Genomic DNA, 72,089 nt, shown 5'->3' on the forward strand with positions numbered 1-72,089 from the left:
AGGGATCAGCACATGGATAAAGTGATGCTTGTTGAATCCCTTGGTTTCAACTTAATGTCTGTCTCAATGCTTTGTGACTTGAACATGATTGTGCTATCTGGAAAATATCGTTGCCTTGTTCTAATGGAATCTGACAAGTCTCTAGTCTTTGAAGGGTATCGGAAAGATGATCTGTATATGGTAGATTTCTCAACAGGACCACAGATGGCCGTATGTCTTCTAGCAAAAGCTTTAGAGTGTTGGCTTTGGCATCAAAGGCTAGGGCATGCTCGCATGAGGAACTTTGACACTCTCGCGAAGAAGAAGCATGTCGTGGGCATCGAAGGTGTCAAGTTCAAGAAGGATCATCTGTGTGGTGCCTGCGAAGCTGGAAAGATGACTAGGGCCAAGCATCCCTCGAAGACAATCATGACTACATCTCAACCCTTCGAGCTGCTACACATGGACTTATTTGGCCCTACTCACTACTCTACTCTCACTACCACTGCTTGCCTCTATGGCTTTGTCATTGTTGATGATTATTCAAGATATACTTGGGTGCATATAATCCTCTACAAGAATGAAGTGCAGGATGTCTTCAGATGCTTTGCCAATCATGCCATGACGAACTATGGCATCAAGATCAAGCATATCAGAAGTGACAACGGCATTGAGTTCAAGAATACCGGCCTCGACATTTATCTGGATACTATGGGCATCACTCATGAGTTCTCTGCTCCATACACACCTCAGCAGAATGGCATCGTGGAGCGCAAGAACATAACTCTTATTGAGATGGCTCGAATGATGCTCGATGAGTACAAGACTCCATGGAAGTTCTGGCCTGAAGCCATTGATACTGCATGCCACATCATCAACCGTGTTTATCTTCACAAGCTTTTGAAGAAAACATCCTATGAACTCCTAACTGGTAAGAAGCCAAATGTCAGTTACTTCAGAGTATTTGGTGCTAGGTGCTGGATCAAGAATCCACATCACACTTCAAAATTTGCACCGAAAGCACATGAAGGTTTTATGCTTGGTTACGGAAAGGATTCGCACTCCTACAGAGTCTTCAACCTCTTTCACTATAAAGTGGTTGAAACTATGGATGTGCAGTTCGATGAGACTAACGGCTCGCAAAGAGAGCACCTGCCAAATGTGCTAGATGAAGTACCTCCTAGTGAATCAATCAAGCAAATGGGAATTGGAGAGATCATACCTTCTGAGGCTCATACTGAAGAGGAACTTATCATTTCTGCACCTAATCAACCTGAAGACAATGCTCAGCCTGAAGACAATCTCCCAAATGATGACATTCATCAGCAAGAGCAAAATCTTCGTCATGTTCATCCTCGTGTTGCAGATGTACATATTGAGAAGATAATAGACAGCATCAATGCACCTGATCCAGTCACTCGTTCAAGAGCAACACAAAGAGCAACACAGCTAACAAACTTCTATGGGCATTTTGCATTTGTCTCAATCTCTGAACCCAAGAAAGTTGCTAAAGCCTTCATGGAACCTGAATGGATTCAAGCTATGCAAGAAGAGCTTCAATAGTTTGAGCTGAACAATGTGTGGGAATTGGTCAAGCGTCCTGATCCTCGTAAGCACAATATCATTGGCACCAAATGGATATATCGCAACAAGCAAGATGAGCATGGTCAAGTTGTCAGAAACAAGGCTCGTCTCGTTGCTCAAGGATACACTCAAGTGGAAGGGATTGACTTCGATGAAACATTTGCTCCAATGGCTAGGCTTGAAGCTATTCGCATACTACTAGCCTATGCAAATCATCATAACATCCTCCTGTATCAAATGGATTTGAAGAGTGCCTTTCTCAATGGAAAGATTGAAGAAGTATATGTTGCACAACCTCCTGGCTTTGAAGATCCAAAACATCCTGATATGGTATACAAGCTCAACAAGGCATTGTATGGCCTCAAACAAGCCCCTCGTGCTTGGTATGACACACTCAAAGACTTCCTGAAGAGCAAAGGCTTCAAACCTGGTTCACTAGATCCTACACTCTTCACGAAGACATATGATGGTGAACTGTTTGTATGCCAAATCTATGTGGATGACATTATCTTCGGCTGCACTGACAAGAAATACAGTGATGAGTTTGGTCACATGATGCAAGAGCAATATCAAATGTCCATGATGGGCGAGCTGAAGTTCTTCCTGGGTCTCCAAATCCGTCAGCAACGCAACGGAATCTTCATATCTCAAGAAAAATACCTCAAAGATTGCCTGAAGAAGTTTGGAATGCAAGACTACAAAGGATACACGACGCCAATGCCAACCAAAAGTCATCTGGGTCCCGACGCCAATGGTAAAGAGTTCGATCAAAAGGTATACCGCTCCATGATTGGTTCTTTACTTTATTTATGTGCATCTAGGCCAGATATAATGCTTAGTGTTTGCATGTGTGCCCGATTCCAAGCGGCACCAAAGGAATCGCATCACTTAGCCGTGAAGCGAATTCTTCGATATTTGGCTTACACCCCAACACTAGGATTATGGTATCCAAAGGGCTCAGAGTTTGATCTAGTTGGATTCTCAGATGCTGATTATGCTCGCGACAAGGTTGATCGCAAGTCCACATCAGGCACATGTCACTTTCTGGGACGATCTCTTGTCTGTTGGTCTTCAAAGAAGCAGAACTGTGTATCTCTCTCCACTGCTGAATCCGGATACATTGCTGCTGGATCTTGCTGTGCTCAGCTTCTCTGGATGAGGCAAACTCTCAAGGACTATGGTATCCACCTGAAGAATGTGTCACTCTACTGCAATAATGAAAGTGCCATCAAGATTACCAACAACCCAGTTCAGCACTCGAAGACAAAGCACATTGAAATCTGTCATCACTTTCTTAGAGATCATGTCATGAAGGAAGATATTGATGTCATTCACGTCAACACTGAAGAGCAATTGGCTGATATCTTCACAAAGCCCTTGAATGAGAAAAGGTTTTGTAGGTTGCGGTGTGAGCTAAATATCTTGGAACTCAAATGTCCTGTGATTGGACACACATCCTAACACTTATGCATATTGATGACTTAGATGTGCAACACATGAAGTAATGAATATCTTCAATCAATGAAGACATGCACTCTAAGTGTGAATACATTAATGCGGAATTTGACTTCGGAGCGCCACGACAATTGTGCGCCATGTCTGGTTCTAATACTTCCTATACGGTGGGTAACACCACCACCAAGCTTTTGTTTGAAGTGTTTCCCTTGGCGTTATGATTGCAAAGTCTTTGCATTTGATTTGTCTTCATCCTTGACTTGTGTTCATATATATCTTCATCTTGTTGATTTGGTATTATATTAGTTATATACATATTTGTGTTCTGTCCTCTACAACATTCACTTATAGCTATGATTTCTTGCTGAATTTTTTATCTAAGTGAATGTGATCGGTGTTGGGGAACATAGTAATTTCAAAAAATTTCCTACGCACACGCAAGATCATGGTGATGGCATAGCAACGAGAGGGGAGAGTGTATGTCCACGTACCCTCGTAGACCGTTAGCGGAAGCGTTATAACAACGCGGTTGATGTAGTCGTGCGTCTTCACGATCCGACCGATCCAAGTACCGAACGCACGGTACCTCCGAGTTCAGCACACGTTCAGCTCGATGACGATCCCCGGGCTCCGATCTAGCAAAGCTTCGGGGATGAGTTCCGTCAGCACGACGGCGTGGTGACGATGATGATGTTCTACCAGCGCAGGGCTTCGCCTAAACTCCGCGATGATATGACCGAGGTGGAATATGGTGGAGGGGGGCACCGCACACGGCTAAGGAACGATCCGTAGATCAACTTGTGTGTTATGGGGTGCCCCCCTGCCCCCGTATATAAAGGAGCAAGGGGGGAGGCCGGCCGGCCCAAGGGGGGCGTGCCAGGAGGAGGAGTCCTCCTCCTAGTAGGAGTAGGACTCCTCCTTTCCTACTCCTACTAGGAGGGGAAGGAAGGGGGAGAGGGGGGAAGGAAAGAGGGGGGCGCCGCCCCCCCCCCCACCCTCCTAGTCCAATTTGGACCAGAGGGAGAGGGGGGGCGCGGCCCACCCTGGCCGCCCCTCTCTCTTTCCACCAAGGCCCATGTGGCCCATTAACTCTCCCGGGGGGTTCCGGTAACCCCTCCGGCACTCCGGTTTTCTCCGAAATCATCCGGAACACTTTCGGTGTCTGAATATAGTCGTCCAATATATCAATCTTTATGTCTCGACCATTTCGAGACTCCTCGTCATGTCCGTGATCACATCCGGGACTCCGAACAAACTTCGGTACATCAAAACTTATAAACTCATAATAAAACTGTCATCGTAACGTTAAGCGTGCGGACCCTACGGGTTCGAGAACTATGTAGACATGACCTAGAACTATTCTCGGTCAATAACCAATAGCGGAACCTGGATGCCCTTATTGGTTCCTACATATTCTACGAAGATCTTTATCAGTCAAACCACATAACAACATACGTTGTTCCCTTTGTCATCGGTATGTTACTTGCCTGAGATTTGATCGTCGGTATCTAATACCTAGTTCAATCTCGTTACCGGCAAGTCTCTTTACTCGTTACGTAATGCATCATCCCGTAGCCAACTCATTGGTCACATTGCTTGCAAGGCTTATAGTGATGTGCATTACCGAGAGGGCCCAGAGATACCTCTCCGACAATCGGAGTGACAAAACCTAATCTCGAAATACGCCAACTCAACATGTACCTTCGGAGACACCTGTAGTACTCCTTTATAATCACCCAGTTACGTTGTGACGTTTGGTAGTACCCAAAGTGTTCCTCCGGTAAACGGGAGTTGCATAATTCTCATAGTTACAGGAACATGTATAAGTCATGAAGAAAGCAATAGCAATATACTAAATGATCAAGTGCTAGGCTAACGGAATGGGTCATGTCAATCATATCATTCTCCTAATGATTTGATCCCACTAATCAAATGACAACACATGTCTATGGTTAGGAAACATAACCATCTTTGATTAATGAGCTAGTCAAGTAGAGGCATACTAGTGACTATATGTTTTTCTATGTATTCACACATGTATCATGTTTCCGGTTAATACAATTCTAGCATGAATAATAAACATTTATCATGATATGAGGAAATAAATAATAACTTTATTATTGCCTCTAGGGCATATTTCCTTCAGTCTCCCACTTGCACTAGAGTCAATAATCTAGATTACGTAGTAATGATTCTAACACCCATGGAGTCTTGGTGCTGATCATGTTTTGCTCGTGAGAGAGGCTTAGTCAACGGGTCTACAACATTCAGATCCGTATGTATCTTGCAAATCTCTATGTATCCCACTTGGACTTGGTCCCGAATGGAATTGAAGCGTCTCTTGATGTGCTTGGTCCTCTTGTGAAATCTGGATTCATTTGCCAAGGCAATTGCACCAGTATGGTCACAGAAGATCTTCATTGGTCCCAATGCACTAGGTATGACACCTTGATCGGAAATGAACTCCTTCATCCAGACTCCTTCATTTGCTGCTTCAGAAGCAGCTATGTACTCCGCTTCACATGTAGATCCTGCCACGACGCTTTGTTTAGAACTGCACCAACTTACAGCTCCACCGTTTAATAAAAACACGTATCCGGTTTGCGATTTAGAATCGTCCGGATCAGTGTCAAAGCTTGCATCGACGTAACCATTTACGACAGCTCTTTGTCACCTCCATATACGAGAAACATATCCTTAGTCCTTTTCAGGTATTTCAGGATGTTCTTGACCGCTGTCCAGTGATCCACTCCTGGATTACTTTGGTACCTTTCTGCCAAGCTTATTGCTAAGCATACGTCAGGTCTGGTACACAGCATTGCATACATGATAGAGCCTATGGCTGAAGCATAGGGAACATCTTTCATTTTCTCTCTATCTTCTGCTGTGGTCGGGCATTGAGTTTGACTCAACTTCACACCTTGTAGCACGGGCAAGAACCCTTTCTTTGCCTGGTCCATTTTGAACTTTTTCAAAATTTTGTCAAGGTATGTGCTTTGTGAAAGTCCTATTAAGCGTCTTGATCTATCTCTATAGATCTTGATGCCCAATATGTAAGCAGCTTCACCGAGGTCTTTCATTGAAAAACTTTTATTCAAGTATCCCTTTATGCTATCCAGAAATTCTATATCATTTCCGATTAATAATATGTCATCTACATATAATATCAGAAATGCTACAGAGCTCCCACTCACTTTCTTGTAAATACAGGCTTCTCCAAAAGTCTGTATAAAACCATATGCTTTGATTACACTATCAAAACGTTTATTCCAACTCCGAGATGCTTGCACCAGTCCATAAATGGATCGCTGGAGCTTGCATACTTTGTTAGCACCTTTTGGATCAACAAAACCTTCTGGCTGCATCATATACAACTCTTCTTCCAGAAATCCATTCAAGAATGCAGTTTTGACATCCATTTGCCAAATTTCATAATCATGAAATGCAGCAATAGCTAACATGATTCGGACAGACTTAAGCATCGCTACGGGTGAGAAAGTCTCATCGTAGTCAACCCCTTGAACTTGTCGAAAACCTTTCGCAACAAGTCGAGCTTTATAGACAGTTACATTACCATTAGTGTCAGTCTTCTTCTTAAAGATCCATTTATTCTCAATGGCTTGCCGATCATCGGGCAAGTCAACCAAAGTCCATACTTTGTTTTCATACATGGATCCCATCTCAGATTTCATAGCCTCTAGCCATTTTGCTTAATCTGGGCTCATCATCGCTTCCTCATAGTTCGTAGGTTCATCATGGTCAAGTAACATGACTTCCAGAATAGGATTACCGTACCACTCTGGTGCGGATCTTACTCTGGTTAACCTACGAGGTTTAGTAGAAACTTGATCTGAAGTTTCATGATCAATATCATTAGCTTCCTCACTAATTGGTGTAGTCGTCACAGGAACCGGTTCTTGTGATGAACTATTTTCTAATAAGGGAGTAGATACAGTTATCTCATCAAGTTCTACTTTCCTCCCACTCACTTCTTTCGAGAGAAACTCCTTCTCTAGAAAGGATTCGATTTTAGCAACGAAAATCTTGCCCTCAGATCTGTGATAGAAGGTGTACCCAATAGTCTCTTTTGGGTATCCTATGAAGACACATTTCTCCGATTTGGGCTCGAGCTTATCTGGTTGAAGTTTCTTCACATAAGCATCGCAGCCCCAAATTTTAAGAAACGACAACTTTGGTTTCTTGCCAAACCACAGTTCATAAGGCGTCGTCTTAACGGATTTTGATGGTGCCCTATTTAACGTGAATGCGGCCGTCTCTAAAGCATAACCCAAAACGATAGCGGTAAATCAGTAAGAGACATCATAGATCGCACCATATCTAGTAAAGTACGATTACAACATTCGGACACACCATTTCGTTGTGGTGTTCCGGGTGGCGTGAGTTGCGAAACTATTCCGCATTGTTTCAAGTGTAGGCCAAACTCATAACTCAAATATTCTCCTCCACGATCAGATCGTAGAAATTTTATTTTCTGGTTACGATGATTTTCCACTTCACTCTGAAATTCTTTGAACTTTTCAAATGTTTCAGACTTGTGTTTCATCAAGTAGATATACCCATATCTGCTCAAATCATCTGTGAAGGTGAGAAAATAACGATACCCGCCGCGAGCCTCAACATTCATTGGACCACAAACATCAGTATGTATGATTTCCAACAAATCAGTTGCTCGCTTCATAGTTTCGGAGAACGGCGTTTTAGTCATCTTGCCTATGAGGCACGGTTCGCAAGTACCAAGTGATTCATAATCAAGTGATTCCAAAAGCCCATCAGTATGGAGTTTCTTCATGCGCTTTACACCGATATGACTTAAACGGCAGTGCCACAAATAAGTTGCACTATCGTTATCAACTCTGCATCTTTTGGTTTCAACAATATGAATATGTGTATCACTACTATCGAGATTCAATAAAAATAGACCACTCTTCAAGGGTGCATGACCATAAAAGATATTACTCATATAAATAGAACAACCATTATTCTCTGATTTAAATGAATAACCGTCTCACATCAAACAAGATCCAGATATAATGTTCATGCTCAACGCTGGCACCAAATAACAATTATTTAGGTCTAAAACTAATCCCGATGGTAGATGTAGAGGTAGCGTGCCGACTGCGATCACATCGACTTTGGAACCATTTCCCACGCGCATCGTCACCTCGTCCTTAGCCAATCTTCGCTTAATCCGTAGTCCCTGTTTCGAGTTGCAAATATTAGCAACAGAACCAGTATCAAATACCCAGGTGCTACTGCGAGCATTAGTAAGGTACACATCAATAACATGTATATCACATATACCTTTGTTCACTTTGCCATCCTTCTTATCCGCCAAATACTTGGGGCAGTTCTGCTTCCAGTGTCCAGTCTGCTTGCAGTAGAAGCACTCAGTTTCAGGCTTAGGTCCAGACTTGGGTTTCTTCTCTTGAGCAGCAACTTTCTTGCTGTTCTTTTTGAAGTTCCCCTTCTTCTTCCCTTTGCCCTTTTTCTTGAAACTGGTGGTCTTGTTAACCATCAACACTTGATGCTCCTTCTTGATTTCTACCTCCGCGGCTTTTAGCATTGCGAAGAGCTCGGGAATAGTCTTGTTCATCCCTTGCATATTATAGTTCATCACGAAGCTCTTGTAGCTTGGTGGCAGTGATTGGAGAATTCTGTCAATGACACTATCATCAGGAAGATTAACTCCCAGTTGAATCAAGTGATTATTATACCCAGACATTTTGAGTATGTGTTCACTGACAGAACTATTCTCCTCCATCTTGCAGCTGTAGAACTTATTGGAGACTTCATATCTCTCAATCCGGGCATTTGCTTGAAATATTAACTTCAACTCCTGGAACATCTCATATGCTCCATGACGTTCAAAACGTCGTTGAAGACCCGGTTCTAAGCCGTAAAGCATGGCACACTGAACTATCGAGTAGTCATCAGCTTTGCTCTGCCAGACATTCTTAACGTCGTCAGTTGCATCAGCAGCAGGCCTGGCACCCAGCGGTGCTTCCAGGACGTAACTTTTCTGTGCAGCAATGAGGATAATCCTCAGGTTACGGACCCAGTCCGTGTAATTGCTACCATCATCTTTCAACTTTGCTTTCTCAAGGAACGCATTAAAATTCAACGGAACAACAGCACGAGCCATCTATCTACAAACAAACATAGACAAGCAAAATACTATCAGGTACTAAGTTCATGATAAATTTAAGTTCAATTAATCATATTACTTAAGAACTCCCACTTAGACAGACATCTCTCTAGTCATCTAAGTGATCACGTGATCCAAATCAACTAAACCATGTCCGATCATCACGTGAGATGGAGTAGTTTCAATGGTGAACATCACTATGTTGATCATATCTACTATATGATTCACGCTCGACCTTTCGGTCTCCGTGTTCCGAGGCCATATCTGTATATGCTAGGCTCGTCAAGTATGACCTGAGTATTCCGCGTGTGCAACTGTTTTGCACCCGTTGTATTTGAACGTAGAGCCTATCACACCCGATCATCACGTGGTGTCTCAGCACGAAGAACTTTCGCAACGGTGCATACTCAGGGAGAACACTTCTTGATTATTAGTGAGAGATCATCTTAAAATGCTACCGTCAATCAAAGCAAGATAAGATGCATAAAGGATAAACATCACATGCAATCAATATAAGTGATATGATATGGCCATCATCATCTTGTGCTTGTGATCTCCATCTTCGAAGCACCGTCATGATCACCATCGTCACCGGCGCGACACCTTGATCTCCATCGTAGCATCGTTGTCGTTACGCCATCTATTGCTTCTACGACTATCGCTACCGCTTAGTGATAAAGTAAAGCAATTACAGGGCGTTTGCATTTCATACAATAAAGCGACAACCATATGGCTCCTGCCAGTTGCCGATAACTTCGGTTACAAAACATGATCATCTCATACAATAAAATATAGCATCACGTCTTGACCATATCACATCACAACATGCCCTGCAAAAACAAGTTAGACGTCCTCTACTTTGTTGTTGCAAATTTTACGTGGCTGCTACGGGCTGAGCAAGAACCGTTCTTACCTACGCATCAAAAACCACAACGATAGTTCGTCAAGTTGGTGCTGTTTTAACCTTCGCAAGGACCGGGCGTAGCCACACTCGATTCAGCTAAAGTGAGAGAGACAGACACCCGCCAGCCACCTTTAAGCACGAGTGCTCGTAATGGTGAAACCAGTCTCGCGTATACGCGTAATGTCGGTCCGGGCCGCTTCATCTCACAATACCGCCGAACCAAAGTATGACATGCTGGTAAGCAGTATGACTTGTATCGCCCACAACTCACTTGTGTTCTACTCGTGCATATAACATCAACGCATAAAACCTAGGCTCGGATGCCACTGTTGGGGAACGTAGTAATTTCAAAAAATTTCCTACGCACACGCAAGATCATGGTGATGGCATAGCAACGAGAGGGGAGAGTGTATGTCCACGTACCCTCGTAGACCGTTAGCGGAAGCGTTATAACAACGCGGTTGATGTAGTCGTACGTCTTCACGATCCGACCGATCCAAGTACCGAACGCACGGCTTCAGCACACGTTCAGCTCGATGACGATCCCCGGGCTCCGATCCAGCAAAGCTTTGGGGATGAGTTCCATCAGCACGACGGCGTGGTGACGATGATGATGTTCTACCGGCGCAGGGCTTCGCCTAAACTCCGCGACGATATGACCGAGGTGGAATATGGTGGAGGGGGCACTGCACACGGCTAAGGAACGATCCGTAGATCAACTTGTGTGTTATGGGGTGCCCCCCTACCCCCGTATATAAAGGAGCAAGGGGGGAGGCCGGCCGTCCCAAGAGGGGTGCGCCAGGAGGAGGAGTCCTCCTCCTAGTAGGAGTAGGACTCCTCCTTTCCTACTCCTACTAGGAGGGGAAGGAAGGGGGAGAGGGGGAAGGAAAGAGGGGGGCGCCGCCCCCCTCCTAGTCCAATTCGGACCAGAGGGAGAGGGGGCACGCGGCCCACCCTTGCCGCCCTTCTCTCTTTCCACCAAGGCCCATGTGGCCCATTAACTCTCCCGGGGGGTTCCGGTAACCCCTCCGGCACTCCGGTTTTCTCCGAAATCATCCGGAACACTTCCGGTGTCCGAATATAGTCGTCCAATATATCAATCTTTATGTCTCGACCATTTCGAGACTCCTCGTCATGTCCGTGATCACATCCGGGACCCTGAACAAACTTCGGTACATCAAAACTTGTAAACTCATAATAAAACTGTCATCGTAACATTAAGCGTCCGGACCCTACGGGTTCGAGAACTATGTAGACATGACCTAGAACTATTCTCGGTCAATAACCAATAGTGGAACCTAGATGCCCATATTGGTTCCTATATATTCTACGAAGATCTTTATCAGTCAAACCTCTTAACAACATACGTTGTTCCCTTTGTCATCGGTATGTTACTTGCCTGAGATTTGATCGTCGGTATCTAATACCTAGTTCAATCTCGTTACCGGCAAGTCTCTTTACTCGTTACGTAATGCATCATCCCGTAACCAACTCATTGGTCACATTGCTTGCAAGGCTTATAGTGATGTGCATTACCGAGAGGGCCCAGAGATACCTCTCCGACAATCGGAGTGACAAAACCTAATCTCGAAATACGCCAACTCAACATGTACCTTCGGAGACACCTGTAGTACTCCTTTATAATCACCCAGTTATGTTGTGACGTTTGGTAGTACCCAAAGTGTTCCTCCGGTAAACGGGAGTTGCATAATTCTCATAGTTACAGGAACATGTATAAGTCATGAAGAAAGCAATAGCAATATACTAAATGATCAAGTGCTAGGCTAACGGAATGGGTCATGTCAATCATATCATTCTCCTAATGATGTGATCCCACTAATCAAATGACAACACATGTCTATGGTTAGGAAACATAACCATCTTTGATTAATGAGCTAGTCAAGTAGAGGCATACTAGTGACTATATGTTTGTCTATGTATTCACACATGTATCATGTTTCCGGTTAATACAATTCTAGCATGAATAATAAACATTTATCATGATATGAGGAAATAAATAATAACTTTATTATTGCCTCTAGGGCATATTTCCTTACCCTAACCTATCTATGCTTCTACCTCAACTCTATCTGTCCAAATCATATGATTTCTATTGAAAAATGTCGATTGTCTTCACTGAGACCTTGTCAGCTGAAGTCTATCTGACAATCATTTATATCTGTTTTTAATGTTATATCCTTATTGCCTGAAAGCCAGAGAATTCGAAACGACCACCCCGACAATCCAGGCGTGCGTGGGAACATGGAACAACTTCCAATGTGTTGCATGCTTACCACGTGCCCTTCAGATGTGAACCGCCAGGGGCACATGCGTAATTGTCTTGTGTCGTCCCTTTCCTTATAAATACCCATCACATCGCGGTGAAAATCCTTCTTCCACCTCGCCACCTCTCACAAACCCTAGCGCCACCGCTAGCTCTCGACGACGCCGGTGACGAAGCGCTTAGCTGCCGCGACCTCACCGACGCCGTCCTCACGCCGGCCGCGGACCTCGTCTTCTCTGCCGCCGCTGTAGGTGTCTTCTGTCGCCAAGTTAGGGCATGGGAGATCGAACTGCTCGACCTCCAACTTCGCTCTGTCTAGCAGTTCTTTGTGTGGTAATTAAAACTTACTTTTTACCGTCTTTTTGATCTGATAGATTCATCCTTCTTTACCAAAAGTGGTTTCTATACTTCCAAAGTTGAATCTATCCCGTTCTGCATCTCTCATATTATGCCTAGTCTGTTCACTTATGCTTCTCTACAAGTTAGATTCCTCACTTGTACCTATTCTTGGATTCGTACAAATCTGGAACCAACTCACAACAAATAAGTGAATGTCTTCGCGTTATGAGGTCAATGTCTTCAAACTGATTTATCTTCAAAATCTTCTGAGAATGCATATGACCTCTTCCCCTTACCTCGCACCTCTAATGTTGTCACAGGTACATGTCCGTGGGAGAATCCCTTGGTTCTCATATTCTACATTCATTTGCAGAATTCTTACAGAGTTACATAAATTCTCCTGAAGCCAGTTCTTGTCTGACCAGCCGTCGGAAGCCTTTGCTAGTTCTAAAGCCATTCAGTTTAAGCTTCATGGCAACAGAGAAGTCAACTAGAAAGGGTGGCAGACAGCGCCGTGGAAATACATCCAAAGATTTGCCGCCAGATCTGCACGAACTGTACAAGACAGACCCAGAAGAAACCTATGGTGAATGCAAGAATTGAATCCAAGGGATTCGGAGATATTGGGCAGAGGAATGGTTCAAGTACAGATTTGTCACTGCTGAGTATGCCGAGAAGAATGTCATCAAGCGACCCTGGGGAGATATCCTATACAAAAATCTTCCACCCAGGTCCAAGTCTGAAGCCATTGATCAAGGATTCTATCCGTGCATGGTTCGTGGACCACAACCAGAGAATGCTGACCCATCCTCTCTGCTGTGGTGTCGCGAAGACAATCTGTTCAAGCGCAACTTCAAGTTTGCCAAAGACTCTGCTGTGAAGAACAAGAAGGCATTTGGACTTGACTCCAACCCCGGTCCATCTGCTCCTCGGGATGATGGCACCCGTGAAGCCAATGAAAATAGAATCGACCCCTTCTACAACCTTGAAGGCCTCATCACTCACATTGCCGTCCAAGGTGCAAATGTGGATCACTCGGCTGATAATGCTGATTCTGATGAAGCGCCAGCTCCCCCTAAGCCGCAGAAGTAGAAGAAAACTAAGGCTTCAAAACCTACTGCTGCATCAAAAGCTTCACGTGTGAAGCCATTGGCAACTGCTCCTCCGGCACCAAGTATCAATTATGTAGATCTCTCTCGCATCTCCAAGAAGAAAGAGAAGCCCAGAAGAAAAATGTCCAGAGTTCTGGTCAAGCACTGACACCGGCTGTCGTTCTGAGGAATGAAACTGAAGCCATAGATCTGTCAACAGATGATGAGTGCGGTGATGATGCCCTTGAGCAGCTGATTAAGAGCAAGCAAGAGGCAGATATCTTCAGTAATCTGCCCCTCTTCGATGTGAACATTCTGGATAACTTCATTGAGGAGTGGTTTGACCACCCCAATCTCAGCTTTGATGATCTTCAGCTCCCAATTGGCATCAGCGTTGCCTTCCAAGGCACCATTGCTCCTAAGATGGCTCTGGCTTAGAGGATTGTTGAACTGAAAAACAAAATTGACTATGAGAAAGACCAGTTCAAGATGCACGTGGCCAAGCTCAGTGTGGCTGATGTCCAAAACTTCAAGCTGATGTTGCATGACGTCAAGGAGGCATTTCGCAAGAAGTGCAAAGAAGCCAAAGGTTCACGCGAGCGAATGAAAAATCTAGCTGCCAAGTGTGTTCAAGCTTACAATGAAGATGAGAAGCGCAAGGCACTTGGGCGTCCTGGCATAGACCACAAGCTGGCAGCCAAGAAGAAGAAGCCTGCTGTGGCCCAAGCTGAAGCATCAAGGAGGGAAGAACCTCGCATTGTCTTCCCTGCCAGTATGACAGGCTCGAAGCCTAAGGTCCCCACAGTGGCTTCAGAACTGAAGAAAACCAGGGCAGCTGAAGCCGAAGCCAGAAAGCGCAAACTCAAGAACACCACTAACGATGCTCCACCAACCAAGAAGAGAAAGACTAAGAAGAAAGATCGGGTTGCTCCCATAGAGCCCCTCGTAGTCGAGCCCATCTCTTTTGCTCGCCCTGCATCCGAACACCAAGAGAGTCAGTTGATAGTTCACGAGCCTGCTACCATAGAGGCTCCTAGAGCAGAAGAAGTTCCAGCCGTTGACCCCATCACGACTGAAGACATTGGTCCCCAAGACAATGTAGATGATGATGAAGTCCTTCCTCAAATCGAGCGCCAAATGGTATCATCGCCTGTTCTCATGAACAGCGAACTCATCAATATTGGTCGTCCTTTGACGCCAATCTCTCAGGATGCCTCATGGGCTGATCGCCCCCAACCAGCTACTCCAAGTCAAGACTCACCTAGAACTCCCCCACCTCAAGTCACCAATCCCGTGCTTGATGATGATGATGACTATGTGGTCCATCCAACTCCCACTCCAACGGCGTCGCCTGCATTTCGCAGGCTTCGCAAAGGACCAAGGCCACAAGTTGCTTCATCGAGCGTTCCAGAAGGAGAAGTGCAACCCAACTTGGCAACACAGCAAGTGCTTCCTGAAGCCACTCCTACTGTGAATGTCTCTGCGTCTGAAGCCAAAGCTGCTGAAGACATACCGGCTGCATCAGCCAATGAAAATCAAGAACCCCGTCAAGAAGAAGAACGTGTTGCCACACCCCCTACCAACCAAGAAGATGTTCTCAAGGAGAATGTGTCTGTGCCCGACCCTCCAACTACCACCAATACCAGTACTGAAGCCAATGACATTGTCATGGCTGAAGCTAATGTGGTGCCTGTAGTAAACATCGTGCCTGAAGCCAATGATGCACCTGCACCAAATGTGCAGCCTGACGCCCTTACCAATGCCACTGCTCCTGTACAACCACCAAGGTCTCACACCATTGAGCAAGCATTTTATCAAGGCGAGCTTGTTACTGTCAGATGGCCAATTCTGGTTCCTCCGCCTGCTCCCGGACCTCAGTTTGATTATCATGTGGAGCACAGGCCACAGGTTCAGAAGCCAAAACCAAGGCTGCCAAGGTTTCCAAGTAATGCATCTGCACCAGGATCATTCAACGTCAATGGCTTCATTGCGCACAACACTTTCTTTGATAAAGCCAAGAACCCATATTCCAAGCCAACAATATCATCTGATCGGTTCTGGAGTTATCAGCAGCGCAGTTATTACTCCTGTGTCCTATACAATCAAGGGCGCATATTTCCTCATATGCGTCTAGACTGCGAAGCCATAGCTGGCCTGCCTTGCTTAGAAGAAGCCCTAGACTGTTTCAAAGATGCAGGCCTTCTCTAGTTTGTGACTGATAAAGAAAATTGGAATGAAGAACTTCTGTTGTAATTCTATGCAACTCTCCACATTCGCAACTACAACAGGGATCCAAAGACATGGGTCCTTGAGTGGATGACAGGCAATGTACACCATGAAGCCAAAGCTCTTGATCTCATTGAGCTTACTGGCCTGTCCACTCCAGGTGAACTATATGAATCTGGTTGTCAGCTTCACCGCAATGCATTGGAAAGTATCTTCCCGAAGCCTGAGCCCAATATGAGCCAAATGCTGAGTATGATGAAGCCACTGCCGCAGGATGCTGAATATCCCAAGGAATTCTGTGTTGAAGACCTAGAGTATCTGCCCCGCACCATCTATCACATTATCAGGCGAACTCTTTGGCCCATCAAAGGACATTCTTCCTCAGCTAAGCTTGAAGGGCTCAATGAAGACTTTGGTCTTCTATATTCTCAATGGCATCAGCTTCAACGTTCAGGATTTCTTCATTCGCCAATTTGCTGCATCTGGCTCAGATATATTTGGTCTAAAATTCTATGCTCCATGGGTAATGCGTCTGATCAAGGTTCACTCTGCTGTTGACTATCAGCCCTCTGCACGCAACTATCTCATATTCTTTCCAGAGGTTGATATGTCCGTCGAAGCCATTTACCCGGAGCCTGCCAAGGAGGCAATTTATCTTCACAATGTCGATCGTCAGAGTTTCTCTCAGCATGTTGAAGGAGTTCATGCTGCCACTCGTGTTTATCCTTTGGCTGGAAATACTCGTGTACCTCGTCGTGCCTGTACTGAAGCCACTGAAAGCACTATTGCTCCAAGGCATCTAAAGAGATCTCGTGTGCTCAATGACCGAGAGCTTCTCGTGGCCTTGCATCAGAAACACGATAAGCATCATTACTGGCTAAAGCGTCAGATGCAAAGCCTATTGGTGGATATTAATCGCATTCGAAATCTTGCCACCAAGAATGCGATTGTCACTCATGAAACCTGTCGGAGGTCTTGGAAGAGTCTGACATTGCTTAGTGTTGAAGCTGATCTTCAAGACGATGGCTTCACAGAGAGATTCAATTTCGACGCCACTCCTCCCATGAATGCTGTCTCGCATCGGACTCCGTCACTCGAAGATTCTGAGTACTCCTCCTCCGCGGCAACTGTTAATGCCAGAGTCCTTGATGACGCCGATGATGCTACTTCACCACCTCCAACTTCGACGCGTATCGACACTGCACCAAGTTCATCTGCACCACCAAACCTCAACAATGACCCTGCTGCCTAACCTACTCCTCATGGGAACGAGTAGAGACTATCTCTTCAAACCTTTTTGGTCCTTACTGACAAAAAGGGAGAACATATGTTGATAGTCTTCAAGCGGGTCCATATGGGTGGTTGCTATACTTTTGCCAAGTGTTTACAACTCTCGCTTTTGATACATTTGGTTCTTTGAGTTGTAACACTTAAACTTGATGGTCGTCTGCTACTTTTTCTGTTATCCTGTGATGCGATGATAATCCCGCATGAAGTCATTCTACAAACGTCCATTTTTCATTATGCATGTCATTACTCTTGTTATATCTGTTCATGCATGATGATTGTCTTCATAAGGTAAAGAGGATCTCCACAAGTACAACCTGACATGTGCATTTTCATTCCAACGCAAAACATTTATATGCACATCTTCAGGGGGAGCCTTTTTGCCACCTACGAAGACAATATCTTAATCCTTTACAATTTCACATACTTTTATCCCCGTTGAAAACTTCAACCAGTCTGTCATCAATCACCAAAAAGGGGGAGATTATAAGTGCATCTAGTGCCACCCCTAGTTGGTTTTGGAGTATTGGCGACAAACCTGGTTGACAGACTAATGTGTTTGTGAGAATTGCAGGATAACACAGGTAGTAGTCCCTCATTGATTTGGTTTACCTACCGGAGATGACCCCTAAAAATGTGTGAAGACATTGAAGACAATGGTGGTCTGTGAAGCTTTTCACGTTGAAGACTATGACATGAGAAGACATCGCATGAAGACTATGGAGCGCGAAGACTTAGTTGTTTTGTTGTTTCCTTTTCTTCTTTGTTGAGTCATAGGAACCACCGCACTGTTAAGTGGGGTCCAAGTGAACAAAGTCAGAGTGACTAAAGTGATGCTCAACCAAATCCTATGTCTTCGAGCGAAGACAATGAGAGCAAATCTTATCCAGAGTCGGATGAGTCAGCTTTACTTGTAGCTCAAGTCAAGCTGCCACGTGTGTTTGAAATCTGACCGTGTGAGACGTGTCAGTTCCTTAGTGACCGAGGGTCATTTCGGACAAATCGGGTCGGGTTGCCCTGTGGCTATAAATAGCCCACCCCCTACACCATAAATTGGTGGCTGCTCAGAGTTAGTGCATGGCTTTTGTCGTTTGAGAGCAACCCACCTCCGAAGCATTTGAGAGAGAATCCTTGCGAGGACAAAGCCCAAACCACCCAGAGCCCAAAGAGTGTTTGGCATCACTGAAGTCTTTCTGTCCGCGTGATCTGAAGACTTGTTACACTTGAGAATTGTGAATCCTCCAGCTGGTTAGGCGTCGCGTTCTGAGCATCCAAGAGTCATTGTGGATTGCCGTGAAAGAAGTCTTTGAAGGTTTGGAAGTCTACCTTGAAGAATTACCAGAGTGATTGGACGGGGACTAAGTGTCCTTAGCTCAAGGGGAATAAGGTGAAGACGCGGTCTTCTGAGTTGAATCTCAGCCTCCCTAACCAGACGTACAATTGTCACAGCAACTGGAACTGGTCGAACAAATCACTGTCTTCTCCAAGCTACTGGTTCTATCTCTCACTTCTTTTTACTTACAGTTGTTCTTCGTGAAGTCATTGTCTGTTTGCATTATCTGTTTGACTTCACTGCGTGACTACTTGTTCTGATTGGCTTCATACTATCTTCTATCCTGATCCTTACTACCTAGCTGCTAATAGTCTTCGTGCTTTCACTTCATTGATTACTTGACTATGGCTTGCCTAGTGTAGTCTACCTTCCGCTGCATACGAATAGCGTCATTTCTATTGTTTGTCTTTGAAACTCCCATGTTTTGAAGACTTTCATAAAAATCGCCTATTCACCCCCCCCCCCCTCTAGTCGATAAACAGCTCTTTCAGGACTGTCATGTGTGCTAAGGTAGCCAATGTGAATCTTTTTGCAGGGCGGGACAAAGTGTGGTGACACCTTTCCTCGTTGGGCAAATTCTCGATTAAATCTACGCATGCTAGGTTAACCAAGGGTAATGGTCTTCACATAGCTAGAGGCGTTTGGAAAGCTAAAATTTCTCTTAAGGTTATAATCTCTCTGTGGCAAATGTCTCGTAATCGTCTACCTACTTCGACTGATGTAGCTAAGCACAACGGTACCTCCGATGGCGACTGGTTTATTTATGGTTCCCCGGAGGATGCGAACAACACTTTCTTTTGCTGCGACCTTGCCATTTTTGCTTGGAGCGTAGTTAGGGAGGCTGCTAGGGTAGCCTGGAATCCTAAGTCTTGTGTCGATCTCATAGCTTTTTTTTCGAAAAGGAGGCATACCCCCGGCCTGTGCATCTCTTGATGCACACAACCATTTATTAAAATAATAGGTTTCAAAAAGGTTCCAACAAGTAGTCTATGTCGATCTCCTAGCTTGCCTCGCTTCTCTATAGGGTAGCACTATGAGAATTATGTGGACCAGTGTTGGGGCTCTTCTTTGGTCTCTTTGGTATATCCACAATAAAACAACCATCGAAGGTGTCTTCCCCTCGCATCCGACTGATTGTACCTTCAAATGCATAATTTTTCTGCAGCAATGCCATGCCGAACTGGAACGTTGAAAACTTGGAACTGGTGTTGCAAAGATATCGACACATTAATTGCGTCACGAGAGCTCCTGTGGATGCTACTTAGGGTAATACTCCATCCGTAACTTAATATAAGATGTTTTTTGACACTATGACAGTGACAAAAACGTTTTATATTAAGTTACTGAAGGAGTAGTTTATTTTGCTATCCGGTGAGCCTGCGTGCTCGGGCAAGCTGTGAGTGTTGACTTAAGTTAGTTTAGTTGTTGTGTGAACCTATATTACTCTGTCTGTCTGTGAGCTTTATGATATATTAATTTAATGCAGGACAACTCCGGCGTCTTCGTTCTAAAAAATAATAGAGATCGGAAGAAAATCCGACGAAGTTGATGCAATCATGCAAGTGGAACAGCCTGACACTTTCATCAAACGGAGCGATATGAGTGAGATCCTCAAGGCTCAGTTGACGAATATAATTATCACTGAATCCAAGTTTATCTACATATGTTTGTTACAGCATTAGTTGCACTCATTTTCTTTCGAGACCATGAAGGTGAGGTTCCAATCAATTATACACAAGATTGTCCCTTGTCCGGTGCTAAGCAGCTCTTAATCTCTTCATGCAAATTACGCCTCACATCCATTTCATCAATCAAACAATCCCCTATGAATGTATACCTCAGTACTCTTTCACTACAAAATGCACAATTTCTTGACGCCAGATCCCACCATCTTCAGTTGGATTAATGGAAGCACCTTCAGCCGGAGATGTAGCTGTACAACTGTAGCCATGCCATGCCATGCCGCCGGTCACCAGCACCTGTCGGCGTCCCTCCACTTGAGGTACTCGACGCCACCGAGGTAGTGCGCGTACGCGCCGGCGATGACGAATAGATGGAACAGCTGGTGGCTGTGCCCGACGAGGTCGAACCGCCCGGGGAACCACCGCTCCGGCATGCGCGCCGCGTAGACGGCGGCGCCGAGCCCGTAGAGCGCGCCCATGAGCGCCTCGTAGCACGCCGTCACGGCGGCCTCCCGCCGGCCGCCGTACAGCACGAGCTTGTGCGCGACGGGGATGAGCCCCGACACGCCCATGCATGAGAAGAGCCCGGCGCGGAGCAGGCGGAACTCGGGCGCCTGGAACACCGGCACCAGCGACGCCGTGACCGCCGCGGCGCCGAAGGCGGTGATGAAGCCCATGTAGAGCCGCTGCAGCCCCGGATGGCAGAGGAAGGAGTAGTAGACGACCGGGTAGAAGGAGGTGACGATCAGGGCGGCGATGCCGGCATAGTCCAGCCGGAGCGTCACGTACGCCATTCTCTCCGAGTGGCACAGCACCAGGTGGCAAGCGCTGCTCGTAAGTAGGCACACCATGGCTCCGCACAGGTACGCGAACATCGGCCACCGCGTGATCGGATCGGCGGAGGCAGCGTCGTCCGCGGCCCGTGGCGCCGCGCTGGCGTCCTGCGGTTCATACGGTATTTAGCAGGGGAAGAGGTAGTACAAACTGAAGCTTAATTTGTCGGATAGGATAGCACACTCGCTGGAGTTAATTACGAACTCTCTTTGGTGCTCTCGAATAAAACTCAATTTTAGGTGACTTATTAAGAGGCAGTTGTGTAATTAGTGAAAATATATTTAAATTTTCGATAAAAAATATTTAAGTTTGTGAATGATACCCATCAAATTCTATACTCTACTCCCTCCGTTTCTAAATATTTGTCTTTTTAGAGACTTCAAATGGACTACCGCATACGGATGTATATAGACATATTTTAGAGTGTGGATTCACTCATTTTGCTCCGTATGTAGTCACTTATCGATATCTGCTTACAATATTGATGAACAAGGGTTCAAATGGACAGGGAATTGTGAATCAAGACAGGCACAAACCAAGGGACATCTAGTTATGCAGAGTTAAATGCAAAGGTGGTCCTAATTCTTTTTTCAAAATGTCAAGTCAGTCCCAATTATATGAAAATGATATCTCGGCATAAAATCTTTTGTAAAAATTTCATAAGAGGCCCTTTTGACCACTAACCCACATTGACTGGCCTAAGGGGCGCTTTGACCACAACCACGTTGACATAGGGCCCACCAGTCGTAAATGCGGGATGTGGATCTTTTCAAAAACACCTCACGATCATATTCCCTCCTATTCGTCTACTTACCTGTTCAAGCGAATCGGAAGCTATAGGCGGCATTAGAGGCCCGTCAAGACGCGATGATCATAGTCCAGCAAGTAACTTGTGGTGGTGTCTGTGAGGATGATGGTGCGACACATCTGCTAGTTCATGTGTCAGGTTGAGACTACGAACATGACTTGGTTGCTTGCACGACACAACAGGGCGAGGATGGCGGCGGCCCACTTGAAAAATGTGAGTGGCAGAGGAGAGCTTAGCGCGGGAAGGTTAGCCAGCTAAGGTTGTACCGTGTCTGGAGGAGGTGTCGTGGAGCCCTATATTCACTGTATGGAGGTGTCGTGGAGCCCTATATTCACTGTATGGAGGTTGGTGGTGCTAGTCGTGGCGGTGCTACATGCCACGAGGAGAAGCGGGAGGAGGGCAAAGGGACCAGGAGCTAACCACAATCATGTCGTGGTGCTTGGGGACGACAACGGAGCATGGAATTGATGGCAATAGGGTCCACCTCTCACGCCGCCCCAGCCTCCCGCGTGGTCCCTGCGGCTCTCTGGCCTCGACATCGACAATACCAACTCTCTGGCCACAGGGATGTGCATTCACATCGAACTAGAACTCTTGACACTTGGGGGGGGGGGGGGGAGGGAATAGGACCACGCATTTAACTCTTATGCGAACCCATGTTGACACTTAGTTATATGGATCCCTACATGGATCCAGGAGATATGGAACTTCTGTCCTACATGCCATTGTCTTACACATCCACATGGTCTTGAAAATTTAACTTCATAGTAATTTATATTGTGTCGAATATTGATTCTAAAAAAATGTGTACAATATTGAATTCAAGCACCAGACCGTTTATCCAAAAATCAGAATCGATAGAGAGTGGCAGGCAATATATGTCAACACTCCACTTCACCTACAGATTTAGACTCCTTTAATCTTTAGATGTGAGAACGATGTAGAAAGTAAAAATATAATAGATTTCAGAAATCTCTTGGCTTTGATACCATATTAAATTATGTTTCAGCAAATTCATCCAAAAACTCAAACTAATGAAGAGAAAAGGGCAATATATTCCAACATAAAAGAACCCCAAAAGAACTACAACCAAATTGGAAGTAGGTGTAATCTTAACGGTTGTAAAATATGGTGTCTAAAATTACAAATTATCAACGTCTATGAAAGATTTTACTATGCACGAAAGCTCTCTTACGAGTGCCCATAGGCTCTTAGCACAGCTGCACGGCAGCGCACATGCACGAAGAGAAAATGCACGATTCTCAAAGCAAAGGTCAATCTTTTCCAGCAAAATTATATATTCAATTCTTGCTATATGTCAATGCATGTGGAACTGCAGCATACAGCTAACGTGATTCGATTGGTTGACCAAAATGAGCTAATCAAGGGTTGCACAACCAAATAAGTGGTTGTCCATCACATTCATGGAAAAGTAGAGTGGTTGCATTACCTCCACCCACGAAGGTGACAGAATCTTAAAGGATTTTCTTTGCGGGGTTAAAGGTTTCATTTTGACCATCAGTTTTATGAAAATATGTTCCCTTGCATGAAAATAAATATACTTTGTACAAGAATATTGTACAGATGATTATAGTAAAATCAATGTTATGATTTTCGCTAATATATATATACTCCATTTCCTTGTTCATGAGTAAACTTGTAAAAGTTTGACCAGCGCAGATCCTAAAAAGCGCTTACACTGTCCTGAATAAGAGGGAGATCTGTATATCTATATAGTATAAGATTCCGGACTTTTTCAATCTATATCAATTTTTTGATAAAAAAATAAAAAAGATTGTGAGACACATTGACAAAACCCAGCAGTTGAGACACACTGGCACTAGTCAAGCTGTTGGCAAGAACCTTAATAATAAAAGGTGCCTTTGGCTTTGGGAAACATTGTGGTTGGCACAACATGAATAGACCATGCACCAAAAGCAATCAACCTATCAAGGGTACCTCCTGTATCCTCCTACTACTCCTAGCACTCTGAAGAAAAAGTAAACCAACAAACATGTCCTGCATGCATCAAGCTCAGGAACCCTAGCTAGCACAGCACAGGAAAGCAAGGGGAAAGGACTCCCAAGCATAAATGCAATGCTGGTGCCCTGCCACACCACCGCCCCATTAAATTAAAACTGGCCAACCAGCTCCAAAACCAATAGTAGTAGTACTAGAATTTCTACCTACCAACCTACCTTCAATATGACAGGTCCAGTTAACCAGAGCACATGAACACATGACAATGGCACTTAACCATCAATTGAATAAACAAGCAGAGTTAGTAGTGCAATCAGTGATGATTAGTATAGTGGTACCTGGATCAAGGCAACATGGTGGTGAGAGAGCGAGGAGGATGTGTTGGGTGGACAGCTGTTCGGGATCTCCTCCTCATTTCCAGGCAAATCTGCGGCAGCTGGAGGCAGCAGGAGGCAGGCGGCTGCCTCGTGCTTCAGCGCCCCTGTCATGTTGGCCATCGCCATCAGATCTCCCCAGTAGCTCCTCGTCGATGGCGCGTCGTCAAATGTGTTCCCGTCGCCGCTGCAGCCGTCCCGTGGGATCACCATTGCCGTGAGGATCGTCAAGCACAGGAACAGCAGGAATCCTACCAAATGCCTGCGCGTGTGGAGCAACAGAGTCGAGATGATTCAGGGGAATCGCCTCGCCATTGATGAGCATATTGCAATCGGTTAAGGGACTTACGACCAGACGTTGAGGGTCTCGTTGTGGATGGAGAAGATGCTGAGGATGGTCTCCTTCATCGGCCACTCGCACCGGTAGTAGCCGTGGATGTACTCGTTGTCCTTGAGCCACTCCGGCAGCGCCTCGTAGCCGATCAGCTCGCAGTGGTGCTTCTTGTTCTTGTCGTCGTGGTCAGAGCCTTCGCAGGAAGTGGAAGAGGCCATTGGTCTCTCCTCCATGCTTGCGCTTGTTGGATGTACCAAACCAGGAAACCCTTTTAGCTACAGCCTTGACCTGTCCAGCTCCACGGGACAATGGAGGTCGCCAAATGCCGATGTTGGTTGCTTGTGCAATGGTGGAGAGGAAATAGGTTTCTGGGTGTGCGCGCGGAGTGGACAACTCTGCCTCTATATATGGTATTCTCTGGTCTCTCCTCTTGTGATTGGTGCCACGTTGCTCTGCGGAGCCAAACAAGAAGTGCAAGCAATTGGGATCGCAGAGCTAATGTACTAATTCTAATAATATTCCAAGTCGATCCCTCCACGTAGATGCGAAGATTCCTATGGCTCGTGTCATATTAGTTGTGGTCCTTGTGGATTCATCTGAGGTGATGACCAGTGCACTACCACAAATACGTTCATCGCGAACGGCTCAAGAGATTATTCGGGAAGGGTTTTTTAAATCGTCCATTGTAGAAGTGTATGCAGGGGCGGAGCTAGAAAATTTAGCCGATGGGTTCATTCATTGGCTTGCCGTGAGAACAAAAAATTTGTAGGGGGGTGGGGGGGATGCGCATAGCCAACTACAGGGATTTGATATCTGTTCATTAGTACGTAGTCCAATTTCACACCGTCTTACAAAGACTATAGCACTCAGAGGCAACATAAAGAATATAACTGTTACAATCATATCACCATTCGAATGTAATCGTTATATTTTAAAAACCAAAGAGAGCAATACGTACCAGGTGGATGAAATTAATTGCATTTTTCATGCATCTTTCTGAAAACATTAAATAAAGATACACGTTAGTTTGACAAGTTTAAAATAAGTACCATCAAGCAAAAAAAACATCGAACACATCATCATTCTAAGTGATAGTAAACATATATTTCTCCACACTGAAAATTAGACAATGACCCTAGTAGGTGGATAATCAAAATTAGGCCCTGGTGTAAGGTTCGCTGGTTAAATATCTTTGTCTAATCTAATCTTGCTTCTTATAGGATTTCTTATGTAGTTTGATATTCTCTTCCGATCAATTCAATCATAAGGCAGACCACCTAAATTGTTTTCTCTCTAATATATGGCTTAGGGATACTACTTGCAACAACGATATTTAATCTTTTGTCAACATCTAGCATTATTTTTGAACCTGGAAGTGGCAGCACCATTATCTGAACCTCGTGGCCTGATGATTGATTTCTTTTTAGAAAGTTATTTGATAACCTAGATCAATCAAAGTTCACGAAAAGCCAGTGAGAAATCTAGGGCAAAGATGATTAGAAACTCTACTTCTAGGCAGACTAGATTGAACATGCACAAGAGGGATACGGAGTAGATGTGGTGATGTGATCTCAATACCTTGAATTCGGACTGGGATCTGCCATTAACGGCTTGTGTCCGGCGGCCGAGCCCTGGGTGAACGACTGAACGGGGGAGACGAGACATTTTTTTTCGAGGATTAGGGAGACGAGACAGTTGTGGGGAGTCGCGAAGTTAGGAAGCAAATCAAGCGATCGAGTCAAATCGCTGTGTGCGGCGTGCGTTATGCGCGTACGAGACATGGAATCCATCGATCAAAAATCAATCCAATCCGGTCAATTTACTTGTGGGCCTTTGTTTGGGCTAATTACACTAGAATATTTTATACAGACTGAAAGGCTTCGTGCTTGTGCATGACATTCGATGGGTTCAGGCCTCACATTTTACTGGGTTCATACCAAAGGATTATGTACACACAGATACGTGGCAAGAAAAATTCGTTGGGTTCAGCTGAACCCAACAGCTGTACACTGGCTCCGCCCCTGAGTGTATGGTAATAAAATGGATCACAGAGCTATGAGGAGAACAGTCAATAATACAGTGGTAGCAGAACATGAAGTCACGCGTTGCTGCCCTCGTCCATTTTAACGAAAGAATAATTTAAATATCTGAGAATATCTGAACATGACAAAACTTTGAGAAAAAAACTTTGTGGGCATATTTGTTCAAACTTTATATATAGGTTGCAAAATGGACAAGGGTGACAATATCATGTACTGTATTAGCGTCGTTGTGCAAAAGAAAAAAAAGGTTTGTAGAAGCATTATATTTGCTATAAGATGTTTCGATATGTGTAGCATGTTTTATTTCTTTTAAGTTAGAAAGCAACGCCAGCTAAAAGGAAGCAGGAGTGATGATATTGCCCGCCTCTTGTTCAAACTCTGTAAATGCTAGTTATGGTCTGCGCTAGTGATTGTATAGCAGTCGTGATAAATTTAGATAATTCCTGCTGGCCACAGGTAACATTAATATTTCTTTAGACATGCAAATAAGGACAACCCATTTTTTTCTAAAAAAAGGACAACCTGAAACTAACTATAAAAGAAAATGCACTATTCATAACAGTAGTGCTGCATAATACTGAAAGATTGCTTAGTCAAAAAGTCGAAAACATGGAAATTAGCCAAGTGGCTGCTAGATATTAAAGTACATGTGTAACTTAGAGAGGAGTATAAACATGTAAATTAGCATAAGCAGACTGGTGGCAAAGGAGGCAAGTTTGTGGAGGATAAAACAGAGCTGCTGCATCCACCTCTTGAACTTGCTCTTTTCCAGACTTTTCCACGGGTGCATCCTCTCTCCCACTCCCTCTAAATCAAGAATATGAAGAAATTGCTAAATCACTTGAGCCGTGCGTTTATATCACCCATGAATCCTAAACTTTCTTGAGCACGATGCAATATAACATGTGTTAGCGACATTCAGTGATATATAATTATCAGTTATACTGAGTCATTGTTGCATCACCATCCCTAACACTTAACCACTGATTAGGCCAAACAACTTTGCACAATTCTAGCAAACATATATACAAATTCATCTATATTCAATTTGATGTGCACTCAATTTATAAAGTAACTGATGCAGCTAGTAGAACATACCTCAGCATCCCTATCATAACCTCCATTACTAACTAAAGTGCAGCTCGAGTTATAGGGGTGTTGGTTATTTTCGTATGTTTTCCATCAAGTTGCACACTGCTGTTTTGCCTCAACACTGCTATTCGTTCCCTGCAAGAAGAGGCAATGTCAGACTGTCCAAATATTGAACACATGTAAAGGGGAAAATTGTATCCTTACTGTAGGCATACTTCAGATCACCCAGCTCAGAGAAAAGCTCCTGCACCATTACACAACAAGTAACTCAAAAAAAATTATCAGAAGAAGGATGACCTGAAATAACTCAGAAAATAAACGATACGGCTTGATTAAAAAACTATTTCATTTAACCAAAAAAGAAGTCAAAATCTGGAAGCAGCAGGGGTCACAATAATAGTTTAAGCCGCATAATTTAACCAGTGACAAAATGGTCGGAAAAAGGATTTGAGTTATGAACAGAATGTACATAAGTGAGAAAAGATGGGGCCGGTGAGAACTTAGTGAGGACCCAATCATGTAACCAGTGAATTAGTATGAAGATATTACTGAGTTTGCAACGATTGAGAAAGAGGAAAACCAACCAAAAAAAAAACATCTTAAAAGCAAAAAGTTTGCACCTTACTGAATTGATACATTTTGCATAAGCAAAGAAAAGAAGGATCTACTGGTCTCCACATCCACATATTGGCCGCTGACGGACGACGCCGCCGGGCAAAGCCCATGCGGCCGACGGTGGCGGCGGGGTCCTGGTGGTCCGTGGCGGCGGCAAGCAGTGAGCAACAGTGACGGGAAATCCAGGGCGGCATGACATCAATCTTTGAGCAAAGATGGATGTACGTACTGCTTGCAGCGGCTGTTGCAGACTTGCAGTAGCGACAACAGGCAGCAGCAGTAGGGCATGAACTATGGTGGCGCTGGCATGGTGTGGTTTCAACCTCCACGTATGATTTTATTCTGCGAGACCACCTTATATGCAGCTACCTATCCAACGGAAGCAACATCTCCTCTCGGACCCGCATCTTGCCCACGGCCCTTGCTTTTCTCACCTGTACACAGTCTTGTCCTTCTCTTTCATCCTTTCGTCCCCCCTTTCTGCCTTTTTAACACTTTATTACAGCGAGGAAGCAGACTCTTCTGCAAGAGCTCGTCTCGCTCTGCAAGCAGCTGTCTTTTTACCATTCTCCTCCACATCGTCTGCTAGTCCGACGTGTACCCGCGGGGCACTGGTCCAAGCTGGAGCATTGGCCATGCCCGTACACAAGAAGTAGCAGCGGCCACAGCTGGGCGAGGACCACCGGACATGGGCGTCATTGCAATCTGGAAGGCAGTTCTCGTTGCAACGCGTGGTCAGGGGAACGCACCACTCGCCGGCAAGACCGAATCCCTTGCTGGAAGTCGGCGGGATGCACCGTTTGCCGGTAAGATGGAGCGGAAGGCCGCGTCGCAGCTCGCCCGATGGGATTCGATCTGGTGCACGCGTGCAGTAGTGTTTTTTTTTGATAGGTCACGTGTGCAGTAGTGTTGCCCGTGAGCGGCGCACCGGGACAGAGATATGTGCTGCGAACACACACTATTTTTTAGGGGTTATCTTAATATGTGCTGCGAACATGCGTGATTTTTTTCAGATTTTTTTACAATGTTTAAATTTAAATGGAGGCCGCAAGGCACACGGTGACATGCAAACGTGCATGTCACCTGATCTCTGTCCGGCGCACCGGTGGCTTCAGGCACGATGGCCGTTCGGGCCAAGCGTGGCCAAATTTGGTGTTTTAACCCTTTTGGCAAACTTCAGATCTGACTTTAGTTTGAAAGTTTTTCACGATTTGATTTTTTTTCTATCGTCATTGTCTCTGACGGTATGGTTTTACCTGCCTACCGTCAGGACTGCGCCGTGACGTCCGTCTAATGTGGAAAATACCCTACTGTCAAAAACCTTAACAATAGGATCTGGCTAAAGTTTGCCAAAAAGTTCAAAACACCAAATTTGGCCGGGCCCACACACGTCTATGGTGTTGGTGGTGTTTGCTCTTCCCTAATATGTGTTGTAGCTGTACCGGCGACATACTTGACAGAGTTAGTTCGCGTCAGAAGGACCCGCGGTCTGAGATTTGTCGGTGCCATGGCAACCATTTGTGTACCTGTGAGGCGGTCCTCCGCTCGGGCTCGCAAGTGGCGTGCTGTGAACGTACACTACTTGTGAGGGCGGCGAAGCAATAGGCAGTGTATGGTGGTATTGTCTGATATACATCTATCGCAGGCCGCCACTTGTGAGGATGATGCGGTGCTACGAGAGCGTCCCAAGGGATTTTGGCGATGCCGATGACCTTTCACATTTGTCAGTGACTTTATCGCGTTTGCAATGCTGCTGGAATAACGGAAAATGGAAGTGACAACACAAGATGACTTCGGTCCTCCAATGGTTGGACCAGGCGATGGCAACATTTGAGCGTCGTTTCCTTTGAAGGTGTTGCTTTTGGATGATATTTATAGTAGTCCTTGTGATGTCAAGCAGTGATTGGTGCCCATGGTCGTTGTTGTTTTTCCTTGTTCACTGTTTTGATCGCTTCGTTTTTTTCTTCATCCCAGGCATAGTTTTGGTCTTATATGACTTTGTTATCGCCAACATGATTGTGTGTGTGTGTTAGTGTCGATTTTGCACATCTTAGTTATGCAGAAGCCAGGTGTGTTCATAGTGCATGTATCCCCTTGATGCTACATTATGAATCAACAAAAACCGCTCTTTATCGAAAAAATGAAAGAAGTAGAGAGATATAATCATGAAAGATAAATCCCATGTTTTAATCAAAAGACCTATTTCTTACATCATTACATGATAATAAAAAAACTAGGCGCAATTTGTAGATCCTTCTTCCGGGCTTCCGAGGAAACTTGCTCGGGGGCCAAACGCCTTATCGCTTGGAAAAATGTTTACAAACCCAAAGCTGCTGGTGGTCTCGGTATTAAAAACTTGCTTCTTCAAAACAACTGCCATCTCATGAAATTTGCCTTCAAGCTTCTCCAAAAACCAGAACCAGACCTACCTTGGGTCAAATGGTTCTTCCAACACTACTCCCTTGATTTCGCGAATAAGCCTCACAACCCCTCCTACCTCTAGACAATCGTAAACCACCAACTTCACTCCCTTTGAAAACTCTCTTTCATTCTTACCAATAACGGCACTGCCGCCTTCTTCTGGCTAGATCTTGGCTTCTTTCCACACCACTCACAGGAAGTCCCATCTAAATCGTGTACACATTCGTATAGCCACGCTGCAAAAAGTACGACCACGTACGTACATACGGGCGGGGTCTCGAACGCGTACTCGCACAAACGTATGCCCATGGCTCGTGTACATGGAGAAGCAACGGACGGCGGCAATGGCCTCCCGTTTATTGGCAACCAACTGGTTGGGTCGGAACAGAGAAACATCGTCATGTTCATCGGGAGGCAACCGACTAGGTCGGAATGCATCCTGTTCAACGGGAGCCAACCGACTTGGGCGAACAGCCGAAACGGGTCCTGTTCATCGACCCCCACCCACCGGCTCAAGGTTTGGCGTACCATAAAACAGAGAAAACGGCCTTCAATTCGACTGCCTATGGTCGAAAGGGGGTCATATTCATCAGGAGGGGTGTGACGTACCGCTAAACGGAGGAAACGGACTTCTCGCCAACTGCCTATGGTCGAAACGGGATTGTCGGTGTCAAAACCGGCGGATCTCGGGTAGGGGGTCCCAAGCAGTGCGTCTTAGGATCAATGGTAACAGGAGACAAGGGACACGATGTTTTACCCAGGTTCGGGCCCTCTTGATGGAGGTAAAACCCTACGTCCTCCTTGATTGATATTGATGATGTGGGTATTACAAGAGTAGATCTACCACGAGATCAAGGAGGCTAAACCCTAGAAGCTAGCCTATGGTATGATTGTTGTTGTATATCCTTTTCGACTAGCCTGGCCTCGGTTTATATAATGCACCCGAGGCCTAGGATAACAAGAGTCCTAGCCGAATACGCCGGTGGGGGAGGAGTCCTTGTCTTGATCGCCAAGTCTTGTGGAATCTTCCTTGTATGCGGCAACTGTCCGGACTGGCCCATGAGTATACGGCCATGGGGATCCTCGGCCCAATCCAACTGATCGGGAGACAACGTGGTGAGTACCCCCTAGTCCAGGACACCGTCAGTAGCCCCCTGAACTGGTCTTCAAGTTGGGGACGCTCCTCGATTCTTCTGAACTGTTCTTCATCTTCGGTCGTCGGTCTTGAAAACTGGTTCAACAAATCTTCTCATCTTCGATCTTGAGGATCGCCGAAATGCATTCGACAAGTTTATACGTTGGGTATCCGAGGAGCCTCTTTAAGTTTCCGGCCTTTATCAATGCCTTGTTATTTTTATGCCACACCTCGGGTTTGAAGTTGTTCCCGGGCGGCAACGTCCTCTTGCGTCCGAGCTCCAACGCCAGACTGCATTCGAGGTATCTTTTGCAGCCGAGCACCAATGCCGGACTGCTTCCCAGCTCTAACGCCGGACTATGTATCCGAGCTCCAATGCCGGACTGTATCCGAGGTGTCGTAGATCACCTTGGTTCAAAGAAGTTTGAAGGAGTTTAGCCGAGCTTAATGCCGGAAATGCCCTCTATGGAGCCAGCCACTAGCGCCCGAGCTTTATCCCGGACTGCTTCCGAGGTGGTTAAGCACCTCGGTCATGGGCTGATTTTTGGTCAATGTTTTTTATTGATGCAATTTATTCTCTGACGAGATATATAGCCAGTAGCCCTCAAGGTGGGTATCGGTCTAAAACCCGAGATGCACATGAAGGATGACATAGGACCGCTGACCCCCGTAGCCGCTGAGACTCAGGTTGATTTGCAAAATCGGTCTGAGGATCAAGTCCTAGCTCGGCAGAATACTTCGGGACACAAAAAGCAGTGTGCTCAGTCCTCGAGACTCGGGTTGGGTGCGGCCGACCAACCTGAGGATCAAAATCTCCTCGGAAACTGTATTGCACTTAAAATTTTCTGCATAAAACAGGCAATGCAGTAGCCCCCGAGACACTGGTCGGGTGGCAACACCAGATCAGGGGATTGATGTGCCCCTTTTAATATTTGTAAATAATAAGCCCGAAGCCCAGTAGCCCCCGAGCCTTAATGCGGGCATGGGAGGCCGAATTAAGGATCGATATCCATAGTAAAATCACAAATTATGTGTAATGACTCTATGTATCCAAGTACTTTACGTCATTAATGCTCGGATCTGCATTGTACAAAACTTTGTTGACCGACCATCGGCTTCCACCTCCTCGGCCAATAGCCTAGGAGTGTTTGTCCTACTTTATAAAGCCTTTATGAGGGAAAAGATTTACAACAAACAAGGCAATCTGGCCATACAGTTTTATAAACAAAGGTACGCGGAGAGACATGTTATATTACTGTTTAACAGAAGAAATGCCTTCCAGAGAAAATAGTCCCGCTATCGGTTCCTTTCTTTGGGTTGTCATGCTAAGCATGATCATGAAACCTCTGCTCCAATGTAAGAGCAAAATATCGAGGATTTAGTTTGGGAGGCCAGTTAATAGCCCCCGATAGTGTTCGGCGACAGTCGAGGTCAAGCCGGAAACACTTGGCCAATGAATGGCCCGTCATTTAATATAGTCATCGGATCGCTGACCAGTTTACACCTATTGTGACAGTCAGTTTTCGGCTTTCTCCACTGAGGTGCTTGACCATGCGAGCTGGAAGCACAATCGCAGTGGTTCTCCCTTTACACACCTAGCCGAACAAAGCGGAACGTAGGAGGCAAGCGCGGGAGCTGGGCAACCCAACTATTGACCGAAGACACAATTCGAAACTGATGCATATATAGCAATATCCGAGAATGTTTTTGCCGAATCTCAAAAGGTGTCCGACGTTGCATTGCGAGACTTGTGCTGAAAACACATAAATAGTTTAAAAGTGCCATGGGCTCGAAAAGCCAAAAAACTTATTCAAAAGATTAATGTCCGAACTAGATCAAGTGTTCGGTGCCAATCCGAAAATTGGACTTTAGAAAAAAAAGGTGCTTCTGTCGTGCTTTAACATGACACATCCTATCTCAAAACTTCAAGCAGGTCAGCCTACGGCTTCAACCTCCTATCCCGAAGGCGGAGTACTTCTTACTAGGCCACTTTAGCAAACTAAACTCTAGCGGCTTTGAGAGAGAAATTAGGCTCCCCAGCTAGTGACCGCACACTTGTGTCGAAAAAAGGAGTGATAAATAATAATGAAAACTTTGCAACGGCTAGGAAGAGAAACACTTAGTATGAAATGGCTCAAATAAACATAAGAGCCCCCAAGTGACTTGGGTAAAAGTTGATAATGTAAGGTGACATGTAGAATGCCTTCTAGCCGGATTGTAGATCGTTTGTCGTAGCGGACCTTTTCGCTTCAATCTCTGGACCCAATAGTCCGGAGTGTGTCCGAATACCCTCACGGTTATAAAAACCGGGGCATGCGTGGAGACCAGGTGTAGGGGTCATTAGTGCTTTATCAGACAAGTGCCCAACTAGTTATGTTATATTACATGGTTAGTAAGAAACATCTTCCAGGGAGAATAGTTCCGTTAGGGGTTCATTTCCCTGGGAGGCATGCCCTAAACTGCATGTCCGGACTGCGAAAAGAGCAGAAAAACATCTGGGGGCAGGTAAATAAATAGGTAAGAAATCATCTTTTAGTTCACTGACCGAGTATTCCCTTAAGAACGCTAGCTTTCGGCTTCACCCAGTCTGAGGTACACATCCGGCTGACCCGGTAGTAACAATCGCAGAGGTGCTCCCTTTACCACCTAGCCGAACAATCAGGAACGTAGGGGTAAGCACAGGAGCCAGGCAACCCAGCTTGGCCAAAACTTAAGTCATATCGATGCATATAATGGTGAATAAAAGGTACATGCAGAAGTGTGACACATGTGTTGGGCATAAAGCCCGAATTAATAAGCTTCTGTTAAAGAAGCCCCCAGGTATAATGAGCGCGGGTAGTGCGTCAAGTGTGTGCGAACAAAGTTTCGACAAGGAAGATAAGCAACTTTTTCCCGAGAAAGTATAATGCTTGGTCGAACCGAACACAAGTTAGAAATTTTGAAACTTTGAGCATGAAGGCAACTTAGCTGGTTAATGTGTTCGGTATTAACGATGCGGTCCGAGCTTGATGTGGGACAAGGTTCCATCCCCCAAGCCAGTCCCGAGGTGGCGGAGCAAAGAGCTCGGCACTGTGAAGTGGTGACATAGCATGGTCAATGCAGGACGGCAGAGTGATGCCGAAGTCCCTGGCATGGGGTAATGAAGTGTTGACGAAGCCCCCCGTCCAGCCGAGGTGACGTCAAAGGATATAGTCCGGCTGGATCATGTTCCTATGCACAAAAAATAGTGCAAACCAGAGATAATAGTAAAAAAAATCGTTGCATAATAAATAATTTATGCAAAGTGAGTAATAAAAGAAATATGGCCTGGCGCCGAAGTCGATGTCGATGCAGGTCGTCGGCGTAATGCAATAAAGGCGTGGCAAAGCCTGGATTCATAGGTCGGTCCGAGTTCCGGATGCGGCGTTCGCCGGACTATGTACGGAAACTGACCGAACCATCATGCGACCGTCGATAATGCGGCCACTATTTGATAGACCTGTGTACATATGATGGACTAACCAGAGTAATAATTCCTTAGGAAAAATTAACCCAAACAAGCAAAAAGAAATACTAGGATTAATAGCACCTAGTTTATTTGTTGTAGCAATCCGAAGGAAGGTGATTCCCAAAATTGGGACTCGATTCGCGCACCCATTGCCTAGTCGGCTAGTGACGCCGAAGTGTCCGGAGTAGGTTGATGAAGAGATGGCGAAGCCCCCGGTCCAGCCGAGATGTCGAAGTAGGTCGGCGTGATGGACACCAGCTTGAAGAAGCAATAGTGCGGCCCTGCCGATGCAGGTCATGACGTGGTCGATGCCGGCTTGATGAAGCGACCGTGCGTCGATGCCGGTATGCCCGCTCCGTGTAATCCGTGGGGCGGCGATGTTGGTGATGATTTATCCTTCGCGATGCCAGACTCTCGTTTGTCTTGCCGAGATGATGATCCGAAGAAATTGAGCTTGGCTCAACAAAGCGATGACGTGTCTAACGCAGGTCCGCCGCCGTGGAGTGATGTTGTCGGGCTGGTTTGACACCGGCGCGACGGTGAAGTTCGTATTGCAAGAATACTTTCAATATTACTGAGATGTGTTTGAGAATAAAACACAACACCCCATAAGAAAACTTCCTTCAAAAAGGATGTCCGAGATCCCGTTCATAAAGAAGATGAATTCGGGTCGGATTCATTCTCGCGCAGAAAACAGATCCAAAAAGTGATGCACTAATGGAAAGTTTCCCGGAGTTTGGACGGTCGGATCGAGCTGAATTTTTGGCAGGTGGTAGATATGGGAATTCCGCAGCAAATCAACGGTTGGATCCTCCAAAGGACATCCGAGCTAGATGCTGGATACCACGCCCTAAACTCATCCGGATTCTCGTCCAGATTCAACAGGGCTCCGGTATATCGGAGATTGCCAGAGATTCCTCCATCGGAACTCGACGAAATTTTTGCAGGGTTGTTGTAGACTTAATTCCGCATAATTCCACCTAAGTAATCATTTAGGCGACACTCGAGGAGGCAGTGGCGGCAGATACAAGTTTGCTGTCCAGAAAAACAGCACGGTCGCGTGAGGGCAATGTTGACGTAGAGCCCCCGAGCTCCATGGATGACTCCTCCATGATCTTGATAGAGATCGGAGTTGGTGTTGATGAAGACCCTCATCCGAACATGACGATCGGAGGTAGGGCGCAGTCCTCGGTCAAGCCAAGGTGACCAGCCGAACTGGTGACGAAGAAGTCAACGTCGCAGTTGACCTGCAGTTGAGCCATTGATCCTTTCGCCGATCACACAGCGGAACTCTCAATGAAAGCACAAATGTCGGTGTCAAAACCAGCGGATCTCGGGTAGGGGGTCCCAAGCAGTGCGTCTTAGGATCAATGGTAACAGGAGACAAGGGACACGATGTTTTACCCAGGTTCGGGCCCTCTTGATGGAGGTAAAACCCTACGTCCTGCTTGATTGATATTGATGATGTGGGTATTACAAGAGTAGATCTACCACGAGATCAAGGAGGCTAAACCCTAGAAGCTAGCCTATGGTATGATTGTTGTTGTATATCCTTTTCGACTAGCCTGGCCTCGGTTTATACAATGCACCCGAGGCCTAGGATAACAAGAGTCCTAGCCGAATACGCCGGTGGGGGAGGAGTCCTTGTCTTGATCGCCAAGTCTTGTGGAATCTTCCTTGTATGCGGAAACTGTCCGGACTGGCCCATGAGTATACGACCATGGGGATCCTCGGCCCAATCCAACTGATCGGGAGACAACGTGGTGAGTACCCCCTAGTCCAGGACACCGTCAGGGATCCTGTTCATCGGGACGGGTGTGGCATACCGCGAAATAGGACTCCACGGGCTACTGTCCATCCACCATCGACTTCCTACAGCGTCCACCCGCTACTGTTCATCATCGCCAACTTCCTCCAGCCTCCACCGGCTACTGTGATCCAGCCTCCATGGGGTCCTATTCATCCACCCCTACCGGATGGGGTGTGGCGTACCGCGGCACAGCCTCCTCGGGGTCCTGTTCATCCAGCGCCAACCGCCTACTACCATGGGGTCCTATTCATCCCACCCCCACTGGCTTGGGTGAGGCTACGAGCGGGCGGCAGTAACGTGAACTGTTCACCCACAGCCAACCAAACGGCTAGGTTAACTCTGTTGGGGAACGTAGTAATTTCAAAAAAATTCCTACGCACATGCAAGATCATGGTGATGCATAGCAACGAGAGGGGAGAGTGTTGTCCACGTACCCTCGTAGACCGAAAGCGGAAGCATTAGAACAACGCGGTTGATGTAGTCATACGTCTTCACGGCCCAACCGATAAAGCACCGAAACTACGGCACCTCCGAGTTCTAGCACACGTTCAGCTCGATGACGTCCCTCGAACTCCGATCCAGCCGAGTGTCAAGGGAGAGTTCCGTCAGCACGACGGTGTGGTGAGGATCTTGATGTTCTATCGTTGCAGGGCTTCGCCTAAGCACCGCTACAATATTATCGAGGAGGACTATGGTGGAGGGGGGCACCGCACACGGCTAAGAGATCAAAAGATCAATTGTTGTGTCTCCAAGGGGTGCCCCCCTCCTCGTATATAAAGGAGTGGAGGAGGGGGAGGGCCGGCCCTCTCTCTATGGCGCGCCCCCAGGGGAGTCCTACTCCCACCGGGAGTAGGATTCCCCCTTTCCTAGTAGAACTAGGATCCCTTCCAAGTAGAAGGAGTAGGAGAGAAGGAAAGGGAAGGGAGAAGGAGAAGGAAGGAAGGCCCCCCCTAGTCCAATTCGGACTAGTCCATGGGGAGGGGTGCGGCCACCCTTTTGGGGCCTTTATCTCTTTTCCCGTATGGCCCATTAAGGTCCAATACGAATTCGCGTAACTCTCCGGTACTCCGAAAAATACCCGAATCACTCGAAACCTTTTTGATGTCCAAATTGTTGGGGAACGTAGTAATTTCAAAAAATTTCCTACGTACACGCAAGATCATGGTGATGGCATAGCAACGAGAGGGGAGAGTGTTGTCCACGTACCCTCATAGACCGTAAGCGGAAGCGTTATGACAACGCGGTTGATGTAGTCGTATGTCTTCACGATCCGACCGATCCAAGTACCAAACGTACGGCGCCTCCGACTTCAGCACACGTTCAGCTCGATGACGATCCCCGGACTCCGATCCAGCAAAGTGTCGGGGATGAGTTCCGTCAGCACGACGGCATGGTGACGATGATGATGATGCTCTACCGGCGCAGGGCTTCGCCTAAACTCCGCGACGATATGACCGAGGTGGAATATGGTGGAGGGGGGCACCGCACACGGCTAAGGAACGATCCGTAGATCAACTTGTGTGTCCTAGGGTGCCCCCCTGCCCCCGTATATAAAGGAGCCAAGGGGGAGGGGGCGGCCGGCCAAGGTGGGTTCGCCTAAACGTTACTCCCGGTGGGAGTAGGACTCCCTTCTTTCCTAGTTGGAGTACGAGAAGGGGGAAGGAGGAGGAAGAGGGGAAGGAAGGGGGGGGCGCCGCCCCCCTCTCCTTGTCCTATTCGGACTAGGGAGGGGAGGGGGCGCAACCCACCTCTTGCCTCCTCTCCTCTTCTCCCTTAGGGCTCATGAAGGCCCAATAACCCCCGGAAGGGTTTCGGTAACCCCCCGGTACTCTGGTAAAATGCCGATTTCACCCGGAACACTTTTGATGTCCAAACATAGGCTTCCAATAGATCAATCTTTATGTCTCGGCCATTTCGAGACTCCTCGTCATGTCCGTGATCACATCCGGGACTCCAAACAAACTTCGGTACATCAAAACTTATAAACTCATAATGAAACTGTCATCGTAACGTTAAGCGTGCGGACCCTACGGTTTCGAGAACTATGTAGACATGACCTAGAACTATTCTCGGTCAATAACCAATAGCGGAACCTGGATGCCCGTATTGGCTCCTACATATTCTACGAAGATCTTTATCGGTCAAACCGCATAACAACATACGTTGTTCCCTTTGTCATCGGTATGTTACTTGCCCGAGATTCGATCGTCGGTATCCAATACCTAGTTCAATCTCGTTACCGGCAAGTCTCTTTACTCGTTACGTAATGCATCATTCCGTAACTAACTCATTAGCTACATTGCTTGCAAGGCTTGTAGTGATGTGCGTTACCGAGAGGGCCCAGAGATACCTCTCCGACAATCGGAGTGACAAAACCTAATCTCGAAATACGCCAACCCAACATGTACCTTCGGAGATACCTGTAGTACTCCTTTTTAATCACCCAGTTACGTTGTGACATTTGGTAGCACCCAAAGTGTTCCTCCGGTAAACGGGAGTTGCATAATCTCATAGTTACAGGAACATGTATAAGTCATGAAGAAAGCAATAGCAATATACTAAATGATCAAGTGCTAGGCTAACGGAATGGGTCATGTCAATCACATCATTCTCCTAATGATGTGATCCCATTAATCAAATGACAGCACATGTCTATGGTTAGGAAATATAACCATCTTTGATTAATGAGCTAGTCAAGTAGAGGCATACTAGTGACGTTATGTTTGTCTATGTATTCACACATGTATCATGTTTCCGGTTAATACAATTCTAGCATGAATAATAAACATTTATCATGATATGAGGAAATAAATAATAACTTTATTACTGCCTCTAGGGCATATTTCCTTGAGTCTCCCACTTGCACTAGAGTCAATAATATAGATTACACAGTAATGATTCTAACACCCATGGAGTCTTGGTGCTGATCATGTTTTGCTCGTGAGAGAGGCTTAGTCAATGGGCCTGCAACATTCAGATCCGTATGTATCTTGCAAATCTCTATGTCTCCCACTTGGACTTGGTCCTGGATGGAATTGAAGCGTCTCTTGATGTGCTTGGTCCTCTTGTGAAATCTAGATTCCTTTGCCAAGGCAATTGCACCAGTATTGTCACAGAAGATCTTCATTGGTCCCGATGCACTAGGTATGACACCTAGATCGGAAATGAACTCCTTCATCCAGACTCCTTCATTTGCTGCTTCCGAAGCAGCTATGTACTTTGCTTCACATGTAGATCCCGCCACGACGCTTTGTTTAGAACTGCACCAACTTACAGCTCCACCATTTAATAATTACACGTATCCGGTTTGCGATTTAGAATCATCCGGATCTGTGTCAAAGCTTGCATCGACGTAACCATTTACGACTAGCTCTTTGTCACCTCCATATACGAGAAACATATCCTTAGTCCTTCTCTGGTATTTCAGGATGTTCTTGACCGCTGTCCAGTGATCCACTCCTGGATTACTTTGGTACCTTCCTGCCAAGCTTATTGCTAAGCACACGTCAGGTCTGGTACACAGCATTGCATACATGATAGAGCCTATGGCTGAAGCATAGGGAACATCTTTCATTTTCTCTCTATCTTCTGCTGTGGTCGGGCTTTGAGTCTGACTCAATTTCACACCTTGTAGCACGGGCAAGAACCCTTTCTTTGCCTGATCCATTTTGAACTTTTTCAAAATTTTATCAAGGTATGTGCTTTGTGGAAGTCCAATTAAGCGTCATGATTTATCTCTATAAATCTTGATACCCAATATATAAGCAGCTTCACCGAGGTCTTTCATAGGAAAACTTTTATTCAAGTATCCCTTTATGCTATCCAGAAATTCTATATCATTTCCAATTAATAATATGTCATCTACATATAATATCAGAAATGCTACAGAGCTCCCACTCACTTTCTTGTAAATACAGGCTTCTCCAAAAGTCTGTATAAAACCATATGCTTTGATCACACTATCAAAGCGTTTATTCCAACTCCGAGATGCTTGCACCAGTCCATAAATGGATCGCTGGAGCTTGCACACTTTGTTAGCACCTTTTGGATCAACAAAACCTTCTGGCTGCATCATATACAACTCTTCTTCTAGAAATCCATTCAAGAATGCAGTTTTGACATCCATTTGCCAAATTTCATAATCATAAAATGAAGCAATTGCTAACATGATTCGGACAGACTTAAGCATCGCTACGGGTGAGAAAGTCTCATCGTAGTCAACCCCTTGAACTTGTCGATAACCTTTCGCAACAAGTCGAGCTTTATAGACAGTTACACTACCATCAGCGTCAGTCTTCTTCTTAAAGATCCATTATTCTCAATGGCTTGCCGATCATCGGGCAAGTCAACCAAAGTCCATACTTTGTTCTCATACATGGATCCCATCTCAGATTTCATGGCCTCTAGCCATTTTGCAGAATCTGGGCTCATCATCGCTTCCTCATAGTTCGTAGGTTCGTCATGGTCAAGTAACATGACTTCCAGAATAGGATTACCATACCACTCTGGTGCGGATCGTACTCTGGTAGACCTATGAGGTTCAGTAGAAACTTGATCTGAAGTTTCATGATCAATATCATTATCTTCCTCACTAATTGGTGTAGTTGTCACAGGAACCGGTTCTTGTGATGAACTACTTTCCAATAAGGGAGCAGGTACAGTTACCTCATCAAGTTCTACTTTCCTCCCACTCACTTCTTTCGAGAGAAACTCCTTCTCTAGAAAGGATCCAAATTTAGCAACGAAAATCTTGCCCTCAGATCTGTGATAGAAGGTGTACCCAACAGTCTCTTTTGGGTATCCTATGAAGACACATTTCTCCGATTTGGGTTCGAGCTTATCTGGTTGAAGTTTCTTCACATAATCATCGCAGCCCCAAACTTTAAGAAACGACAACTTTGGTTTCTTGCCAAACCACAGTTCATGAGGCATTGTCTCAACGGATTTTGATGGCGTCTGGCCCGTCCTCTAGGCACCTTTGGAGGGCGGGGAGTGTGACAACGTACACGCTTCCCTTTACTCCATAGGGCCTTTTCCTCAGTTGCAGGGTTTGGTGGCCCGAAATTGACTTGGCTTCGCCAAAAGGCCTCATCTCCAAAGCCCGCCCTATTTAACATGAATGCAGTCGTCTCTAAAGCATAACCCCAAAACGATAGCGGTAAATCAGTAAGAGACATCATAGATCGCACCATATCTAGTAAAGTATGATTACGACGTTCGGACACACCATTTCGTTGTGGTGTTCCGGGTGGCGTGAGTTGCGAAACTATTCCGCATTGTTTCAAGTGTAGACCAAACTCTTAACTCAAATATTCTCCTCCATGATCAGATCGTAGACATTTTATTTTCTTGTTATGATGATTTTCCACTTCACTCTAAAATTCTTTGAACTTTTCAAATGTTTCAGACTTGTGTTTCATTAAGTAGATATACCCATATCTGCTCAAATCATCTGTGAAGGTGAGAAAATAACGATATCCGCCGCGAGCCTCAACATTCATTGGACCACAAACATCAGTATGTATGATTTCCAACAACTCAGTTGCTCGCTCCATAGTTCCGGAGAACGGCGTTTTAGTCATCTTGCCCATGAGGCACGGTTCGCAAGTACCAAGTGATTCATAATCAAGTGATTCCAAAAGCCCATCAGTATGGAGTTTCTTCATGCACTTTACACCAATATGACCTAAACGACAGTGCCACAAATAAGTTGCACTATCATTATCAACGCTGCATCTTTTGGTTTCAACACTATGAATATGTGTATCACTACTATCGAGATTCAATAAAAATAGACCACTCTTCAAGGGTGCATGACCATAAAAGATATTACTCATATAAATACAACAACCATTATTCTCTGACTTAAATGAATAACCGTCTTGCATCAAAAAAGATCCAGATATAATGTTCATGCTCAACGCTGGCACCAAATAACAATTATTTAGGTCTAAAACTAATCCCGATGGTAGATGTAGAGGTAGCGTGCCGACCGCGATCACATCGACTTTGGAACCATTTCCCACGTGCATCGTCACCTCGTCCTTAGCCAATCTTCGCTTAATCCGTAGTCCCTGTTTGGAGTTGCAAATATTAGCAACAGAACCAGTATCAAATACCCAGGTGCTACTGCGAGCATTAGTAAGGTACACATCAATAACATGTATATCACATATACCTTTGTTCACTTTGCCATCCTTCTTATCCGCCAAATACTTGGGGCAGTTCCGCTTCCAGTGTCCAGTCTGCTTGCAATAGAAGCACTCAGTTTCAAGCTTAGGTCCAGACTTGGGTTTCTTCTCTTGAGCAGCAACTTGTTTGCTGTTCTTCTTCCCTTTGCCCTTTTTCTTGAAACTGGTGGTCTTGTTAACCATCAACACTTGATGCTCCTTCTTGATTTCTACCTCCGCGGCTTTTAGCATTGCGAAGAGCTCGGGAATAGTCTTGTCCATCCCTTGCATATTATAGTTCATCATGAAGCTCTTGTAGCTTGGTGGCAGTGATTGAAGAATTCTGTCAATGACACTATCATCAGGAAGATTAAGTCCCAGTTGAATCAAGTGATTATTATACCCAGACATTTTGAGTATGTGTTCACTGACAGAACTATTCTCCTCCATCTTGCAGCTATAGAACTTATTGGAGACTTCATATCTCTCAATCCGGGCATTTGCTTGAAATATTAACTTCAACTCCTGGAACATCTCATATGCTCCATGACATTCAAAACGTCGTTGAAGACCCGGTTCTAAGCCGTAAAGCATGGCACACTGAGATTCGAGTAGTCCTCGGCTTTGCTCTGCCAGACGTTCTTAACGTCGTCAGTTGCATCAGCAGCAGGCCTAGCACCCAGCGGTGCTTCCAGGACATAATTATTTTGTGCAGCAATGAGGATAATCCTCAGGTTACGGACCCAGTCCGTGTAATTGCTGCCATCATCTTTCAACTTTGCTTTCTCAAGGAACACATTAAAATTCAAGGGAACAACAGCACGAGCCATCTATGTACAACAAACATAGACAAGCAAAATACTATCAAGTACTAAGTTCATGATAAATTTAAGTTCAATTAATCATATTACTTAAGAACTCCCACTTAGATAGACATCCCTCTAATCCTCTAAGTGATTACGTGATCCATATCAACAACACCATGTCCGATCGTCACGTGAGATGGAGTAGTTTCAACGGTGAACATCAATATGTTGATCATATCTACTATATGATTCACGCTCGACCTTTCGGTCTCCGTGTTCCGAGGCCATATCTGTTATATGCTAGGCTCGTCAAGTTTAACCTGAGTATTCCGCGTGTGCAACTGTTTTGCACCCGTTGTATTTGAACGTAGAGCCTATCACACCCGATCATCGCGTGGTGTCTCAGCACGAAGAACTTTCGCAACGGTGCATACTCAGGGAGAACACTTCTTGATAATTTTAGTGAGAGATCATCTTAAAATGCTACCGTCAATCAAAGCAAGATAAGATGCATAAAGGATAAACATCACATGCAATCAATATAAGTGATATGATATGGCCATCATCATATTGTGCTTGTGATCTCCATCTTCGAAGTACCGTCGTGATCACCATCGTCACCGGCGCGACACCTTGATCTCCATCGTAGCATCATTGTCGTTGCGCCATCTATTGCTTCTACTACTATCACTACCACTTAGTGATAAAGTAAAGCAATTATAGGGCGTTTGCATTTCATACAATAAAGCGACAACCATATGGCTCCTGCCAGTTGCCAATAACTTCGGTTACAAAACATGATCATCTCATACAATAAAATATAGCATCACGTCTTGACCATATCACATCACAACATGCCCTGCAAAAACAAGTTAGACGTCCTCTACTTTGTTGTTGCAAATTTTACGTGGCTGCTACGGGCTTAGCAAGAACCGTTCTTACCTACGCATCAAAACCACAACGATAGTTCGTCAAGTTAGTGCTGTTTTAACCTTCGCAAGGACCGGGCGTAGCCACACTCGATTCAGCTAAAGTGAGAGAGACAGACACCCGCCAGCCACCTTTAAGCACGAGTGCTCGTAACGGTGAAACTAGTCTCGTGTAAACGTACGCGTAATGTTGGTCCGGGCCGCTTCATCTCACAATACCGCCGAACTAAAGTATGACATGCTGGTAAGCAGTATGACTTGTATCGCCCACAACTCACTTGTGTTCTACTCATGCATATGACATCTACGCATAAAACCAGGCTCGGATGCCACTGTTGGGGAACGTAGTAATTTCAAAAAAATTCCTACGTACATGCAAGATCATGGTGATGACATAGCAACGAGAGGGAAGAGTGTTGTCCACGTACCCTCATAGACCGTAAGCGGAAGCGTTATGACAACGCGGTTGATGTAGTCGTACGTCTTCACAATCCGACCGATCCAAGTACCGAATGTACGGCGCCTCCGAGTTCAGCACATGTTCAGCTCGATGACGATCCCTGGACTCCGATCCACCAAAGTGTTGGGGATGAGTTCCGTCAGCACGACGACGTGGTGACGATGATGATGATGCTCTACCGGCGCAGGGCTTCGCCTAAAGTCCGCGAAGATATGACCGAGGTGGAATATGGTGGAGGGGGGCACCGCACACGGCTAAGGAACGACCCGTAGATCAACTTGTGTGTCCTAGGGTGCCCCCCTGCCCCCGTATATAAAGGAGCCAAGGGGGAGGGGGCGGCCGACCAAGGAGGGCGCGCCAAGGGGGAGTCCTACTCCCACCGGGAGTAGGACTGGTGGGAGTAGGACTCCCTTCTTTCCTAGTTGGAGTAGGAGAAGGGGGAAGGAGGAGGAAGAGGGGAAGGAAGGGGGGGTGCTGCCCCCTCTCCTTGTCCTATTCGGACTAGGGAGGGGAGGGGGCGCAACCCACCTCTTGCCTCCTCTCCTCTTCTCCCTTAGGGCCCATGAAGGCCCAATAACCCCCGGGAGGGTTCCGGTAACCCCCCGGTACTCCGGTAAAATGCCGATTTCAGCCGGAACACTTCCGATGTCCAAACATAGGCTTCCAATATATCAATCTTTATGTCTCAACCATTTCGAGACTCCTCATCATGTCCGTGATCACATCCGGGACTCCAAACAAACTTCGGTACATCAAAACTTATAAACTCATAATGAAACTGTCATCATAACGTTAAGCGTGCGGACCCTACGGGTTTGAGAACTATGTAGACATGACCTAGAACTATTCTCGGTCAATAACCAATAGCGGAACCTGGATGCCCATATTGGCTCCTACATATTCTACGAAGATCTTTATCGGTCAAACTGCATAACAACATACGTTGTTCCCTTTGTCATCGGTATGTTACTTGCCCGAGATTCGATCGTCGGTATCCAATACCTAGTTCAATCTCGTTACCGGCAAGTCTCTTTACTCGTTACGTAATGCATCATTCCATAACTAACTCATTAGCTACATTGCTTGCAAGGCTTGTAGTGATGTGCATTACCAAGAGGGCCCAGAGATACCTCTCCGACAATCGGAGTGACAAAACCTGATCTCGAAATACGCGAACCCAACATGTACCTTCGGAGACACCTGTAGTACTCCTTTATAATCACCCAGTTACATTGTGACGTTTGGTAGAACCCAAAGTGTTCCTCCGGTAAACGGGAGTTGCATAATCTCATAGTTACAGGAACATGTATAAGTCATAAAGAAAGCAATAGCAATATACTAAACGATCAAGTGCTAGGCTAACGGAATGGGTCATGTCAATCACATCATTCTCCTAATGATGTGATCCCATTAATCAAATGACAACACATGTCTATGGTTAGGAAACATAACCATCTTTGATTAATGAGCTAGTCAAGTAGAGGCATACTAGTGACGTTATGTTTGTCTATGTATCCACACATGTATCATGTTTCCGGTTAATACAATTCTAGCATGAATAATAAACATTTATCATGATATGAGGAAATAAATAATAACTTTATTATTGCCTCTAGGGCATATTTCCTTCACGAATATAGTCGTCCAATATATCGATCTTTACGTTTTGACCATTTCGAGACTCCTCGTCATGTCCCCGATCTCATCCGGGATTCCGAACTCCTTCGGTACATCAAAACTCATAAACTCGTAATATAACTGTCTTCGAAACCTTAAGCGTGCGGACCCTACGGGTTCAAGAACTATGTAGACATGACCGAGACACGTTTCCGGTCAATAACCAACAGCGGAACCTGGATGCTCATATTGGCTCCAACATATTCTACGAAGATCTTTATCAGTCAAACCGGATAAAAACATACGTTGTTCCTTTTGTCATCGATATGTTACTTGCCCGAGATTCGATCGTCGGTATATCAATACCTAGTTCAATCTCGTTACCGGCAAGTCTCTTTACTCGTTATGTAATGCATCATCCCGCCACTAACTCATTAGTCACATTGCTTGCAAGGCATATAGTGATGTACATTACCAAGAGGGCCCAGAAATACCTCTTCGACAATCGGAGTGACAAATCCTAATCTTGAAATACGCCAACTCAACATGTACCTTCAGAGACACCTATAGAGCTCCTTTATAATCACCCAGTTACCTTGTGAAGTTTGTAGCACACAAAGTGTTCCTCCGGTAAACGGGAGTTGCATAATCTCATAATCATAGGAACATGTATAAGTCATGAAGAAAGCAATAGCAGCATACTAAACGATCAAGTGCTAAGCTAACGGAATGGGTCAAGTCAATCACATCATTCTCCTAATGATGTGATCCCGTTAATCAAATGACAACTCATGTCTACGGTTAGGAAACTTAACCATCTTTGATTAACGAGCTAGTCAAGTAGAGGCATACTAGTGACATTATGTTTGTTTATGTATTCACACATGTATTATGTTTCCGGTTAATACAATTCTTGCATGAATAATAAACATTTATCATGAAATAAGGAAATAAATAATAACTTTATTATTGCCTCTAGGGCATATTTCCTTCAGTCTCCCACTTGCACTAGAGTCAATAATCTAGTTCACATCACCATGTGATTTAACACCAATATTCACATCTGTATGTGATTAATACCCTTAGTTCACATCGTCATGTGATCAATACCCAAAGGGTTACTAGAGTCAATAATCTAGTTCACATCGTTATGCGATTAACAACCAAAGAGTACTAAGGTATGATCATGTTTTGCTCGTGAGAGAATTTTAGTCAATGGGTCTGTCACATTCAGAACCGTATGTATTTTGCAAATATTCTATGTCTACAATGCTTTGCACTGAGTTACTCTAGCTAATTGCTCCCACTTTCAATATGTATCCAGATTGAGACTTAGAGTCATCTGGATCGGTGTAAAAGCTTGCACCGATGTAACTCTTTACAACAGGCTCTTTTATCACCTCCATAATCGAGAAATATTTCCTTAGTCCTCACTAAGGATATTCTTGACTACTGTCCAGTGATCTACTCCTAGATCAAAATTGTATTCCCTTACCAAACTCAGAGCAAGGTATACAATAGGTCTGGTACATAGCATACTTTATAGAACCTATGACTGAGGCATAGGGAATGGCTTTTCATTCTTTTCTATTTTCTGCCATGGTCGGGTTTTTGAGTCTTACTCAACTTCATACCTTGCAACACAGGCAAAAACTCTTTCTTTGACTGTTCCATTTTGAATTACTTCAAAATCTTATCAAGGTATGTACTCATTGAAAAAACTTATCAAGCATCTTGATCTATCTTATAGATCTTGATGCTCAATGTGTAAGCAGCTTTACCGAGGTCTTTCTTAGAAAAACTCTTATTCAAGTATCCTTTTATGCTATCCAGAATTTCTATATCATTTCCAATCAATAATATGTCATCTACATATAGTTTTAGAAATGGTCAGAGCTCCCACTCACTTTCTTGTAAATACAGGCTTCTCAAAAAATCTGTATAAAACCATATGCTTTGATCAACTCATCAAAGCGTATATTCCAACTCCGAGATGCTTGTACCAGTCCATAAATGGATCGCTGGAGCTTGCACACTTTGTTAGCACCTTTAGGATTGACAAAACCTTCTGGTTGCATCATATACAACTCTTCTTTAATAAATCCATTAAGGAATGCAGTTTTGACATCCATTTGCCAGATTTCATAAAATGTGGCAATTGCTAACATGATTCAGACAAACTTTTAAGCATCGATACGAGTGAGTAAATCTCATTGTATTCAACACCTTGAACTTTGTCAAAAACCTTTTTCGACAAGTCTAGCTTTGTAGATAGTAACACTACTATCAGTGTCCGTCTTCCTCTTGAAGATCCATTTATTCTTAATGACTCACCGATCATTGGGCAAGTCAATCAAAGTCCATACTTTGTTCTCATACATGGATCCCATCTCAGATTTCATGGCCTCAAGCCATTTCGCGGAATCTGGGCTCATCATCGCTTCCTCATAGTTTGTAGGTTTATCATGGTATAGTAACAGGATTTCCAGAATAGGATTACCATACCACTCTGGTGCGGATCTTACTCTGGTTGACCTACGAGGTTCGGTAGTAACTTGATCTGAAGTTTCATGATCATCATCATTAGCTTCCTCACTAATTGGTGTAGGCATCACTGGAACTGATTTCAGTGATGAACTAGTTTCCAATTTGGGAGAAGGTACTATTACCTCATCAAGTTTCTACTTTTCTCCCACTCACTTCTTTCGAAAGAAACTCCTTCTCTAGAAAGGATCCATTCTTAGCAATGAATGTCTCGCCTTCGGATCTGTGATAGAAGGTGTACCCAACTGTCTCCTTTGGGTATCCTATGAAGACACATTTCTTGGATTTGGGTTTGAACTTATCAGGATGAAACTTTTTCACATAAGCATTGCAACCCCAAACTTTAAGAAACGACAACTTAGGTCTATTGCTAAACCATAGTTCAAACGGTGTCGTCTCAACGGATTTAGATGGTGCCCTATTTTTACGTGAATGCAGCTATCTCTAATGCATAACCCCAAAACGATATTGGTAAATCGGTAAGAGACATCATTGATCACACCATATCAAATAAAGTGTGGTTATGACGTTCGGACACACCGTTACGCTTTGGTGTTCCAGGTGGCATGAGTTTGTGAAACTATTCCACATTATTTTAACTGAAGGCCAAACTCGTAACTAAAATATTCATCTCCACGATCAGTTCGTAGAAACTTTATTTTCTTGTTACGATGATTTTCCACTTCATTCTGAAATTCCTTGAACCTTTCAACTGTTTAAGACTTATGTTTCATCAAGTAGATATACCCATATCTGCTCAAATCATCTGTGAAGGTCAGAAAATAACGATACCTGCCACGATCCTTAATACTCATTGGTCTATATACATCAGTATGTATTATTTCCAACAAGTCAGTAGCTCGTTCCATTGTTCCGGAGAATGGAGTTTTAGTCATCTTGCCCAAAAGGCACGGTTCACAAGCATCAAATGATTCATAACCAATTGATTCCAAAAGCCCATCAGCATGGAGTTGGTTCATGTGCTTTACACCAATATGACCCAAACGACAGTGCCACAAATATGTTGCACAATCATTATCAACTTTGCATCTTTTGGCATCAATATTATGAATATGTGTATCACTACGATCGAGATCCAACAAACTATTTTCATTTGGTGTATGACCATTGAAGGTTTTATTCATGTAAACAGAACAACAATTATTCTCTTACTTTAAATGAATAACCGTTTTGTAATAAACATGATCAAATCATATTCATGCTCAACGCAAACGCCAAATAACATTTATTTAGGTTTAACACTAATCCCAAAAGTATAGGGAGTGTGCGATGATGATCATATCAATCTTGGAACCACTTCCAACACACATCGTCAGTTCACCGTCAACTAGTCTCTGTTTATTCTGTAACTCTTGTTTCGAGTTACTAATTTTTAGCAACCGAAACAGTATCAAATACTCAGGGGCTACTATAAACACTAGTAAGGTACACATCAATAACCTGTATATCAAAATATACCCTTGTTCACTTTGCCATCCTTCTTATCCACCAAATATTCAGGGTATTTCCGCATCCAGTGACCATTTCCTTTGAAGTGTAAGCACTCAGTTTCAGGCTTTGGTCCAGCTTTGGGCTTCTTCGTGGGAGTGACAACTTGCTTGTCATTATACTTGAAGTTCCCTTTCTTTCCCTTTGCCCTTTTCTTGAAACTAGTGTTCTTGTCAATCATCAACACTTGATGCTCTTTCTTGATTTCTACCTTCATCGATTTCAATATCACGAAGAGCTCGGGAATCGTTTTCGTCATCCCTTGCATATTATAGTTCATCAGGAAGTTCCAGTAACTTGGTGATGGTGACTAGAGAACTCTGTCAATCACTATCTTATCTGGAAGATTAACTCCCACTTGATTCAAGCGATTGTAGTACCCACACAATCTGAGCACATGCTCATTAGTTGAGCGATTCTCCTCCATCTTTTAACTATAGAACTTGTTGGAGACTTCATATCTCTCAACTCGGGTATTTGCTTGAAATATTAACTTCAACTCTTGGAACATCTCATATGGTCCATGACATTCAAAACGTCTTTGAAGTCCCAATTCTAAGCCGTTAAGCATGGTGCACTGAACTATCAAGTAGTCATCATATTGAGCTAGCCAAACGTTCATAACGTCTACATCTGCTCTTGCAATAGGTCTGTCACCTAGTGGTGCATCAAGGACATAATTCTTCTGTGCAGTAATAAGGATAAACCTCAAATCATGGATCCAATCCGCATCATTGCTACTAACATCTTTCAACATATTTTTCTCTAGGAACATATCAAAAATAAACATAGGGAAGCAATAACGCGAGCTATTGATCTATAACATCATTTGCAAAATACTATCAGGACTAAGTTCATGATAAATTTAAGTTCAATTAATCATATTACTAAAGAACTCCCACTTAGACAGACATCTCTCTAGTCATCTAAGTGATCACGTGATCCAAATCAACTAAACCATGTCCGATCATCATGTGAGATGGAGTAGTTTTCAATGGTGAACATAACTATGTTGATCATATCTACTATATGATTCACGTTCGACCTTTCGGTCTCCGTGTTCCGAGGCCATACTTATATATGCTAGGCTCGTCAAGTTTAACCTGAGCATTCCACGTGTGCAACTGTTTTGCACCCGTTGTATTTGAACGTAGAGCTTATCACACCCGATCATCACGTGGTGTCTCAGCACGAAGAACTTTCGCAACGGTGCATACTTAGGGAGAACACTTCTTGATAATTAGTGAGAGATCATCTTAAAATGCTACCGTCAATCAAAGCAAGATAAGATGCATAAAGGATAAACATCACATGCAATCAATATAAGTGATATGATATGGCCATCATCATCTTGTGCTTGTGATCTCCATCTCCGAAGCACCGTCGTGATCACCATCGTCACCGGCTCGACACCTTGATATCCATCATAGCATCATTGTCGTTACGCCATCTATGGCTTCTACGACTATCGCTACCACTTAGTGATAAAGTAAAGCAATTACAGGGCGTTTGCATTTCAAACAATAAAGCGACAACCATATGGCTTCTGCCAGTTGCCAATAACTCAGTTACAAAACATGATCATCTCATACAATAAAATATAGCATCACATCTTGACCATATCACATCACAACATGCCCTGCAAAAACAAGTTAGACGTCCTCTACTTTCTTGTTGCAAATTTTACGTGGCTGCTACGGGCTGAGCAAGAACCGTTCTTACCTATGCATCAAAACCACAACGATAGTTCATCAAGTTAGTGCTGTTTTAACCTTCGCAAGGACCGGGCGTAGCCACACTTGGTTCAACTAAAGTTGGAGAAACAGACACCCGCCAGCCACCTGTGTGCAAAGCACGTCGGTAGAACCAGTCTCGCGTAAGCGTACGCGTAATGTCGGTCCGGGCCGCTTCATCCAACAATACCGCAGAACCAAAGTATGACATACTGGTAAGCAGTATGACTTGTATCACCCACAACTCAGTTGTGTTCTACTCGTTCATATAACATCCATGCATAAAACCAGGCTCGGATGCCACTATTGGGGTACGTAGTAATTTCAAAAAAATTCCTACGCACACGCAAGATCATGGGGATGCATAGCAACGAGAGGGGAGAGTGTTGTCCACGTACCCTCTTAGATCAAAAGCGGAAGCGTTAGAACAACGCGGTTGATGTAGTCGTACGTCTTCACGGCCTAACCGATCAAGCACTGAAACTACGGCACCTCCGAGTTCTAGCACACGTTCAACTCGATGACGTCCCTCGAACTCCGATCCATCCGAGTGTCGAGGGAGAGTTCCGTTAGCATGACGGTGTGGTGACGATCTTGATGTTCTACCATCACAGGGCTTCGCCTAAGCACTGCTACAATATTATCGAGGACTATGGTGGAGGGGGACACCGCACACGGCTAAGAGATCAAAAGATCAGTTGTTGTGTCTCCAAGGGGTGCCCCCCTCCCCGTATATAAAGGAGTGGAGGAGGGGGAGGGCCGGCCCTCTCTCTATGGCGCGCCCTAGGGGAGTCCTACTCTCACTGGGACTAGGATTCCCCCTTTCCTAGTAGAACTAGGAGCCCTTCCAAGTAGAAGGAGTAGGAGAGAAGGAAAGGGAAGGGAGAAGGAGAAGGAAGGAAGGGGGCGCCCACCTCCCTAGTCCAATTCGGACTAGTCCATGGGGAGGGGTGCGGCCACCCTTTCGGGCCTTTCTCTCCTTTCCCATATGGCCCATTAAGGCCCAATACGAATTCCTGTAACTCTCCGGTACTCTGAAAAATACCCGAATCACTCTAAACCTTTCCGATGTCCGAATATAGTCGTCCAATATATCGATCTTTACGTCTCGACCATTTCGACACTCCTCGTCATGTCCCCGATCTCATCCGGGACTCCAAACTCCTTCGGTACATCAAAATTCATAAGCTCATAATATAACTGTCATCGAACCTTAAGCGTGCGGACCCTACGGGTTCGAGAACTATGTAGACATGACCGAGACACGTTTCCGGTCAATAACCAATAGCAGAACCTGGATGCTCATATTGGCTCCTACATATTCTACGAAGATCTTTATCGGTCAAACCGCATAAAAACATACGTTGTTCCTTTTGTCATCGGTATGTTACTTGCCCGAGATTCGATCATCGGTATCTCAATACCTAGTTCAATCTCGTTACCGGCAAGTCTCTTTACTCGTGATGTAATGCACCATCCCGCAACTAACTCATTAGTCACATTGCTTGCAAGGCTTACAGTGATGTGCATTACTGAGAGGGCCCAGAGATACCTCTCCGACAATCGGAGTGACAAATCCTAATCTCAAAATATGCCAACTCAACATGTACCTTTAGAGACACATGTAGAGCTCCTTTATAATTACCTAGTTATGTTGTGAAGTTTGGTAGCACACAAAGTGTTCCTCCGGCAAACGGGAGTTGCATAATCTCATAGTCATAGGAACATGTATAAGTCATGAAGAAAGCAATAGCAACATAATAAATGATCAAGTGCTAAGCTAATTGAATGGGTAAAGTCAATCACATCATTCTCCTAATGATGTGATCCCGTTAATCAAATGACAACTCATGTCTACGGTTAGGAAACTTAACCATCTTTGATTAACGAGCTAGTCAAGTAGAGGCATACTAGTGACACTATGTTTGTTTATGTATTCACACATGTATTATATTTCCGGTTAATACAATTCTAGCATGAATAATAAACATTTATCATGAAATAAGGAAATAAATAATAACTTTATTATTGCCTCTAGGGCATATTTCCTTCAAACTCACCATGTCTCGCGCAAGGGGCTCAATCGATGTGTCTCGACTCGTGTCTACGTATATTGCGCACACAATAGCAATGAGCATTGTTCATTGAGAGGCAACCGAACACCGACCGGCTACGTCTCTTATACGTCTCCATCATATCTATAATTTTTTATAGCTTGATGCCAATATTCTACAACTTTCACATATTTTTGGCAACATTTTATATTATTTTTGGGACTAACATATTGATCCAGTGCCTACTGCCAGTTCCTATTTTTTGATGTTTTCTGTTTAGCAGAAAATCCATCTCAAACAAAGTCTAAACGCGATAAAATTTTACGGAGATTTTTTGTAATATATGTGATTTTTGGGAGGAAGAATCAACGCAAATGGAGGCACAGAACATCCATAAGGCATCAGGGCGCCACAACCCCCAGGACACGCGGGGTTGCCTTGTGGCCACCTTGTAAGTCGGTTGGAGTCCTTCTTCGGCCGCAAGGAAGCTTTTATCAGGAAAAATCATGTTAAAATTTTAGCCCCATTAGAGTTACAGATCTCCGGGAATATAAGAAACGGTTTTCGGCCAAAAACAGAGAGGAAAAATAGAAGAGAAACAAAGAGAGATCCGATCTCGGAGGGCCCCCTGCCCTCTGGGAGTCATGGCGGCCAAGGACCAGAGGGGGGGACCCTCCTCCCATCTAGGGGGAGTCCAAGCAAGAAGAAGAAGGATGAGGATATCTCCCCTCTCTCCCGGCGTCGCCAGAGCGCCCGCTGGTGGAAACATCATGACGACAATTGACTGCCTGTATCTGCGTTGGTATCTACCCGAAGAGGAGAGCACAACAATGGTAAGTATTTCCGTCAGTTATGAAACCAAGGTTATCAATCCAATAAGAGAACCATACAATAATATGTAAGCGGTACCAGCACACAAAGAACAAATACTTGCAACCCAACGCATAAGAGGGGTTGTCAATCCCTCCATGATAATAAGATAGATAAAATTGTAGGAGATTGGATAAATATATCTAGCAAAAACACAAAATAAAATAAGTATAGAAAAAAGTGCATCAATGTGTTTTTGGATTTTTGGAATAATAGATCTGAAAATAATACGATAGAAAATAGACCCGGGCCCCGTAGATTTCACTAGTCGCTTCTCTCGAGAAAATAGCATATGGTGGGCAAAGAAGAAAACCAAATTCTTGCATGATCCCACAAAGAGAAAGGAAACAATTTTAACTTCACAATATCATTGTCCGCATCTTTTTTTCTTTTTCATATCACACAATTCTACGAAAGTGTTTAGATGGGACGCGACATCCTCATTAGGAGTACCGAAAAATTGATCTTTCATAACAAGATTCAACAAAGCGGCCTTAATATCATAAGACTCTGCACTAGCGGCGTGATCAGCAATCGGAGTACTAATAAAATCACTATTATTAGTATTGGAAAAACCACACAATTTAGTATTTTCTTGAGACATCGTGACTACGCAAACAAGATCTCACCAAAACAAAAGATCGAACAGAAAAAGGCAAACGAAAAAGATGGCAAATAAAAAGGCAAATATTTTTGTGAAGTGGGGGAGATGAAAATGAGAGGCAAATGGCAAATAATGTAAATTGCTAGGAGACGAGATTTGCGATTAGGAACCTGATAGATGTTGATGATGTCTCCCAGGCAATGGCGCCAGAAATTCTTCCTGATTGCTTATATTTGTGTTGTTGTTTCCCCGAAGAGGAGAGGATGATCCAGCACAACAACGGTAAGTATTTCCTCAATTATGAATCCAAGGTTATCAATCCAGTAGGAGAACCAAACAACACTATGTAAGCGGTACCTGCACACAAAGAATAAATACTTGCAACCTAACGCATAAGAGGGGTTGTCAATCCCTCCACGGTAATAAGATAAGATAAAACTGTATGACATTGGATAAATCGATCTAGCGAAAACACACACAAAATAAGTAAAGAAAAAGTGCAGTAAGGTATTTTTGAATTTTTGGAATAATATATCTGAAAACAATATGATAGAAAATAGACCTGGGGGCTGTAGATTTCACTAGTGTCTTCTCTCGAGAAAATAGCATACGGTGGGTAAACAAATTACTATTGGGCAATTGATAGAAGAGCAAATAATTGTGACGATATCCAAGGCAATGATCATGTATATAGGCATCATGTACAAGATTAGTAGACCGACTCCACACATCAACCGCTATCCAGCATGCATCTACACTACTGCAGGTTGCTGCTAATGTGACACTATGATTAGAGACCCTTCCACGAAACTGTGTGCGATGTAATAATCACAAACGGTGGTGTAAAAGAACCGTAAAAAAGGTGCAAAATGTTTGTGATGCCGGATGCATCAAACACGGTTCTGATTTTAATTGCGTGTGCGATGCAGGGCATACGGTTCAGTTCAATGAACCGTTTGCGATGAGGCGGAACAAAAGAAACGGGCAGTCAGATGAAGGCATGTGCGATATACACCATGCGGTTCACTCGGATTAACTGTTTGTGATGAGGAGGAACAATAGAAACGGGCAACTAGATAAAGGTGTGTGCGATTGAGGGCATATGCTTCAGAAGGATTAACTGTTTGCGATTAGGCAACAAAATAGAAATGGTCAGCCAGATCAAAGCGTCTGCGATTGATGGCATACACTTCACATGGATGATTTGTTTGCGGTTAGCCACAACAAACAGAAACCGTTAGATAGATCAACGTGTGTGCGCTAGACGAACACACATATTCTAATTAAAAAAAGCGTGCGTGATGGTAATAACGAGCGCGCACGGTTGTTGGAACAAGACGTGTGCTCACATTGCCTATTGCGGTGCACCCTATGATGCAAACGCCACGTACGCGACCAAGAAAGCGTGCCCATATTACGCCCTTGGGGAATAGTGCCGCACTTAGAACCGTCAATAAATTTTGAGCCTGCGTCCCGTCACATTCCAAATTACTGCCACGCTATATTTAATTGCAAACCTGTTCGCACCGATCAAAACCGAAACGGTTTCACACTTAGGAGCGTATTAGTACTCGTTTATAAATACTACTACTCCAAGATGACTGCATATTCCTCCTCAATGCCTCATCCACAAAAACAAAAAAGTCATTCATAATCGTTTCCTTGCGTCTACCATGGCTAGCGTGAGTTCTGGGTCGAGAGATTGCCACCAGGGAGAGGCGAGCATGGAAGCGGAAGCACGAGAGATGTCCCGCCTCGCCGCAAAAGCAGCCGACATGTCCCGCCGCGTGGCTATAGCAGCACAGAGGTCCCACCGCGCTGCCGAAGCAGCACGGAGGTCCCGCCGCGCCATCGATGCAGCAGACTGGTCCGGCCACGCCGCAGAATCAGAAGAGATGTCCTGCCGTGCCGTGAATGCAGCAGAGATGTCCTCCCGCGCTGCGGCGGCCTGGGAAAATGTCTCACGGGTAGGCGAGGACTCTTACGGGCGCATGCATGCTATCGTCCATAGCCAGATGGATCAGATCTCCGGCTGGGCGAGGTTGCAGGACAACATGAAAGCCTCTTTTGAACAGGCTACCGGCGTCATCCGGCAACTAAATGAGAGCAATGTGAAGCTCTTGGCCGAGCGCGTACTGCTGAGGGCGAAGATCGTTGGAAGTGCGAAGCAGCAGGAGGAGACCACTGCCTTGTTGAAGAGGACCGGCGTCATCGTCGAGAAACTTATGGACAAGAATGCCATGCTGCGCATCGAGCGCAGAAGGCTAGTGGATGAATCCATGGATGCTCTCGAGCGGCATCTTGAGGACAAGAAAGAGCTCATGGCCGCTCGCCGCGGAGACTAGTTCTTGCGGCCTGCAGCAGCGCATCAAGAAAGTAGAGATCAGCGAGCCAGATCATTGTCTTCCTTCTTCTTTTTCCCTTGTGTATTTCGCGCGTTGCGGCATGTGGCTTTTTTTAATTATGTTCCTAAATATGTAAGACAATTATTATCCACTTACATCAAGATCCGTGCAAAACTTTCTTTTCAGATTTTTATTTTTCTCCCTTAAATCTCAGTCGAGTGAGACATAGCCACACCGAGAAACAGGGGCTCGGGCGTCATTAATGGAGACGTTGGGAGGGAGGTGCACGGCACAGAGAGGCAAAGGGTTCTCCTCCCGATGAGCACGCGCATGGGTCTGATCGCACACCTCCCGTACTCAAATAGCTACCCCGCACGACACCTCCTAGCCAATAAAAAAAGGGGACACATGGCGGCACGTAATTGGTAAGTAGAACACCCATGGTTTCAATAATACTTGTGTTTCCGATTTGTAATGTGACATCACTTGTTTCAAAATGACTTTGTTGATTGTTAATGTGTGCCTTCGCAAATCAGGCAGAAAAATTACCACAACATGTTGGTGCCATGTCATGACACCATGCCAAGTTTCATGATTTTCAGGCGTGTTTTGAATTTACAGAAATTAAAAACCAAGTTTCTCAATCTTTCCGGCCGAGCCACGATGCCCAGATGTTTGAATTTCATTCCCATTTCTTGCATGTGACCTAGAAATTCACCCAAGGACACACATGTGATTTTTCAACCAACTTTGGTACACTAGAGCATGTGCTTGTAGTTCAAATTTTAATTATGCACATTAAATGCCCAGAAATTCAATTAATGTATAAAAAAGGTCAAACGAACTCGGAATGATTCCAAAAATTTAGCACAATACTTCTATTTGGTCTAATCTGCCTGTGTAAAAAAATTAAGGTGCGAGAAGGCAATGTATGTATGTCGTTTCGCACACGAAGGTGACACGTTCCCTCTCGGAACCACGAGCCTTCTTGAGAGAAGCTCCGGTTTGCAAGAAGCTTATACCAAAGCTTGTCCCAATTCGGCCAAAAAATACCGCAACATGTTGGAGCCATGTCATGAGACCATGCCAAGTTTCATGATTTTCAGGTGTGTTATGGATTTACATGAATTAAAAAACCAAGTTTCTCAATATTTCCGGCCAAGCTACGATGCCCAGATGTTTGAATTTCATTCCCATTTCTTGCATGGGACCTAGAAATTCACCCAAGGACACACATGTGATTTTTCAACCAACTTTGGTGCACTGGAGCATGTGCTTGTAGTTCAAATTTGAATTATGCACATTAAATGCCCAGAAATTCAATTAATGTATAAAAAAGGTCAAATGAACCCGGAATAATTCCAAAATTTAGCATGATACTTCTATTTTGTCTAATCTGCATGTGTAAAAAAATTAAGGCGGGAGAAGGCAGTGTACGTATGTCGTTTCACACACGGAGGTGGCACGTTCCCTCTTGGAACCACGAGCCTTCTTGAGAGAAGCTCTGGTTTGGAAGAAGCTTATACCAAAGCTTGTCCCAATTCGGCCCAAAAAATTACAGCAACATGTTGGTGCCATGTCATGACACCATGCCAAGTTTCACGATTTTTAGGCGTGTTATGGATTTACATGAATTAAAAAACCAAGTTTCTCAATATTTCCGGCCGAGCCACGATGCCCAGATGTTTGAATTTCATTCTCATTTCTTGCATGGGACCTACAAATTCACCCAAAGACACATGTGATTTTTCAACCAACTTTGGTGCACTGGAGCATGTGCTTGTAGTTCAAATTTGAATTATGCATATTAAATGCCCAAAAATTCAATTAATGCATAAAAAGGCCAAATGAACCTGAAATAATTCCAAATTTAAACACGACACTCCTGTAGGAGTAGTTGCATGTTCATCGTACGTAAATGTTCTAGCAATTCAAACCCATCCTTTCCCTCCATAACACCATTTTGTCTTTCAAACAATAATGAAATAATCAGGTATACCACAAACAGTTTACTAGAAAGAATAGTGTGGGATGCGATATAAAATATCTTGGCGCACCGTCTTGTCTGGCTTACGTAGGAAGCTTTGTCGTCTATAGTCCACCGCCCCCGCTTGACCCACACTTGCGCGCCAATTTCTCGCGGCACCGAGCAAAAAAAATTTGCCACCGCAGAAATATCTATCTCCCCGCCCCCTCGCTCCCACCAAAAGCCACATTTCCACTGTTCCTCCTTGCTTTCCAAGTTCAAACCTTCACTGCTGCTTACTCGCAGCTCAGCCTCATTGAGGGAGTCCTGGATTGGGGGGTGTCCGGATAGCCGGATTACCATCATCAGCCGAACTATCATCGGCCGGACTATCATCATCGACCGGACTCCAAGACTATGAAGATACAAGATTGAAGACTTCTTCCCGTGTCCGGATGGGACTTTCCTTGGCGTGGAAGGCAAGCTTGGCGATACGGATATGTAGATCTCCTACAATTGTAACCGACTCTATGTAACCCTAGCCCTCTCCGGTGTCTATATAAACCGGATGGCTCTAGTCCGTAGGACAACGAACAACATCAACCCTTACAATCATACCATAGGCTAGCTTTTAGGGTTTAGCCTCCTTGATCTCGTGGTAGATCCACTCTTGTAAACATCCACAATATCAATATCAATCAAGCAGGACGTAGGGTTTTACCTCCATCAAGAGGGCCCGAACTTGGGTAAAACATCATGTCCCTTGTCTCCTTTTACCATCCGCCTAGACGCACAATTCGGGACCCCCTACCCGAGATCCACAGGTTTTGACACCGACATTGGTGCTTTCATTGAGAGTTCCTCTGTGTCGTCACCGATAGGCTTGATGGCCTCTTCAATCAACAACGACGCGGTCCTGGGTGAGACTTTTCTCCCCGGACGGATCTTTGTATTCGGCGGCTTCGCACTGCGGGCCAACTCACTTGGCCATCTGGAGCAGATCGAAAGCTACGCCCCTGGCCGTCAGGTCAGGTTTGGAAGCCTAAACTTCACGGCCGATATCCGCAGGGACTTGATCCTCGACGGGTCCGAGCCGCATCTAAGTGCGCCGCACTGCCACGATGGGCACGACCTAACTCTGCCGCCGGACAGCGCCTTGGAGGCCGCACTAGAATCTGCTCCGACCTATAGTCCGGAGCCGATCGCGCAGATCGAGGACGGGTGGCTGGACACCGCCTCGGGAGCTGCAACTTCTACGGCGATGGAGACGAACACTGACCTTGTCCCGCATATAGCTCATGACTCCGAGGTGCCGGACTCTCTACCGGACTCCGACCCTCCTACGCCCGCGCCAGTCGAATCCGATTGGACGCCGGTCATGGAATTCACCGCTGCGGACATCTTTCAGCACTCACCCTTCGGCAACATCTTAAATTCGCTGAAGCATCTCTCGTTATCCGGAGAGCCCTGGCCGGACTACGACCGGGATGGTTGGGACGTGGACGACGAAGAAATTCTGAACGCTCCCACCACCCACTTCGTAGCCACTGTCGACGATCTAACCGACGTGCTCGACTACGACTCCGAAGACATCGACGGTATGGACGACGATGCCGGAGACTATCAAGAACCAGCGCCTACAGGACACTGGAAAACCACCTCATCATACGACATATACATGGTGGACACCCCCAAAGACAGGGACGGCGAAGAAGCAGCGGAGGCAGATTCCTTAAAGAAATAGCCCAAGCGCCGACGTCAGCGGCGCCGCTCTAAATCCCGCCATAGCAAGAATGGAGATTCCGGCACAGGAGATAACAACACCCCAGAAAGTGCCGAAGACAACCCCCTCCAGCAAGACTCAGCGCAAGAGGAGGCAGAAGCAAGCCCTCACGAGAGGGCGGCAGACGAAGAGGTCGAGGATGATAATTACATACCTCCCTCCGGAGACGAGGTAAGCCTCGACGACGACAAATTCATCGTACCTGAGGATCCCGTCGAACAAGAGCGTTTTAGACGCAGGCTAATGGCCACAGCAAACAGTCTAAAGAAAAAGCAGCAACAGCTTCAAGCTGACCAAGACCTACTGGCCGACAGATGGACCGAGGTCCTCGCGGCCGAAGAGTATGAACTCGAACGACCCTCCAAAAGCTACCCAAAACGCAAGTTGCTCCCCCGACTAGAGGAGGAAGCATACAATTCGGCATCACCAGCGCACAATACGGCAGACCGACCACCTCGTGGCCGCGACAGAGAGGCATGCAAGCCCTCCACCAAAACCGTCCCTCGGCACCGCTCAAAAAGCGCGAAGCCGCGGGGGAACGCGCTGGACTTGCGAGACATATTGGAGGACAAGGCAAGACAATCCAGATCTATCTATGGATCACGTAGGCGCCCCAAGACCCACGACAAATACCGTCGCGCCGGACACAACTACTCCGGCCGGGCCGAACACAGCAGACAACGCTCTCTCGAGCTACGTCGCGATATTGCTCAATACAGAGGCGCCGCACACCCACTATGCTTCACTGATGAAGTAATGGATCATCAAATCCCTGAAGGGTTTAAACCCATTAACATCGAATCCTATGATGGCACCAGACCCCGCGGTTTGGATCGAGGATTATCTCCTTCATATACACATGGCCCGCGGCGACGATCTTCACGCCATCAAATATCTCCCGCTCAAGCTTAAAGGACCAGCCCGGCATTGGCTTAACAGCCTGCCAGCAGAGTCAATTGGATGCTGGGAAGACCTGGAAGCCGCATTCCTTGACAACTTCCAAGGCACATACGTGCGACCACCGGACGCAGATGACCTAAGCCACATAATCCAGCAGCTAGACGAATCAGCCAGGCAATTCTGGACACGGTTCTTGACAAAGAAAAATCAAATCGTCGACTGTCCGGATGCAGAGGCCCTCGCTGCCTTCAAACATAACATCCGCGACGAGTGGCTGGCCTGGCACCTAGGACAGGAAAAGCCGAAATCCATGGCAGCCCTCACGTCACTCATGACCCGCTTTTGTGCGGGAGAGGATAGCTGGCTTGCTCGCAGCAACAACCTGAGCAAAAATGCCGGCAGTCCGAATACCAAGGACCGCAATGGCAGGTCGCGTCGATACAAAAACAAACGCCGCATTAACGGCGATAGCAATGAGGATACGGCAGTCAACGCCGGATTCTGAGGCTCTAAACCCGGTCAACGGAAGAAGCCATTTAAAAGAACTACTCGGGGTCCATCCAATTTAGACTGAATACTCGACCGCTCTTGTCAAATACATGGAACCCCCGAAAAACCAGCTAACCACACCAACAGAGATTGTTGGGTATTTAAGAAGGCAGGCAAATTAATTGCCAAAAACAATGACAAGGGGCTACACAGCAACGACGAGGAAGAAACCCGGCCGCCGAACAACAGAGGACAGAAGGGATTCCCCCCTCAAGTTCGGACAGTAAATATGATATACGCAACGCATATACCCAAGAGGGAGCGGAAGCGGGCACTAAGGGACGTATACGCGATGGAGCCAGTCGCCCCAAAATTCAACCCATGGTCCTCTTGCCCGATCACTTTCGATCGAAGAGACCATCCGACCAGTATCCGCCATGGAGGATTCGCCGCATTGGTTTTAGACCCAATCGTTGAAGGTTTTCACCTCACGAGAGTCCTGATGGACGGCGGCAGTAGCCTGAACCTGCTTTATCAGGATACAGTGCGCAAGATGGGCATAGACCCTTCAAGGATTAAACCTACAAAAACGACCTTCAAAGGCGTCATACCAGGTGTTGAAGCCAGCTGCACAGGCTCAGTCACACTGGAAGTGGTCTTCGGATCCCCGGATAATTTCCGAAGCGAGGAGTTAATCTTCGACATAGTCCCGTTTCGCAGTGGCTATCACGCTCTGCTCGGACGAACCACGTTCGCAAAATTCAACGCGGTGCCGCATTATGCATACCTTAAGTTCAAGATGCCAGGCCCTCGCGGAGTCATCACGGTCAATGGAAACACGGAACGCTCCCTCCGGACGGAGGAACATACAGGGGCTCTCGCGGCAGAAGTACAGAGCAACCTTTTAAGGCAATTTTCGAGTCCGACCGTTAAATGGCCGGACACGACCAAACGCGCCCGGAGCAACATCAACCAAGACCACAAGGCACGTTCTGAGCACGCGTAGCAATGCGGCCCCAACCCCAGCCCTCGAACAATTGTAAGACAAACTCTCCGTGTACATAATTACGCCCTAGAGATACCATGGGTCCAGGGGAAGGGGCACGACCACAACAAACCCAGAGTGCGGTTCGACCACACCAGGGGCTCCCAAGTGTGTCGCTCTTTTCTTTTATTTTTCCTTTTTTTTACAGGACTCTGTCCGGCGGCGAACCTGCCGAACTCATGATGCAACAGCCAGGGAGAGACAAAGGCTGCGACGAATACTCAGGTGGTCTCCATTACGAGCATTAAATTCGCTAAATACACCATCCCGCGGCCTACCGCTGGAGGGAGACGCCTTTAATTCGTCCAATCCCTTGCTTTCTGCACTATTTGTATCATTCCGCACTCATAGTAGAACTTCTTGAATAAAATGCAGCACCTTTTGCCCATAATTGCATAACTTTATATATATGTTCATTTACAACATGTTGCATCCGTATATTTTGGTACGGCCGAATACACCAGGGGCTTATGTTCCCCGCATTATGGTGTGATAAGTCCGAACACTTTCACAAGTGCGGCACCCCGAACTTATAGCATTATATGAATCGGCTCCGAATCATGTCTTGGGTCAATAGTTGGGTTTGCCCGGCTTCCATGTTTGGCACCTTACGTTTCCGTTCTATCGGCTAAGGTAGCACTGGGAGAACCACTGCGATTGCGCCCCGGTTGAGCCGGGTTAACGCCTCAGTGGAGAAAGCTAAAACTGACCGTCATGATAAGGCGAGAGACTGGTCGCTGTTCGAGAGGTTTTTTCGGGTCCTTAAGGCCTACGCCGCTTCGAGCGAAGTTCCGGATAATGTCCGATGAAGGCGTGGATAGCGCCCCAAATTCGGTCTTCCGAATACTAGGGGCTTCGCCGAAATTTAAAATTATAGAATTCTATGGCTAAGTGAGAGTGTTCAAGCATTATAAGTCCGGTTGCCTTGTTCGTCGTGTTGAGCGCCTCCCTAGATGGACCCAAATATGGGAACAAGAGTGCTCAAGCTTATCCCGAACACCCCAGCACTAGTGCCATGGGGGCTGAAGCCAACGACTTGCCATCTCTCAGATTTTATAAACGGCCGCACAGAAGGTAATATTTTAAATTAAAACAAGCGTTGCTTAGCGCATATGAACAAAGTTTTCAAGCGCATGGGATACTACATAGCGAGTTTACTCAATAATTACATCTCAGGGGCACTCATCCGCAATCTTGCGGGCACCCTTCAGGACAGTCTTATAGTAAATCTCGGGCGTACGATATTCCTTGCCCGTTGGTGGTGCGTTAGTGATCAGCTTCTCTGCATCCAGCTTGCCCCAATGCACCTTTGCGCGGGCAAGGGCCCGACGAGCACCTTCAATACAGGCAGAGCGCTTGATGACCTCCACCCAGGGGCACGCATCCACCAGCCGCCGTACGAGGCCGAAGTAGCTCCCGGGCATGGCCTCTCCAGGCCACAGCCGGACTATGAGGCCCTTCATGGCCTCCTCGGCTACCTTGTGGAGTTCGACCAGCTGCTTTAGCTGGTCGCTAGGGGGCACCGGATGGCCGGCCTCAGCATACTGAGACCAGAAGACCTTCTCCGTTGAGCTTCCCTCCTCGCCACGGTAGAATACGGCGGCATCGGATACACTACGAGGCAAATCTGCAAACGCCCCTGGAGAGCTCCGAATTCGGGTAAGTGTCAGGTAGTTTACATTAACATGCTTGCTTTGCATGAAAAATGCCTTACCCGCCGCTATTTTCTTCACATCTTCCACCTCCTGAAGGGCCTTATGGGCCTCGGCCTTGGCGGCTTTGGCACTTTCGAGAGCCGAGGCAAGCTCGGACTCTCGAGTCTTGGAGTCATGCTCCAAACTCTCATGCTTTTCCATGAGAGCCTGGAGCTCTTGCCGAACCACCGCCACCTGCGCCTCCTGCTTTTCTCGCTCCATCCGTTCCGCGGCCGCATTGTGTTCGGCCGCGGACACGGCCTCCTTCAGGGCTGCCACCTCGTTCGTGGCCCCTGCAGTACCCATGTTATCCTTGTTATTCTTTTATCGCAACCTAAATCCTTTTCTGTAAGGTAACTATTCAAAGTGGTGTTACTCACCTTCTTTGTCCTGGAGCTGCTTCTTGGCATGGACGAGCTCTTGCTCGGACCGCTCGAGCTCCTGCTTAAAAGCACCGACCTCCGCAGTCAGTGTGGCAGAGGTCAGCAGCGTAGCCTGCACACCCATATTGACATAATTTTTTTAGCAACCCTGCGTATATCTTTTTTTTCAGATTGTCAGTCCGGCTTTTCTTTCCGAACACCGAACCGAGCATCAGGGGCTACTGTCTATGCGGTATTACATTACATAATTTTAGCTTCTTACCTCAAAGCCTGTTAGAAGGCTACTGCAGGCTTCGGACAGCCCGCTCTTGGCAAGCTGCACCTTCTGAATCACCGCACTCATGATAGTGCGGTGTTCTTCCTTGATGGAAGCGCCTCGGATCGCCTCCAACAAGTTGTCCGGCGCCTCCGGTTGGATGGAGGCCACCGGCGTCACGGTCTTGCCCTTCTTGCGAAGGGGCCGCCGGCCGGACTCCGGAACCACTGCGGGTTCCGATGTGGAGTCCGGCGCAAAGTCCGGGAGGCCGCCTTGTGGCGCCTCCGGAGCCTCCCCCTGATGGGTCCCTTCTTGGGACCCCACCTCGGCGTCCTCAGTGGCGCGAGGGGTAGAGGCCGTCGGGATGGAATCCACATCCGACGGAGCCAACGACCCGCTTGATGAAGCGGGGAGATCATCATCGGCCGGACTACAGGCAGTATGCGGCATTAGAGGGACGCTATGTGACATAAAAAGAAACTATAAATCATTCAGGGATCCGGATACTTACGATCTCGCCGGAGGCCTGGCCCTTGAAGGCCATTCTTCCTCGCCAACGTTGATGTTGGCGGAGCTGTCCGGGGGGATAGTCCTTCCCCTCTTGGACCCTTCGGCCTCCCCTGTTGGGGAAGCCTTCCTCTTCCTCTCTCCCTCCTCTGGGAGAGAGTCCTCTTTCCCCTCCTCGTTTTCGGGGGAGGAGCCCGCCTCGGAGTCGTCGGACACCTGAAAACGGGAACTCTTTCGAGTACCCGTGGCCTCCTTCTTGGCCTTCTTCTCCGGCACCACGTGCGGTGCCGGAACCAGCAGCCTCGCTAGACGGGCGTCTACTGGGTTTTCTGGCATGGGAGCCGGGCAGTTGATCTGCTCCGCCTTCCTCATCCAGTCCTGTCAAAGGAAAGGGGGAAATCAAAACCCGCATAGAGTCAAACTATGAAAAGCAAGTGTCCCGTAAAGGGGTAGAATCACTTACCTCGTCAGCTTGGCGCTGCGAGCGAAATCCGCGATCTTCAGTCGCGGATGTGGGGGCTTCGGCGCCCTTAAACAGCACCCTCCAGGCGCCTTCGTACGTCGTGTCGAAGAGCTCGCTCAACGCCTGGTGCTGTTCCGGATCAAACTCCCACAGATTGAATGCCCTCTCTTGGCATGGGAGAATCCGGCGGACGAGCATGACTTGGACCACGTTAACCAGCCTGAGCTTCTTCACCAGCTTCTGGATACAGGCTTGGAGTCCCGTCACCTCTTCCGAACTACCCCACTGCAAGCCCTTCTTTTTCCAGGAGGTGAGCTGCGTGGGGATGCCAGATCTGAATTCGGGGGCCGCCGCCCACGTAGGGTCGCGCGGCTCGGTGATATAGAACCACCCCGATTGCCATCCCTTGACGGATTCCACGAAGGCCCCTTCGAACCAAAGGACGTTGGGCATCTTGCCCAACATGGCGCCTCCGCACTCCGCTTGAGTGCCCTTCACTACCTTCGGCTTGACATTGAAGGTCTTGAGCCACAAGCCGAAGTGGGGCTGGATGCAGAGGAAGGCCTCGCACACGATGATAAACGCCGAGATGTTGAGGATGAAGTTCGGCGCCAGATCATGGAAATCCAGGCCGTAGTAGAACATGAGCCCCCGGACGAAGGGGTGAAGTGGAAAGCCCAGTCCGCGGAGGAAATGGGGAAGAAAAATGACCCTCTCATGGGGCCTGGGGGTGGGGATGAGCTGCCCCTCGTCGGGCAGCGGGTGCGCGATGTCGCCGGACAAATAGCCGGCACCGCGCAGTCTTTCGATGTGCTCCTCCGTAACGGAGGAGGTCATCCACTTGCCTCCCGCTCCGGACATGGTCGGAGAAGGTCGAGACGAGATGCGCGAACTTGGGCGCTGGAGCTCGAGTGCGCGGAGAGGAATAAGCAAAGGAGGAAGAAGGCGTAGGTGTAAAGGTGAATCCTTATCCCTTATATATAGGCGGACGAAGACTATGCGTCCCCACTAGCCTGGTAAAACTCGCTTATCTCCCAAGCGCCACCATCAATGGCGCGGTTGGGTTACCCACGTCCGTATTGATGAGAATCCCGGATTAAGGGGAAACACGATCTCTGCTTCGACAAGACGTGCCAAGGAAACCGCTTCGCTAAATGCGCTGAGGTGGTAAAATAAAAAACGTAATGGCTTGGTAGTGGTGTGTCGTCACGCCGCAAAAAACGTCAGCAGATTGAACTTGTGTATATTTATATATTATTCTCTCTATGCTGGAATGTGGAATTTATTTTGCAGAGCCGGACACTATCCTGGTGTTCACAATCTTCTATGAATTATTCGGAGGAGGAACCCGCCTTGCAATGCCGAACAATATGCGCGCCGGACTCATCGTCATTGAAGCCTGGTTCAGGGGCTACTGAGGGAGTCCTGGATTGGGGGGTGTCCGGATAGCCGGATTACCATCATCAGCCGAACTATCATCGGCCGGACTATCATCATCGACCGGACTCCAAAACTATGAAGATACAAGATTGAAGACTTCTTCCCGTGTCCGGATGGGACTTTCCTTGCCGTGGAAGGCAAGCTTGGCAATACGGATATGTAGATCTCCTACAATTGTAACCAACTCTATGTAACCCTAGCCCTCTCCGGTGTCTATATAAACCCGATGGCTCTAGTCCGTAGGACAACGAACAACATCAACCCTTACAATCATACCTTAGGCTAGCTTTTAGGGTTTAGCCTCCTTGATCTCATGGTAGATCCACTCTTGTAAACATCCACAATATCAATATCAATCAAGCAGGATGTAGGGTTTTACCTCCATCAAGAAGGCCCGAACCTGGGTAAAACATCGTGTCCCTTGTCTCCTGTTACCATCCGCCTAGACGCACAGTTCGGGACCCCCTACCCGAGATCCGCCGATTTTGGCACCGACATTCATCATCGGCGACCCTTCTTCTTGCAGCGCCGCCTCCTCACCGGCTACCGTTCTTCTTGCAGCGTCGCCTCCTCGCCGGCGACCCTTCTTCTTGTAGTGCTGCCTCCTCACTGGCGACCCTTCTTCTTGCTACGCGGCCTCCTCACTGCCGACCCTTCTTCTTGCTGCGCGGCCTCGTCGATATGGTCACGTAATCCACACCCCACCCACACCATACTCCTCCTTTCCCGTCCCACATGCCCCGACCGACGGTGCGGCACCTTCCGCCGAAATCACTATCCCCCTCCTCCAATTAAGCGCCACCCACAACCATTTTGCACGCAGTATAACATGGAGCTCAGCAGCATGCGGCCGCACGCGCGCATGAGGTCGCTATGGCTGCCATGCGTGCCGACCGCTAGATCTTGGAGGAGCACCTCGTCTTCGAGGCCACCGTCGACACCGTCACGCGGTTGTCTACTTTAAAATATAGTTCGTGTTGTTTTCTCGAGGCCACCTCGAGCACCTTCTAGTGATTTGTCCTCTGTCATGTTAATATGCAATCTGATGTTTAGTTAACAGTTTGGTCCTCTGAAATGTAATTTTCAGTTAACACTTTGGTCCTCAATGTAATGTTTAGTTAACAGTTTGGTCCAATAATTGCTACATTTCGTAGTACTGTTCTCAAGCATTATTTGTTTTGTTAACTGTCTTATCTTCTAGTACATGTTTCTATTCTGCAATGTCGTGCTCAGTTAACTATTTTGGTCTCCTGTCCGTTTAACTATTTGCTTCAGTTCTGCAATTTGATTTTCATTTGCTGCGGGTACAATTTTGTATTGTTATGCATGTGAAATAAATCAAATTTGGCTGTACTCAATACATATTCTACTGATAGTATGGCAACTCTCAGTTAACCTAATCAAGATCTGATACGTCTCCAACATATCTACTTTTTCAAACACTTTTGCCCTTGTTTTGGACTCTAACTTGCATGATTTAAATGGAACTAACCCGGACTGACGCTGTTTTCAGCAGAATTGCCATGGTGTTATTTTTGTGCAGAAATAGAAGTTCTCGGAATGACCTGAAACTTCACGGAGAATATTTTTGAAATTAATAAAAAATACTGGTGAAAGAATAAACACCAGGGGCCCCACACCCTATCCACGAGGGCGGAGGGCGCGTCCACCCCCCTGGGGCGCCCCTTGCCTTGCGGGGCCCCTGAGGCTCCACCGACATCAACTCCAACTCTATATATTCACGTTTGGGGAGAAAAAAACCAGAGAGAAGGATTCATCGCGTTTTACGATACGAAGCCGCCACCAAGCCCTAATCTCTCTCGGGAGGGCTGATCTGGAGTCCGTTCGGGGCTCCGGAGAGGGGAATCCGTCGCCGTCGTCATCATCAACCATCCTCCATCACCAATTTCATGATGCTCACCGTCATGCGTGAGTAATTCCGTCGTAGGCTTGCTGGACGGTGATGGATTGGATGAGATTTATCATGTAACCGAGTTAGTTTTGTTAGGGTTTGATCCCTAGTATCCATTATGTTCTGAGATTGATGTTGCTATGACTTTGCTATGCTTAATGCTTGTCACTAGGGACTGAGTGCCATGATTTCAGATCTAAACCTATTATGTTTTCATGAATATATGTGAGTTCTTGATCCTATCTTGCAAGTCAATAGTCACCTACTACGTGTTATGATCCGGTAACCCCGAAGTGAGAATAATCGGGACCACTCCCGGTGATGACCATAGTTTGAGCAGTTCATGTA

The 72,089-nt window shown here is 45.9% G+C and overlaps 1 protein-coding gene across 6 annotated transcripts; it reads right to left on the reverse strand.

The window, feature by feature from the left end:
• Positions 1–20,270: 20,270 nt before the first annotated feature.
• Positions 20,271–26,622, reverse strand: LOC123110875 (heptahelical transmembrane protein 4). Of its 6 annotated transcripts, XM_044531509.1 has the most exons (6): positions 26,239–26,427; positions 26,030–26,103; positions 25,619–25,656; positions 24,676–25,112; positions 24,291–24,588; positions 20,271–21,271 (listed from the first exon to the last, which is right to left on the reverse strand). In XM_044531509.1, exons 4-6 carry the CDS (start codon positions 24,891–24,893, stop codon positions 20,618–20,620), a joined length of 1,170 nt encoding a protein of 389 aa, XP_044387444.1. In that variant the 5' UTR covers positions 24,894–25,112; positions 25,619–25,656; positions 26,030–26,103; positions 26,239–26,427; the 3' UTR covers positions 20,271–20,617. The 6 variants fall into 6 exon arrangements, with proteins under 6 accessions (XP_044387444.1, XP_044387443.1, XP_044387445.1 ...); XM_044531508.1 differs by lacking the exon at positions 26,030–26,103; XM_044531510.1 differs by lacking the exons at positions 24,291–24,588; positions 24,676–25,112 and having other exon boundaries at positions 26,239–26,622.
• Positions 26,623–72,089: the final 45,467 nt, after the last annotated feature.

The sequence above is a fragment of the Triticum aestivum genome, chromosome 5B (assembly GCF_018294505.1).
Source record: "Triticum aestivum cultivar Chinese Spring chromosome 5B, IWGSC CS RefSeq v2.1, whole genome shotgun sequence".
Lineage (NCBI taxonomy): Eukaryota > Viridiplantae > Streptophyta > Magnoliopsida > Poales > Poaceae > Triticum > Triticum aestivum.

Coding starts and splice junctions, on each gene's coding strand:
- LOC123110875 (XM_044531506.1), bottom strand. CDS start 24,893: ATGGAGGAGAGACCAATGGCCTCTTCCACTTCCTGCGAAGGCTCTGAC. Junction 24,589..24,675: donor GAGACCCTCAACGTCTGGTC/GTAAGTCCCTTA, acceptor CCACACGCGCAG/GCATTTGGTAGGATTCCTGC. Junction 21,272..24,290: donor ACCATGTTGCCTTGATCCAG/GTACCACTATAC, acceptor TATGAACCGCAG/GACGCCAGCGCGGCGCCACG.